Raw genomic sequence first — 69,956 nt, 5'->3', positions numbered from 1 at the left:
ACCTCGTGTCACAGATAGGAAAATCTGCCTCAGCATGTAACAGTTGAAGGGTGTTAATAAATACTATTAATGTTAGAATTTAATTTAGCTGCAGCAGTACCAACGCTGACGTGGTTTACTGGGACACTGGAACTAAGCTGCCTTTCACGTTATTAGTAACACCTGTTCTTTTCCGACTTTGACAAGGCTGATGAAAATTTATTTTGCATGTAAAAGTGTTATATCAAATACACTAACCCCTTTATCTTCCAGGGAAGGTGTTTTGTGCACTGTGCCATGGCGTCAGCCGCTCTGGAGCGCTGGTTCTTGCATATCTGCTGATCTGCCAGAAGCTGTCGTTAGTGGACGCCATCATTGCTGTGCGCCTGAACCGAGACATTGGTCCTAACTCTGGATTTTTGGAGCAGCTGAGGCAGCTGGAGCTGAGTCTCAGTGCACAGAGCAGACTGATCACAGAAAAGGGCCACGCTGAACACATCATGACGGAGCATTTCACCCTTTTCAGTCACCTGTTTGTTTGAATCTACATTTCTTGTAATCAAAAAATTTTAAAAATAGAAATCTGTGAGTCATCTCTTGCAATAAGTCTCAGTCTCAGTCAGCCCAAATGTAACAACTGAATGCTTAAAATGTAATGTCTCCAGAAATAACTCTCCACACCTGTCCACACATTAATGACATTCTTATGATGACGACAAAGTAACATGCCAATCTAACTAAACTTGTTGTCACTGTTTTTTTTTGTTTGTTTTTTTCATTATTCTCATGACTCAGTGTCTCTTTTACCATACAGCCTAACAAGAAAGTAATCACAGTCACATTAGAGTACTCAGATCACATTATGAAGGCTGTGAGAGAAGATCTGTGTGTGTGTTTTTGTGTGTGTGTGTGTCACGTTGTTGAGGTCAGGTGCTGTGGCCACACTGCCTAAAAATATCATGTTAAACAGAGAGCCCGAGAGAGCAGTTACCATTCCAGATCTGTATTTCTGCCTTCACGCTTACTGTGAAGGGAGGTCTCTGTTGATACACACGCACACACACACACACACACGCATGCACACACAGGCACACACACATGCACACACAGCTCACACATGTCCACTGAGGAAGAGTTGCGGTGCTGTGCTGCGATCCTGCTCAGGAACGGATTTAAAGCTTTAAACAGTCACAAGAAAGAGGTACGTGCTTTCTTTCTTTTAACAATCAGTCTGCAGAGTAGAAGACATTAAACATGCAATCAGTGTATTTTCTCTTTGAACAGCCTGCACCATGAGCAGATCACACACCTGAGGTGATCATAACCAACTCCTGTTCATCCTGGGACATCACAACACTGTTGTACTACAAACCTTTTTAACTGAGAACGACGTGTGTTTGATATATTAAGTGTTTATTATAAGAAGCAAAATGTGCAGCAGATACTACTTAGGTGTAGTATGAAAGACTGTGGAAGTTATCAGTTTATTAGTTGGTATAAATGAGATGTAAACTTACAGATTTATATAAAAATAAGTTCATAGGGAATCCATTAATAGATCTAGTCTTGAAATTAATTATGTATTTCGAAATAAAAGAAATTAATACATGAATTAAGCAAATCAGTTTAATTTGATTTAACTTGTTATTTGTGGGATTTGTTGATACATTTCACAACAAATTTCTGAAAAAAATAGACTTTTGGCATTCTATATTTTATCAGCTGGTTCCTCTTTGCTTTTAACTTTTATTACCAAAGTGGAATTTCTTGTGTCAAAATTGATTTGGCATTGAATTTAACAATAGCTCTCACTGTCTGTCTCTTGAACTTGTTTTTGGCTACAAAGAAATGACATCTGCTCACAGAGAGCTCGAGTTTCGTCCAACAGGTGAGAAGTGAAGTTTTGTCTCAAGAAAAGCCCGACCTTGACATAGGTGACCATAAAAGTGTTGAATGGAAATGTTTGTGCGACACAAACAAGTAAAAAAAGAAAGAAAAAAAGAAAAAAAGTAGTTTTTGAAATCTTATATTTATTTTATCTTTAATGTTAATTCTGCTATTTTTTATTCTAATGTCACACTCATTTGCAAGTTATGTATCTAAAAACATATCAGTTAATTATTGTGTATAAAGAATTTATTATTTTACAATTTAATTTAAATCAGTGAATAAATGAATCCTCATATATAGTAATCCAGAATTCTTATTAAATATTAAATTTGAGTCAGTGATATGCATTATAAATACTGAATAGCTCCCTATATCCTCCATACATCTGCCATGCAGTTTACTGTATCGGGTTTTGAACAATATTAATTATCATTACTGACTGATCTGCAATTATTTTCTTGATTAATTGCTTGATTGTTTGATCTACAAAATGTATAAAATGATATATTGAGATACTGATAAAGGCTTATGATGATTTCACAAAACTTATGTTGGCTTAAAGTGTCCCATTTCGCCAACTAAACTCCAAGATTTTTTTAATGTCCCAGCAAAACCAAAAAAGCAACACATAGTCACATGTTAGAGTATGGAACCATGTATGGGATTTTTTGTGGCATTATTGCTTAAACTAGTTAATTAGTAATATAAACTGTTACTGATTGATATTTTGTTGTTCGACTAACTAATTATACTGATCATTCCAGTCGTGTTTATCAAGACATCACTGATGTGTGTTAAGATTACAGCTAGACATCTTAAAAGCTGATAACTATGTGCAGACATATTTCCTAAAGTTCAGGGGTGTGTGTGTTTGTGTTTTCTGGGCAGCAGAGGTGAGCATGTCGTCCTGTGTCGCGAAGTCCAGAAGCAGGAACCCGTACACAGCGGTGCAGGTGGACCCAGACAGTGATTACATCACACCGGGGACATTAGACCTGGAGCAGCTGTTTTGGAGCGGCTCTGGAGCTCAGTACGCTCATGTCAACCAGGTCTGGCCTGGTGTCTACATCGGGGACGAGTGAGTAAATGCACACATAGATGGTTTCATGGTTGTAATTACAGCTTCATGCTTAGTCTGTGTGTCACATGGAAACAGGAAAACAGCTCTGGAGCGTCCGGGCCTGAAGGATTTGGGTATTACACATGTCCTCAATGCAGCAGAGGGAAAGTTTAATAATGTGCTGACTGGTGCTGAGTACTACACTGACATGGACATCCAGTACTATGGTGTGGAGGCTGATGACAAACCCACCTTCAACATGTCCCAGTACTTCTGCTCTGCAACCCAGTTCATCCACGAGGCTCTCAGTCAGCCGCAGAGTGAGTCCTGCAGGAAATGAAACCTTTAATTGAGATCATTCTCTGGAGACAAGGCGTGAATGCTTCACTGTGTTTCTAATGAATCCATTTATCTTCATTTTGCTGCAGACAAGGTGCTGGTGCACTGTGTAATGGGTCGGAGCAGATCAGCGACTCTGGTTTTGGCATACCTGATGATGAAACACAGCTTAACTGTGGTGGATGCTGTTGAGCATGTGAAAGAGCGGCGCTGCATCCTGCCCAATCACGGCTTCCTAAAGCAGCTCAGGGCGCTGGACATCACGTTACAAGAGGAGAGGCTGAGACAGAAGAGAGAAACGCAACAGTAGTGCAAAATAGTTAATTAACATCTGTGTTTGTCTGTCTTCATCTCAGGTACAAAAATGTTTGTTTCTTTAATTGTTGTGTCATTAAACTGTGTTTTGTTTTTCACAGTGTGAAGAGTGTGAATACTGTACGTGTACTAACAGGTTTTAACAGAGTAGGCGAAGGTTTTGAGGCGTAGAAGTAAAGTTTTAAAGATTCTGGATCATCTTCCTGCTGTAACATGTCCAGTTGTCAAGATTTGCATTGAGATGCTTATTGGAGATTTATCACAGTAGAAAGTCCTAACATACTGTGCTACAGCCATTCATGGCTGCAATGTCGATGCAGAGACGTTGAGATATGAAGGACCCAGAAATGGTGACCACAGCAGTTAGGTTTTCTTTCGGGGGAGGGGCTTAAAAAGACAGGCGCTAAAACAAAGCGTTTCAGACAGAGGGTGAATACAGGTGTTCCAGCACAGATAGTATGATGTTTTTTTGTTTTTTTTTTTTTTACAGTAAAGCATGTAACCATATTTTAATACAAACCTCAAATAAAAGTATGAACCTTAAAATGAGCCTGATAGGATCTTTAGAAAAACAACCGATGTAAACAAAGTCTTTGAGGATTAAAAGGAAGTCAATGTGACCAAAATGACAGTCAAAGAATCAGATCTGACCCTCGCTCCTCCACAGGTTCAACCTCTCTGCTAAATATGGCCACTTGTGACTCCAAAAATCCCAGAAGGTAACAGCCAAAATGCTGAACCTAAAACAGTTCACAAACCGATTGATAGCGTCATGGTGTCCATTCATTTTAAACACTCTATGAGTAAAACATTCAAATGTTATTATAAACAACTAGAAACAGTCAAATAGAAAAATGAATAAGCAACAAGATCATCATTGTAAGTTTTATTTGTAAATTTTAGGCCTCTCAGTCTAGCACAGAGATGGGCAACTTGAGTGCAATTGAGACTTTCTGAAACCATGAATAGACAATCACTTAAGGCTTTTTTGGTGTATTGAACATGCAAAAACAAACAGCCTATATGACAGAGGGACAATACTCAAAGATAAACAAGTTTCAAAACAACTCTTTTCAGAAAATGTTTTTCTTGTTTAAGAACATTTATATTCAGGATCGTTGAATTCAAGTATTCGGTGTTGCGCACACACAACTGAAGGTTAATACTGACGGTTTGAAATCTTTGGCCCCATGTTACAAGTGTGGCCTCAGCATAAATTTAGCATATGTTATTTGTGTCCACCACTTACTTTATATCTTCCACTTACCATTTGTAGTAGTTGTCGCACAAATATCGACAAAAATATTAAAATCTAGTGGTGAAAATGTAAAATTTCCAGTCCATCTACATTTGATTTAGCAAAGCGGACGGAAGAAAGGTCAGTGTTGATACCCACTGTATTGCTCTGATAGAGAGCATTAAAACATATGATATCTTTGTACCGTATATGCATCTGCTTGCAAGATGATGTGCATCCATTTCCACCCACACAAGCCAACAGTTGCCCATCACTGATCTAGCTTGCAAGTTTCCCTGCAGACAAACGCGGGTTCAAATAACACCTGTAGGTTTCTGCAAACTTTGTCATATTTACAGAGAAAAAAAAGGAAAAAAGGCACTAGATATTCGAAGCACCCGCCCAAAAAACAGTGCGAGGAGAAACACACTTCCACAATGGTGATGTTGACGGTGACTTCTGAATATTATTAGCATGGTAAAGCTGACATTTAACAGTGATCACAGGACTTACTGGGCAGAGGCTTTGACACGTTTAAAAAGTGTGTGCATAAAAGAAAAACATTTGGTTTCATAACTGGCCTGTTAAATTAAAAAATATGAACTCACAATGAGGAATAATTATTCTTAAAAAATCTAAAATAAATCACTCCTGCATGTTTCAATGCAGGATCCAATACCTCCATTGTCCAATATTTCATTAATTAGTCCTCTGTTTGTGCATCATGTGTCCGTCGATTGTAGAACTGACTTCACGTGCTTTGATTCTGTCTCCGAGGGGAAGGAGTAACAGACTCGTGGGATGTCAACACGAGTGCTCGATCTCCCAGAATCTGATGGGCCGCCAGATGTTGGCAGAGTAACAGCCAAAAAAACATTTAGAAAACCAAAACTGTCCATGAAAACAGGACTTTCCATTTAGATCCTTTTTGTAAAGCAAAATGATCACACTGTTATCATGATTACTGGTTATTTTAAATATCTAGGCTGCATGATCCTTTAGCGGCCCCAAGTGGAGATAAGAGGCAGGCACACGTCAGGAGGCACCCAGTTAACAACTTGGAGGAAATTATGTGCACATGAATTAAAAAATAACTTGGACGGATGGCTGATTAAAATAAAACTGTGTCTTAGAGAACTGAGGGTAGCTTTTGTAGAAAACAGAGGAACTATGGGTCGGAGTTGTGTATGGCAGGGTGGTTATGAGGCTGCGGGCTGAAATCACTTGAAATCAGGTTTTTCTGGGAAGGTGCAACCGGCTCTTCTGATGATGACGTTGGCGGCGTAGTGTGCCGCCTTCACGCACTGATCCAGTGGTTTCTCCTGGACAAGCTCGGACAGGAACCCTGCAACAGAGAGCGGGAAAACTTAAACAAAAATCCACAGAAAACACAGGAAAGACAAACAGCAACTCCAAAATGTATCCAATAAAGATTGAGGAAAAACTCACCTCCTACAAAGGCATCACCTGCACCGTTTGTGTCAACAATGTCCTTGGGGTCGATCTTCAGCACAGGAAATGTCTCGACCTTGTCACCTGAACAAACACAAGAAAAAAAATCATATGTCAGCAGCATACCTCTAAGACCCCTGACAAACCAAGCCGCTGCTCTGCTGCGGGTCACTGTGGAGCCATCTGTGAGCATCTGTTTCCACAGTTTTTGCAGCGTGTCTCGCACTGTTTGGCTCTTGTCAGCTATTTTGCCGAATTGGCATAGAGGAAGGCGGAGCTCATCGCTTACAAAAATCACTCTCATTGGTATATCAGCTTTGTGCACGAGAAGAGATACGGTGGAGGGGGAGGAAAATGGTTAAAAGTCAAGAGGGAATGAGACTGAAACAAACATGTTATATTAAGTACGTTAATTTTTTTACCCACTGAGCTCTTGAGCAGAAACAGTTGGTAATAGTTTATAGCTCACAATTTGTCCTTTCAAATTTGGATTGTGCTAACTGGCTAACTAGCATCCTGAATCTGTCCTTTTGGTCGTCCAGTTACCCTTTTTGAATAATGAATAAAGACTACTGCCGGCTGCTGGTATGGAGAGTTTTTTCCTCCTATGCAGGCGCAAACTGTGCATGTCAGTTGGCTATTGATTGTAGTCTTTACAGTGTGTTCAAGTTAAAACCTTTGGCCAAGACGCAGGCGATGTGTCGGCCTACGTCACTGCTATATATTTATTTATTTTTTAATGTCACTTTGGTGTGTCTGGGCAATAAATATGGACAAGAGACTGAGGGAAATAATAGTAACGTGAGCAAAGAAAAAAAACAGAACCAGAGATCTTACTCAGGGCCATGGCAGTGTCATCCTTCCCCTGGGTCAGCACTACAATCCTCTGTCTCTTTTTATTGACTTTGGGCAGAGCCTGGGCTTTCTTGGCAATTTCCTTGATGTCCTTGGTCTACAGACAAAATACACAGCAACACCATCAATTGATAGTGCACAAAATAAAATAAAAATACAGCACTAATGTGTAAATGAGGGTAAATGCTGAAACAGACCGTCAAACCACTCACCTCAAAGTCTTGCTCTTTAGCAAATGCAGCTGCTTCCTGAAAAATGGAACAGAAGAAAGATTCTTAGTTATTATGTAGTAATCATCAACATCTGTTGGAGACAAAGTGCTGCACATGCAGCCTGTATGATGAGCATCTGAAGAATGTGCTTTGAAAGTCTGGCTTACTGTCTCATTGCCGAACAGCACGTCAACGTAGGGCATAACCTGCATGAGGTTGTCCTTGAAGAACTGGCAGATGAAGGGCGCAGAGAGGTTCAGGCAAAACAGCTTGTTATTTTCAGACGCGTGCTTCGCCACTTTCAGGATGGACTCCAAAGAGACAGTCAGGAAGAAACCCTGAAAGCAAACAGTGACACTGGGTCAGCACTGATCTGCTATTTATAACTTGATGGGCTCTAATGAAACACATAAAGAAAGGTCTCGAACAGAGACTGCACTGATATGTCCGCAAATTCCCCTGAGGGTCGTCATCCGGAAGTACAAAAGAGAAGTGACAGTACATGGGTTACCCTGAATATTAGAAGTAAATGGCACAACACATCACATAGTAGTTCGGTAACTATTACTTACAGCAATATAGTAGACGTTAGCTTTTTCCACAAGCTTCCAGTTTTCTTCAAGGTCTAGATGTTTGTCCTTCTTATAACAGTTAGCAGCAGCTAGGTTAGCAACCAGAGACCTAAGAGGAGGACGCACACAAGGAGGAGATGAAGAGTTATAAATAGATAACATTAGAATGGGTCAAGATATTAGAGCTGGCCCTTGAAAGTCAGAGATTCAAATCATCAGTCGACTGATGTTGGTCAATTGGTCATTTTTTTTCTGTGCAGTGTACTTTTGGGAATGTTTTGGTCCCCAGATTTTGCTAAAGAGTGAGTGCTCTTGACTTTTGCTACTCTTTGGTTACAGAGAGCTGCTGACACAAAGGCAGTGAAGCACCAAAGAATAGAGAGGAGAGACCTTCTGCTTAGAAACGGTGAATTTACAGCTCACAGCAACTTAATACGATACAGTCTGACTTTTGTTTGATATATAAAGTTGCGCATTTATGACCCGTTGTTAGTACCTTTAGCTTTTTTGCCACATTATGTGAATGCCTCTAGTATGGAAAACAGAACAAATCATTGATTAATATTGGACAGCCCAATTTGATTTGACTGAAATAATTCCGAGTTGGGTACAGCCCTACGAGATATGCTCATTATCATTATTACTCACCTGTTATCTCCGGTGATACAAGCAGCACACGACCCTGTGGGCTCCTCATCTTGTTCATAGTAGTGTGCGTCGATGTGGGCCTCCTCAGCCTTCTGCTTCAGGATCTCTCCAAACTTGTCTTTGCCAATGCAGCCAAAGAACGTGCCCACGTTATGCGGTTCTTGAATCATCCACTACAGACAGTCACAACAGCTCTAATCAGCATTAAGTCGATAAATCATTGTTGATTTCATTGATGAAAACTTTCACGGAAATTATTCGTCGACCTTTTTTTGCATGATGAAAATAAGACGATGACAAGCTAAAACTAGATCTTAATAACAGAAACTATGAGAAATCTAAGTCTAATTTTCATTGACGAGACGAGAAAAATGAGACAAAAGTGTCAGTGGACTATGAGACATTCAAAATGAGAGGCGACGAGAACAAAGCGACCAACAACAGCCGTGCTTGCAATTGCTTTCTAATGCCTTATTAACAACAGTATGAGATCGGAGCGCCGGCCGGTCGGCTGTACACTCCAGTAAATAGTCAGCACCAGGATATTTCGCTAGACTGCACACACTCATACCAGAGCAGCTGTTGGTGTGAGTTGTGAGCTGTAGTTCGGCAGTAAATAAGCAGCTGTGTGTGTCTGACTGTGGATGATTAAGCTGTTATATGTGTCCATGGAGTTTGTTAGTTGCAGTGGAGGCTGTTAGCATTCAACTCCTTTTGTTGGCCAGTGAACCACAACAGAGCGAGCAGCCGCCAGCCGCTGTCCTCTCCTCACATTTGTTTCCCGCACAACTCCATTTAGATGCAGACAGTCTAGAGAAGGTTTAAAGTTTGTGCTGTTTGACAGGCAGGTAGGAGGCTCAGTCATCTGTGAGAGTAGCTCTGTTGTATATAAACAGTCTGAACTTTTCTGTGACAGCCAAGAGTTTCCTTTTAATCAGCGACTCTGTGAGAGAACATGAGACTAATTTAGAGAAAAATAATTCTGCTTCTTAATGGTAAGTCAGAGTTTACAGTGAACCCGGGTGCAAATCGCAATCGTCTCAAATTAGTTGTTTGTGATGTCAAAGTGTTTGAGTCCATAAATAATATTTCAAATGATGATCAGTCAGTGATGCTTGTAAAATTCTTTAAACTCGTGAAAAACTCTGCTGGAGAAATGCACGTTTGCAACCTGTCAACTTGATTATCATTTCTGGGACGTGTTTAAGCCTGACTCAATAAGTTTATATCTTGACTAAAAGTTGACTAAAATGTAATGAATTTCGTCAACTAAAACTAGACTAAAACTATAAAGGATAAAAATGACTAAAATGCAATAGCATTTTCATCTCAAGACTAAGTATTAATCTAAAATAGCTGCCAAAATTAACGCTGCCATTAACTCTCCTCACTGTTGCCAACATTTCCAGCAAGAATTCACAGAGTGTTGATGTGGTGACAGAACAGTCTGTGTGAACACGACTGACCTGAGCAATCTTTATAGAGTTCTGTGTGGCTCCTCCAGCGTGGTACTCAACTTTGAACTTCTTCACGAGCTCCTCAAATCTGCACACAGAGACAAACTTGTTATTCACGTGATTCATATTTACAAAACGTAAATTCAGTGTTGTGCATAAAGTTTGTTTGCCAGTATTTTTCTTTGTGGTGCTGACTAAGTCCTGGGCAAACTGAAAATCTTCAAACCTCACAACACATAAAGTATCAATTATGGCTGAGTACGAAAACATAAACCATTTTTAGTAACAGATCTTTTATTTGCCATGTCATTCAGTCTAAATTAAGTAGTCAGGCATCAACTTCCACGCAGATATTTGTTTGTGTGGTTTTTGTGAGTGTAAGCCGCAGTGTGCACAAATATGTTGTTGGAAAGTTTAACAGGCCGACTGCTGTTAAAGGTCCTGAGACTGAGCCAGAGGCTGCAGAGGGGGAGACATCTGGGAGACAGAGAGAAAAGTGGAATGGGGGTGACTCTCTATAGTGTTATCTCACTTTTCTTTTTACAACAGACTAGCAGTTTTGCCTGAGGGACGAAATAAAAAAGACTGGAGTGGTACAACAGGATCAAGATTCACAGGTCATATACATAACAAATAACCAGTGGCTTCCTCGTTACTCCGCCATCCGCCCACTGAACTCCTGATAACACAGCTGACTCTGAAGTTGGGTTTCATGGATACAGATGTTCCCTGACATAAATGACCCTACATTCATGTGGTGTTGGAATAATTGGCAAAATGAGATGCCCAGTTGACGTCACATATGCAGAGACATGGCGGACAAGACTAAATGTTCTGTTCATGCTTAATAAACCTTATACTGATTCACATATTGCATGTAATTTTTTGCGCACACATGTAATTTGTAATATGGCATTAGGCTATAACCGTTAGTTGCTAGTGATCTCGATAAAAAGTTATTTATTAGCATTAATCCTGACAACCCCCCCTGTTAGGTAAATCAAGATTTTAGTAGTTCTAGGGGATGTATTGGTGTAACAAGTCTGGAACAAAATCATTTTGTAAAGTTTGTTTTTTCATACATTTATTTATTTGTGGTGGCCCGCCATGATCGAAACACCTTCTGCCATGTGTTGATTTTCTATTTTTGGAGCTGGACCATTTATTAGGATTATATATATATATATATATATGTTGTGTTGATTGCACTGGGTCTAAAAGTTTGCATTGCCGTGCTTCTTCAGCAGCTGCTCTTCTCATCCATTAATCTAAACTAATCAGCTCTGATCAGATTGACAGATCAATTATCCATTCAAACTCCACAAACTGCTGCTGAGGAAATAAACTCCTGAAGAGTTCCGCCTTTTGTGGGTTCACGGACCCACAAAAACATCCAAATTTGGAGGGGACACAGAATGATACAAAGAACACAAGCAAAAAAACTAACAGACCAAAAAAAAGGAAAATCAACATGTTTTTTTAAATGCTCCAAACAATAAAACACAAAACATCTTCCTTGGGGTATCCATGTTGTTCCCACATCACAAATTTAAGCTTGTGAACACAATAAAGTCAGAGGAAATACTTCCCAACTTGTAAATTGGGACCATCCAAGGAGCACACGAACGCAGCAAAAATGTATGTACTAATATAGATGCAACTGTCTGTCGAATAATAGTTGGTTATATTTTTTTTAATTGAAATATCTAGCTGTGTCAAATATCACTGATTCGCCAAGAAACTTTACACAAACTGTATAAAAACATTTAGTGCAGATGTGTATATCAATAATAACAACACGCATGATTGCTAATGTAAAAAAATATTATTAGTGAACTATCTATCATAAATATAACTGTGGAGAGTCAAAATGAATCAGGGTTAACCCCCCCCCCCCAACACACACACACACACAGAGTCACACACAACCCCCTTATCGCCTGCAGTTAAATGTTTGCTTTCTGGCTCTCATCTCAGAGAAACTGGGAGGTGAAGAGTCCTGCTTTGCTATTGGCTCTGTGCTGGATCTGCTGCTCCGCTATTGGTCTTATATAAAGATACTGAGGTCAATCGTGGTGTTTTCTGGTGTACGCCTGTTTTGACTGGCCCTCTCCAGAGCAGAGAGGAGCAAACTCAGTATGAATCCAGACGTATTCGTTTCCGCTCTCTGTGCAGACTAAAAACCTCAACCTATACTGAGCAAGAAGTGTTGCAACATCAGAGAAACTCACAGCGCTTTGTGTTTGTCTTCTGCCAGGATCTGGTCATTAGGTTTCAGGGTGTACCTGCAAATAATTGAAGGAGAAAAAAAAAAGAGGCATTAGTTACTGCTATCCAAGCTGTACCATTTTAAAAAAATCTGTTTTATTTCTTACACAATCTCCAGAAATGTGCATAGAAACACACACTAAGCATCTGGATTATGTTTATGAGCAAAAGCACGGCAGACATAATGGCGGTGCTGCCAATGGGTGGTTCCCTCTATGGAAATTGTGATTATTGAAATCATTAAGTCACAAACAGAAGCTTTAAGAAAGCTGGATGTTGGTCAGTTAAGTGAAACAGAGTCTAGTTTCCTCGAAACTTGAAGGTAAATTGGGGATTAAGACGCAGCTTTAGTCCACCTTTATTCTATGTGACTGAATTAGAAATGTGCTTGGCTGGTTTAGCTCTAATCCTGGAGTTTACGCAAGGGGGTTTTGAGAGTGGACTCTGAGCTGGAGCCCAAAGAAGCCCTTTGCCCTGGTCAGCGCAGTGTGACAGAACTCAGACAGAGCAGAAAACGCTGCTCTGACTGCGCCAACAGCTCCAACTATTTCAAAAAATACCCAGTACATAAACACACAAATAAGTAACCATGTCAATAAGTAAACAAGATCGTAAGCTAATAAGTAAATAGGGATGTTAGTTAATAAGCAAATAAAAAAGCAAATAAATCGGAAAGAAAGTAAATAAGTAATTACAGAAGGTAGTTAAGAAGCAAATAAAGAAAGTAAGTATATAAGTAAGTAAATCTGTGTTCTGCCTTTCTTGTATACTCCTCATCTTGTTTCTCCATTGATCAAATTACATCTGTTGGTCGCCTGGCACTGGACTGACCTCACTGACACTGAGTGTCTATATATCACTTGATGTGATTGTGACATGCTTCATAGAAATTTAACAGCTGCAATATGATGGGCTCAGCCTCCCCATCTTTTTAAAATCCAGAGTTGATTCAACATTTGAATAAAAAATAATCATTTTTTTGTCAGGACTACAACCACTTATGGCAGCATTTTTATTTAGGTGACAAAAAATGTATTACATTGCTTTAACTTACTTGTCCAAGAAGTCTTTGTCCACGACAGCAGAGATGTCCAGCAAAGGGTTTCCCATCCCAAAGAGTGCATTGGGGCTGAAATATGGAGACAAAACGTCAAAACAAAAACTGTACATATCCCGGCTTTAACAAGAGAGTATTGACAAGTATTACTATAGTACTAGTATTTTTAAAATTTTAAAATTCACTCAGCTGTCAGGGTTCCTACAACTTGTGGAGGGTTAGATTTTAGACTTTTTTTGCAATTCAGAATGGTTTTTAAGCCCAATTTTAATATAACCAGAATTAATGAAAAAAACTGAACCCACATCAATTACTTAGGGTTAAAAACAATTTTGCCCAAGTGTATTTGTAACACAAAACACAAGTTTGTTGGCAGGTTTTCTTCAAGATTTTGTGTTTCTCACTTTGCATATGGGATTCCACTGCCTTGATTCCAGCTATGCTGAGTTTTAATTGTTTTTTTATTTTTTTGAATGAATTAAATGTTTGTATGAAATATATACATTACCTTGTTTCAATCATACCAAAAAAATCTGGGTTAAATATTCAGTTTTCATTGAATGTACACTTTCCTTTTTTATTAAGGTTTCCAATGCAACATAAAAAAATTCAGTACTTCCAATGTATTAAGAGTTTTCAGAGATTTATTTTAAAAACCCACCGGTTTCGGCCTTATTTATAGATCAATGAATCCATTGTTTTAAAAGACCTTTTAAAATCTGCATTCAATACTTCTATTATCTTTGAAATCATTTATAGCTTGTTTGATTCACTAAAAGACCAGACCGCCATCCTTTTCACTGAGTGTGCTAAGGCAAATTTTATTTGCGTACACAGCTGTGTGTGGTAGTTTTTTATTCTAGTGTTGATCTCTAATATGCAAAATCCATGGTTTTGTTTCCCTGTGACTTCAATCACATGACTTAAACCCTTCCACTTTCTCAGACAGCAAAGCAGAAATGGCACATGCTCAAGAAACAAAGTTTTAAAACATGCATGACTCATCAACAAAAATTACAAAAGAATGTACATGTGATGGTGTGGAGGTGAGGACCCAGTCAGCCCGTATACACCATGTTATGACACTCACAACAGACAACATCAGGACAGCTGTAGGCTGCGTGTGTCTGTGTTTGTACAGTCTGTTCTGTCCTGAGGCAAACAACTGACCACATGGCTTAAATATCATTGCAAATCATAGTCTTGTGATGGCAGAACACATCTTTTTAAAACAGCACAGCATAATTCCCTTTGTGTTAACACAAAACAGTCCTACTGGAACTCATCTTACACATCAGTAACCAATTAGCCAGTGGTGCCTGCAGCTTCTGTGTCTCTTTAAACGAATAATGAATGATCTATGTGCAATACTGCAAAAGCACCAAGCGATTGTGGTAGCATGGTAACATGTACTCAGATCTGTCTTTGTGCATTTTTCTGTTTCGAATGCGAGTCCTTGATGTCACCACAATCTTGTCAGTGTTTTTCGCAGGGAAAACCCCAGATGGAGCAAGTCACAGTCCCTGACATATGCCACCTCCACATGAACATATGCTAGGGAGATTTTTCTATCAAGCCATCCCTTTTTACCCTTGCCTGAAGAGCAGATTTGCAGCAAAAATTATCAACATAGAAGGGGTATTTAAGCAGATGAGTTTCTTTGACTGGAAAACAGAAAAGGCATCATCTACCCAGCAGACGCCACACCCTTACTATCATTTCCTACAGCCCATACATCTGCCAATATGTAGTCAGATGATTACTAGGCTTGTGCAGCCAATTAAACCACAACCCATCCCTGCCTTTAGATGAATTATCAATATGTCAACGTGGTCTTACCTTGCAGAAGACATGCTGTCTCTATGTGTGTTTACCAGCTAGATACTGAAAGACTTGTTGAGCAATCCAAAACCGGCTCGGAAAGAGCTTAGCATTCAAAAACTTAACAATTTCAGCTCAGTGTGCGGTCAGATCGATTTTCCCCTGCAACCACACCTCCTCATCCTCTGAACTGACTGATTGGAGGCATCTGGGGGAGGTAGGTCCACAAAAGCCCCTCTCTGTCCAGCGATTGGCTCGTCTCGGCGACTCTAACCTCAATCCACTCACTCTGTTGAAGCTAAATTACATCGTGAGAAGCATGCTGATGGAAGTGGCTCCTCAGACACCACGACATGAGCTGCACAAGCGTGATGCACAATACTAGAGCTAAATTTATTGGAGGGAAAAGGCATCAAAACATTAAATATCCACGGCCATGTGACGACTTCACAATGCTGGATAAAAGAATCAAACATGGCTTATTTGCCACTATGTGACGGCTTCACAATGCATTGTTTTGGGAGCTGGTACAGGGTGTCTCAGGCAAGCTTTCTCTGCAGCGATCATTGCTAAAAACAAGCAGCGGAGCAATTCTTGGCTCTAAATGAACGGAGCGTCCAGATCGGTCCAAGCATTTCTTTTTTAAACACACGGGGGCATGTGGTGGTCACGTTGATCTCAGATTAGACATTGGCACACTTGCTAGGGTTAACAGACACTACAAGACAACAGCAAATGGCCCTGTGCTAACGTTAATACCGAGCTAAACGTTAGCTGTTTGAAGATAACTACATCAAAGGACTTTGCGCCGCTTCTTATCAACGACCGACCTCTTCTCCACACCACGGTGCTTCATACAGACACTTAATATTCTTTAAACAATCCCAAATGTTAAGCCTCAGCCACATTTCATGCACACATACATAATATATTAAGGGTTATATTGCAAGCTGAAGACTTGCGCAAACAGTCGCAGGAGGGTCGCGTGTCCTCGCGCCTCAAAGAGGCAGTTTGTTAGCTTTTTATTAATTTATTTATTTCCCAACTTTCGGTCACCTTAGTTTGGCAGGGGTCTTTTTGGTTGGAGACTCTGTCTTCTCATCCTCTGAAAGTTTTTGTTTCTTTGCTTTTGGTTCCTCTGAAGCCATGGCTGAGCGGGCACGTTGCATTCACCTTTACACCGGTCAGAAAACGCGCTCGCGCTGCTAACTGTGATCTGGGCATTGGGGACCCTCAGTGCTGCCTCGCAGGCAGCCGAAGCCTGCCTCAGGCCTCCAGGCTGTGTGACGCCTTAACTGAAATCCACCAATCAAAAGCGTCACGTTTTAGGTTTAAGCAAACTCATGACACTTTTTATATGAAGACTTTAAAGCTGCATTAATCATTATTTTCGCATGGACAGTAGGTAAAAAAAAAAGTAGGTGAAAGTCTGGTAAAAGTAAGGTTTATTTTTTTCCAACTTTATTTAGCCTAATGCAAAAAAAAGAAAAAAGATCAGTATCAGGTAATAATGTTAAAGTTTTATTGTTGTTTATGTAAGATCTTTATCACATCACATTTACATATTTCCATGTTATAGCAAGAAACTTTCATGTAACGACACAAACCTTTTATTGTTATAATACATTATTTGTTGTTGTAACGTGAAAAAAAATATTTTTGCAATAAAAACATTTCAGGTTAAAACAGTACGAGTGATTACGTTATATTGTGAAATGTTATAAATGGTTATACATTATTTTCGTTATAGGGGTAGCTAAGCTGGCTCAGTGTAGGGACTGCTAAAACTGCCAAGGAAATAAAATTGTGGTAGGCCGTTTTTATGTATTTATAGTTTTTATTGAAAATGTACAGAATAAAATAACAACAACAGTATAGTAAACTACTGTAAACATCTTGTAACACAAATTGAAAATAGATCTCAAGGAAGTGCTTTTAGCTGTAAGTTGTTAATGGAAATGTAATGGAAAAATAGTAATAAAGAATAATAATCACATTAAGTTAAACAAGGATAATACACAACAGAAAAATATAAATGTATATCAGTTATCTGATACAGAGGGAAATGTTTTAGGATATCATACATTTTTTGCTCAAATTTGTAGTAAGTATTATTATCATTAATTAGACGCCTACGGCCTGCACACCTGAAAGGCGTTACTCAGGGCAAGAAAACCCCAATATTCGCATACAGATAGTGGTGTTAGCTGCCTGCAAACCCTGCCTGATTAAAAAGTCCCAAAATTTGCTCTGAAAATATCGATCAGGTTAACACTAGAGTAGCTCTGTATTTAAACTAGCCGGAAGTTATTCCAGTGCATTGTTTATCGTTTTGGGGCTTTGTTTTGTTGAATTGTGAGTAAACACTCGTGACTAGGTTGTGTTTACGTGTGCATAGATCTGCAGGCGGCTCTGCAGTGACTCAGTCTGCCATACTGGCACCGAGTATCTCTGGCACAGTCACCCGGAGTTAGAAGGTAAAACTTTCAAACAATCTGTCAAAGTTTTTTTTTTTATATATACATGATGCTTTATATCAAGCTGTCACTTCACTGTTACTCTGAAGTTTATTTTGTTTTTTAACAACAGAAACAGATGCTAAAAATGTCCGAAGTTGCCATCTCTGTTTGCTAGCCAGCCGGTTTAGTTACCTGTGATTGAAGTTATTTTGACAGTGAGACAGTTGGTAAATGTTGACACCAAGTGACACTGCTTTACATCTACATGTACACTGATCCGATTTGGGCGCAATCAAATATTTGATCGGGAGTTTTAAGTTTTATCTGGCACTCAATAACACAGAGCACTACTAACAACAGCCGCCTCATTGTTGCAGCTGAGATGATCCACAGTCTGTTCTTGATCAGTCACTCGGGAGACATCTTCCTGGAGAAACACTGGAAGAGTGTCATCAGCCGGAGTGTGTGTGATTACTTTTTCGAGGCGAAGGAGAAAGCGGTGGAGCCGGAGGATGTGCCCCCTGTGCTGCAGACTCCACACCACTATCTCATTAACATATACAGAGGAAAGCTCTTCTTCCTCTCTGTCATCCAGACTGAAGTCCCTCCTCTGTTTGTCATCGAGTTTCTCCACAGAGTGGCAGACACATTTCAGGTGTGATTCAACTCTGAGTTCATTTTGAATGATAGATATCAAAAGTCACACATCATCCTGTTGTAACTTGATGTTTCGCAATGGTGGACGTAGGCTGTCTGAGGGGCAGGGGTGACAAAAATAGAGAGGGGAACCACTGCACACAAAGTTTTCTAGGATGTAGGACAGCTGACATGGCACTGCATCATGTTTTCTCATTTTTTTTAGAAGGGCTTGACCAATGTTTTTTTGGGGCCAATACATATACTCAACATTATCATCACTTCAGTATCATATACAGCAAGTTCCCTGCAACTCTTTTTAAAATAAAATTCAATTAAAAAAAGAATATATAAAAAAAGCTCTGAAGTTTTACACAGTAAAAGTTCCTCCCATGCTGACACTTTCTTTGCACACTTTTTTATTAAGGTATCCTTTGACTGGAGAAGTCTAAATACTACTTGTTAATGGATTATTTCGGTTGTACCCAGCCCTACCACTGATAGTTAAATTCTACACTAATCAGTTACTTTTTAAATGATATTAACTAGTAATATGTCATTTATTACATTTTAAAGTAACTTGCTCAACACTGGTAGTACAACAGTAAAGTATGTGGATTTCTTCTTCTACTCAGTAAAGAAACAATATACTATAAATGTGTAGATTACACACACTGTAAACAATTAGTATGTAGTATGGAATTAGATAAGATTAACTTTATTAACCCCAAAGGAAATTCAATTGCAACTCATGTAAGATCTTAATGGAGAAAAAGGTCCTTTTTTAAAGAAAACAGAAATCCACTAAAATTTTCTACAACAATTTTCATCAGTCTTGTGTGTGCATTAGTGTAACGTGTATTCTTGTCGACAGGACTACTTTGGAGAGTGCTCAGAGGGTGTAATCAAGGACAATGTGGTGACAGTGTACGAGCTGTTGGAGGAGATGCTGGACAACGGCTTCCCACTAGCAACAGAGTCCAATGTCCTCAAAGAGATGATCAGGCCTCCCACCATCCTGCGATCAGTTGTCAATACGCTCACAGGTAAACAGAGGTCATGCTGACTCTCTTTTTAAAGGTCAGTCTAAACTGTCCTGCCCTCTGTCTACTTAAAACCAGATGGCATTGAGTATAAAATGTTTATGTTTTTGCATTTTCTGTCTGTGTTTTCCAGGAGGTAGTAATGTCGGAGACACATTACCAACAGGTCAACTGTCCAATATCCCCTGGAGGCGAGCTGGTGTTAAATACACCAATAATGAGGCGTATTTTGATGTGATAGAGGAAATAGATGCCATTGTGGACAAATCCGGTAAAAACAAACACTTGAGTGATCGCTACAGATGCAGTTAAAAGAGTTTACTGTTTCCTTGAAGATTACATTAATACATGTGGTTATTTTTTGCATCTCTTTTTAAATGTCTCTTGTTTAGGTTCAACAGTATTTGCAGAGATCCAGGGTGTGATAGAAGCGTGCGTGAGGCTCAGCGGGATGCCTGATCTGACTCTGTCCTTCATGGTGGGTTAATTTACTCTCAGTTCTTTGTTTCCGTGTTTTTGTGGTCTGATCGTACGAGTGTAAAATTCACTTGTTGTCGTTTTTGACGACAGAATCCTCGCCTCCTTGACGACGTGAGTTTCCACCCGTGTGTGCGGTTTAAGCGCTGGGAATCGGAGCGCGCCCTCTCTTTCATTCCACCAGATGGAAACTTCACACTCATGACCTATCATGTCAGCTCTCAAAAGTAAGTACAGGCATCTGTATGTTTTATTTATGATTTTAAAAAGTATGTGTATATATATGATCAACATTTTCTAGCAACAATAAAATCTTTGTAGTATGGAGTGGACTGAAATTCTGGTTTAATTCCCAAATTAAGGACTCACAATCCATTCTTGTTACCGTGTTTACTTGTAAACACAAACTGGTTGCTGTCCGCCTGCTGAACATAACTGTTTATTGTCATCGTGGTCAATTCTGTCTCTGTCCTTCCTCAGCCTCGTGGCCATTCCAGTGTACGTGAAGCAGAGCATCACTTTCTTTGAGACGGGACCTTGTGGTCGCCTGGATATCACCATCGGACCCAAACAGACCATGGGGAAGACAGTGGAGGGCTTGGTAGTCACAATCCACATGCCTAAAGTTGTGCTCAGTGTTAACCTCACAACCACACAGGGAAACTACACCTACGACCTCGCTACCAAGGTAACCAACTGTTTACAAAGCCGTCCTAAGCAGTGATATAGTCAGTCTGTGCTAAATAATAATGCCTTCCACTGTTGAATGTGGACATTTTATTCAGTCAGTGTCGATCATACTGCTTAGTTTTTCTCGATCTCGTCAATGCTTCACTTCAAAGGTGCTCACATCTTAGCGGCCTGCCTGATAAGTGCTTGAAGGGGGGTTGTATAAGCCACTTATCCATAGTCAATTAATTACATACAGTAGATATCAGTCAACATGTTTCCAGTTTGGAGAAGAAGGTAAATGTACCACCACTGACACTAAGCAATGAAATGCTGTAGAGGGAGCAGCAAAACGTATTTTATACACCTAAAATAAATCAAGAACAGTTTTAATGTGTGCGGTATTTAAAATATTTTTACTGCTTTACCTTGTTATAGGACAACACTTTCCACCAGGGAACCAAAGCCATTATCTCTGCTCTCTTCAGAGTCACCAGACTCCATTGACAAAAACAGTCACTTTTGCCTTGCAGAGCACAGGAGCTGCTGGTCTTCTGCTGCCTCAATGAGTTACTCAGTTTGTGTTATTGTGTGACCTTGACATTCAAAAGGGTTTATTCAGACTCATCAAAATCATACGTTAACATAAACAAACTAATCCATTGAGGCAGCGGTAGACCAGCAGCTCCCTTGTTCAAGTAGCTAAAATTACTGTTTTTGTCAGTCTGATGACTTTGAAGATAGCACAAAAATTGGCTCCAGTTCCTCATCGAAAAGAGATGCAAGGTAAAGCAGTGAAAATATTCTAAATATACTGCACACCTAAACACACCTTTTTGCATAGTTTTATTTTACTTTTTATTTTACGGGCCTGGACCCCTGTCTATTTCCTCACTTCTAAAAAAATCAGAATTTTTCCTTTAAAACTACCCATTCAAGGCAGGATATTTCTTTTTTTAGGACATAGTTAGAGACTACTTTTTTTGTAGCTCTACAATGCAGCAGCTGATCTGAACTGGTGGAGAACATAAACTCAAACAGTGATTTGTTTTATTGTCCTTACTCAGATCATGTCTGTTTTGACAGGTGTTGGTCTGGGACATTGGGAAACTGAACCCGCAGAAGCTTCCTAACTTGCGGGGCAGTCTGAGTCTGCAGGCAGGAGCCCCCAAACCTGAAGATAACCCCCCACTCAATATTGACCTTAAGATTCAACAGGTGGCCATATCAGGTAAACCTCACCGCATGACCTCCTAATGTTTTAACTGGGCCAAGTTTAAAGTCCATTTTCAGTTATTGCTCACGGTGTTTTTCCCCCTCTGTACAGGTCTTAAGGTGAGCCGTCTTGACATGTATGGAGAGAAGTACAAGCCGTTCAAAGGGGTCAAGTATGTGACGAAAGCAGGAAAATTCCAAGTGCGGACCTGAGTAATAACCGTCAGAGGTCGACAATCCGATGTGCCAAATAGACGTCGAGGTTATCAGCGCTCCAAAATGTCTTACATTTCCTCTGGCTTATTGTCATTAATGAACAGTTATTTATTATGTGTTTAGCATTACATGTGACTGGATGGTTTTTGTGGCCTGTAAAGGGAAGCCTTAATAATCAATGTGACCTTGTTGAAGTGCTGTTAGTTTCTAGCCAGTTTAAATGTTGCGTTATATGAACCATTCCTCTTTCTTTTGTACTATTTCTCAATACTTTTTTTTTCTTTTAACACTTTCTGAGTGTTGCCTAAGGGGAATATTTGAAAAGGGACACTCACAGCTCACCGCCTTGCTCCTCACTACTAAAACAAACCTGTACAATCCTATTTGCATGTTGCCTTTAAGAAAGCAGCCATGCCTTTTGAAAACCTTTTTACACAATATAAGGTAGCAGCAAGTTTTATACTTCTATATGTTTATTTTTGAAGAATCTAATGTGTCTACTTTTTGAGTAGCTGCAGTGCGTCTTGAGGCACTGTCTGTAGAGCAGGTATTTTTGCACGCATTCACTCTTTAATGTGGCCTTGTAAGGTTAAAGTGCTTTGTATAGCACACTACAGCACACACTGCATGTTTGGAGGTCTGAGGGAATTTTGTTTATATCAAAGGTACATCATTTAACTAAGGGATAACAACTATCTGCAGGGCCTAGACATGAACCAGTGATTCAAGCAGTCTGTCTGGAACAGTTGTGTAAAAAGCACTCAAATCTAGAAAATCCTCACACAATCTTGAACTTCTTTACTCAGCACAAGATTTGCACAATCAATTACCAACGTGGAAAATACTACTTAAAGCTCTTGTATGAAGTTGAATCTGTATTTCAGAGTATAAGATGTCTCATAAAAGCTTTAAAATGACATGTTCATGTGTGTTCTTTTAGGCTTGCTTTGGTTGATGAACAACATTACCATTATCCTCAGTTTTTCTTTGCATTAATCAGCAAATGCTAGGATGCTAACACTAAACTTAAATGAGAAACACGGTAGACATCAACTTCAGCATGCTAGCATTTAGTTTGAAAAAATAAGACAACGCACTCACTCGCAATTAAACTTTTTGAGACTTAAGTGGAGATCAATGCAGTCAAAATCAGGACACCACTCCGATTATAGCTTTTTTTTTATTGCCACATGAACATTTGGGGCCAGATGCCCTTCTTCAGTATGCACATACAGCAATAACACAAAGAAAACCCACAGATAGAGTTAATTTTAAATCCACAGATGAAAACACCGACAGTACACTCCAGCAGGGGGAGCCAACATTTTAAACGGCAGAATCACGGCAATATGTATTTACAACAATATGTAAATAAAAAATAAATATGAAAATAGTTTAATAAGTATTTAAAGAAAATAATTACAACAAAAACAATAACCATAATAACAAAATAAATAAAAACACATCTAAAGTGCATCCCAGCAGGGTGCACTTAAAGTGTTTTCACTTATAAAACTTATAATTAACTCCACCTGTGGGTTTTCTTTGTATTGTGCCTTATGCTGAAGAAGAACAACGTCTGTGTGGCAATAATAAAAAGAAAAATGCTATAATCGGAGTGGTGTTGATTTCAGCATTTATTTTGAGACATGGCTGATCTTTAGTAAGGCCTTAGAGACCCACAGCAGTTTTTTTTTTGTTTTTTTTTTTTGCTATTTATCAGTCTAGAATAGCTTATTTTTGGTGAGAGTTGCTAAGTGTTGGCCATAGAGATGTCTGTATAATTTCCAGTATAATGGAACTAGTTGGCACTGGGCTTGTAATGCTCTTGGAAGTGATAGCTGTTGCCTAGCAACATAAAACCTTTTTTCTGTAAACTAACTAGCTACTCTGTGATAGCTAGGTCTACATGGTATACAGAGGGCAGCTGCTTAGTATCATGTACAATTATCTGTGTTTTTCCAGTCAAGACAGACTGTTAATTGTGTGTCTCTCTTGAGTTGCTGAGGTGAGCAGGAGGAATCCTTACCTGCTCATAACTGCAGTCTCTGGGCCCTGTTGACAGTGAAGGGAGAGGACAGGTCAACCTCTGTCAACATGTCCATGCCGAGTTTAAAACGGTCCTCCTGTCCTTGCCACATTGTGCACAGTCTTCAAGCACCGTGCAGGGGTTAGCCAGCTAGCTAAACTGAGGCAGCTAAGTTAAAAACAACAGCACGGCTGACAGCTCCACACATCCACCCAAAGCTCTCAACGCGGCTCATTAAACTCTGCTGTCACCATTGTAACCCAGCGTCCTGGGTTCGCCCAACCGAATAACTATTAAAGCAATAAACAGGATGGTGGACGGTGAGACAGCCCTTTAATTTTCAATTACCAAAACTCCCACACCTGCGTGAACCCCGACAGAGTGGAAGTTCTCCCCACAACTTTTTCCTCCTGCCTTACGGAAACTCCAGAGGGACATACAGTAGGCCTCCAACATAGTCTGTTACTATGGATACACAATGTACTGTAAGTAATACAGGAAGAGTTAAAACTCCCAGTGCTCCCAGCTATAGATAAGCAATGACTGTGTTAGCCATACTTGTGGCCTTCTGCCCTGTAAACAAATACAAGTAGGCGTAAAAACTGTGGATTTTTCTGAATGAAAAGCACTAACATTTACATTTAAGTGATTTTGATGAATCGCTTTTATATTCTTTGATTTATATCCATTTCAGTACTAATAATGAAAATCACTGATACAAACAAAGAGCAATGTCTGCAAATCAAAATAAGATACTGCAATTGGCAGTGAGTCTTTTTTTTTTTTGCAAGATTTGCAAGACAGTAGATGCAATATAAAACAATAAAAAAAGCAAAGAACAAACATGCAACACCAGGGGTTAATATATTCTCATTGCTCTATTTTCAGTTTGTTTTTTAAATTAACCCCTGGCGTTGTATGTTTGTATGGTTTTTCGTTCTTTGGTTTTTGCTTCTGTTGCATCTGCAAATCAAGTTTAATAACAACAACAAAAAAGTCCTCATATGATATCAAACAAAATATGTACAACTGACTTGCATAATATATTGTGCATATTTATGATGGAGCCTACTGCAAGCAGACTCACTGCCAGTTGCAGTGTCTTATTTTGACTCAATGATTTTCATTCAAGTACTTAAATGAATATAATTAATCAATTAAATTGCTAAAAAATTATTTTTGATTTTTGGGTGATCTATCCGTTTAAATCTATTTCCCAACCGCTTATTTTATCTTGTGGTCTCAGTGAGTTATGAAAGTCAATTAGAAGGCCAACTCCAGTCATCATCATTATAGTCTTTTATTCTTCCAAGGCACAGCAGATGTGTTGGCAGGGCGAGAAGCTATCAGAATACATTCAGGGAGTGAATGAACACATCAAGTACACACAGAAGCACACCCTGTCGCTCTCAGTGAGGGGTCAGTGACTGCTACATGCTCAGTAGGCTCAAATAAAGACGTAAATGCGGTTAACATTTAGAGCTCTGTCCTTCTCCATCATGGGGACAGCTCATCAATACTGATAAGGTGAAGAGGCTTCACACATACACACGCATACAGATTCTCCATTTAAATGTTACATTTGCCCAGCCATTGTAAAAATGTGTAATAAAACTGATTGAAATTCTGTTTAGGGAATGAAAATATGTATTTATCATCAGATTGTATTTTTTATGTAGTTTCCAGTCACGAATCTTCTAACTGCTGTGTAATTATTGCACACAAAAACACCTAAAAAACCTAACATCAATGCCTGGTATTAAATAAAAGAGGTCGTTTTTGTTCTCGAACCACCGGGGTCATCTTATATTTGGATGATGCTTCAGACCTCTGGAGTGGAACAACTGAGCTCACACATGGAGAGAAGTCTATAAGCATTAGGTTGAATGGCTGTCTGATGTAAAAGGTTTTGATGAATTTGGAATAAAATATCCAAACAGTTCAACTGTTACAGAAATAGTGCAAAAACAAAGCACTACAATTTGTTAAAAAAGAGAAAACATTCCTTTTTTTTATTTTTCTTGCTAAAAAAAATAATTAACAGACCTCAAAAAGTACTTCAGCATCTCCAAAGAAAAAAAACTGTTTCGCTTGTAAAACCTGGATTTTAAAGGGACATTTCTCCCCAAAACACAAAGTACATATTTTTCGTTCTACCTGCAGTTCTTATTTATCAGTCTTTACTGTTTTGGTGTTGAAAATATTGGTTGTGGACATTGTCTTCCTTCCTTCCAATTAATCATCCTACTAATTATATCAAGTAACCGTTTGAAGAGGAGCCAGACATCTCTATGGCCGATATATCCAACACTCGGCAACTCACACAAAACAATCCAGACTGATAAATCGCACTACAGTTAACAGGAAAAATATTTATTTTTGATTTTAGGGTGAACTGTCCCTTTAAGTGTTAAGCTGAAACTTACAGTACCATAAAACAAATCATTTGGCATTGTTCACTGTTTAAACAAAGAACTTAAAACACATTAAAAACATCTCAACTCGCCTCCACTTTCACTCATACTGCAACTCTCACGTGAAAACATCTTTTCTATTAAGTATCAACCTTACTGCAATCGACATTATTCGTTATTTATTGACAAGCGTACATTTTTAAATCATACAATCACTTTTGAAACCATATCATTTGCCTGTAAGTCATAACACTTTTAATTCAGAAGACCTTCTCGTTCCTAAAACATCACCAGACAGCGACAATGATGTATCACCTTTAAATTCATGGATCTTCAGTTAAGAACAGTGTTATCACTAAAAGTAAACATGAAGAGAGGAGGGCTCATCGGCCCACGCAAGACTCCACACTTTAGTGTCAAACTCAGTGTATAAAGCTCATAGCTGAGTGTTGTCCATAAAACAAATAATTACTGTATATACAATAGACAATAAGAAACTCTCACTGAAAAAAATGAATTAAAAGTAAATGTCCTCTAGGAGATCTTAATGTCATAATTTGCCTTTAGAAAATAGAAAAAATTTTCATGCAAAAAATATATACCTGGGATTTGAATAAACTCTTGTAACACAACATACCAAAAATATATATTAAAAACTGTCTCCTGTTAGCCTACGTGATTCCACAGTTACAGATAAGGAGAGCTGGAGAGCAAAGCTGAACTCACTCCGATAAATGAAACCTGCTTCGTACCAAATCTAACGGTTCCTGATACACACCACATCACCGTCAGTTTCCTCTGTGGAGAAGTGCATATGTTTACTCATGATGAGTATGCACATTGCTACTTTTACTGGAGGTGTGTGCAGATTGTTACTAGTTTCAGTGGCCAGGCTTGTTTATTGGTACCAGGGGGTTTTGCGCACCCAGCGAAGGGTGCATCCTGCATCTGTGCGGATCTTGATGGAAGCTGCTTCTGCTTCTCTGACGGTCTCCTTCACTGACTGCATCAGATTCTGAGCGTTATGGACCAACATCTCTGTGGCCTGGACAGGAAATATGTGGAATTGAAGCAGTCAGTGGTGAAATAACAACAGAAATGGGACAAAATTAAGACACGTTATTAGTGGTGGAAGAAATATTTAGATCATTTACTTAAGTAAAAGTGCTAATACATTAAAATACAAATATTGCATTACAAGTAAAAGTAATGCATTCAAAATCATAGTTGAGTAAAAGTAGTTAAGTGTTATAAACAAAATGTTCTTAAGGTATCTAAAGTTAAATAAATGTCCCTTGATAGATTATGATTATGGAAACCCATTCGCACCAAATTGATTTTAGAAAAAGATCCTGTCATTCATCATGAAAACTCTATCAACATAATGATTTAGTACCTCAAATTAACAATAAACTTTCTTAAAATATGTTTTTATCTCAAAATAATGAACTGTTTCTCATTATTTTTAGATATTAAGTCATTGAGCTAAGTATGACATAATTTTGAGAAACTTTCTTATCATTTTGGGAAAGTTTCTCATGACTATGAGATAACTATGTCATTAATTCATGAAGAGAAAGTTTCTCATTATTTTATTTTTAGATACCAACTTATTATTTTGGGAAAGTTTCCTATTATTTTGGGAGTGTTTCTTATTGTTGACAATGAAGTACTTTTTTTTTAAAATCACACTGGAGGAAGTCGACATGCAAATTTTATGTATAATGTATGAGCAGCATTTTGGTGTTACATCTAGTCGATGTGTGTTTAATACTTCATATGCTGTTAGGTAGTTTAGTCCAGTTTAGGCTGATTCCCTATGACTTCTGTGCAGTTCTGTGAGTTTACCTGCTCCGACTCCTCTTCACTGATGTTTGTTCGTCCCAGCATGGTGGCTTTGACAGTGGAGAGGATTTTCAGCTGGGTACTGATAGTAGGGATTCGTTCACACACCTTTGGGAGGAGAAGATCATATAAATAGTTTTCAGCAAATTAAAAAAAAAACTTTTCATTATGTGTCTGCATTAATGCGTTCTTACCTGCAGCAAGTTAGTTCTGATGCGCCTGTCAGTGCACTGCTTGGCCACTTCTTTAGCCAGTCTCGTCACCTCATCTGAGGCCTTTGCAATGTCCTTAGCACACTGAATCAGCGCTCGTTTGTTCCCGCTCCCACCACGCACCAGCCGAGACATTTCTGCCATCAGCAGAGCCATCCGCTTGGCTGCTGCTATGATGTCGTTACCCTGTGAAGAGGCGGGGAGGGAGCAGAGGAGGAAGCAGTGAGAGCTGTGAGCAGGACACTGGAGAGGAGCGTGACTTTGGATAAGAGGTGAGAATGCAATGGAAACATAATGTATGAGTCATGTTTCCACTTTTTGAAAGAGTTCTGGTGCTTTGTATGAATGAATGTGAGGTACAAAAGCAAAACAGGTGCTAAATTTGCAAGCAGAAAGCTGCATGCAATGGGAAGTTAGCACGTACTCTTCAACCCTCATGGAAGAAGATTATTCTGAGATTTATATCCATAGTTTTGGAGAGAGTCTGTGGTGAGGTTCTCACCACCTCCCTCACATCACAGTCAATGTGAGGTTAGTACCCATGAGGTGGAGCGATCAGTGTGCACCCTGAGACTTAGAAGCGGAAGCAGGTGGTTACCAGGTGAGCAGGCAGTCTAACGTCAAACTACATCACCCACAGGTCTTTGGGAAACTGTCATCCTTGGCTTCACAGGTTGGCTAGACAACGAGTGACTGATAACAGTGAGACGGAGCACCTGGCTCCTCCTTTTAACCACTTTACCTAATCATGAACATGAGGGAGGGAATTGTGAAGCCAGTAGCAGTTTATCCAGGAGGTGCAACAAACAAGCTTGCCATTCCAACGATACTTGACCTTTAGTACAACTTTTTAGCGTGACGTCAGCGTGCATCGACCATGTCTGAGTGTGATGTAGCAACAGCTGGTTGTAGATTTTCATGTGGCGGATGCAGCATCATTTGCAGAGCAACAGTGAGCAGTACTCCTCCAAAGGGTGTGTCTTTGTCCTGCAGGGTTTTCCTTGTGTGGTGCATTTATCTGATTGCATGTGTGGATGTGTGTGTGTGTTTGGGTCCAAACAGCTGCATGATCCTCCCTCAAAGCACTGGGAGTCATTTACTATCTGAGCCGTGTGTGTGCACTCATGTGCATGTGCGTGCGCAGACCTTGCTGGACCACTTGCGCGCCTCCTGGTGGAGAGACTGGGCCGCTGCCAGAATGGGTTGATTGACAGGCTGGTTGGAGGGCATCATCAGCAGCTCTGGCTCATAGTCATCCTCACCATCAGTAAACTCATCTTCATCATCTACCTCTCTCTCCTCTACTGCCTCCTCATCCTCAGGCTGGGTGCAGCAGGGTGGGGTGGGGGGGTTGTTGGTGGCGGATCAATTGGGATGGGAGGGACAGGGAGGGAGGCAAAGAAAGGGGGAGGAGGAAAAAAGGAGGAATATGGAGAAGAAGGGAGAGAAGAAAGCCAGGGATGTCCGAAGGGAGGGAAGCATGGGAAAAGGAGGCATTTAGTACAGTATGAAAGGCACTGGATGGAAGAACAAAGGACAGGAGATTTACAGGAGGGAGGAGGAGCGAATACAAGCACTGTGGAGGAGCAGGGAGAGGGGAGGTGAAACAGCACGCGCAAGCAAAGATGGGAAAAAAAGAGGAAAAAGGGGCTGGTTTGGGCAGGTAGCAGGTGGATGACATGCCTTACTCTGAGGCAGCGGCTGAGTTGACAGTTTGTAAAGTGTTTGCATAATCAAACAAGATCTAACTGAAGCCAAAACCGGTGGCTGGCATCATTTCAGTATATTTCGGGGTCTAGCAGTGTGCTGGAGTGTGACCGAGTGCCATAAAGAAATCAGATATTTTGTGTTTGACGCATGGATCATTAAACAAGTGTGGGCAAACTGAGCTACAAAGGGGAAAACCATTACAAGCTTCACAAAGAGAGTGAGGGGGTGTAGTTCCTGGATAACGAAGGGTTATTTACATAGAAAAATGTTCCTACACAGATTCTCCACACAAAAACACTCAGACACACACATACAGAACATAGACACCAACAGGGTGCAAAGAGTACAACTGCAAATACAGAGGACTTGTTCTCTGGCAGCTGGATTTCTGTGTTAAAATGACTGTTTTTCCTGATGTTCACTTTGTGCATGTAAGTGTCTGCGTGTAAACCATTAACAACCTGGCATGCCAACACCTCGAACAGATGACAGTTTCCAGTTTTCCCTCTGAAATTGGAATCCAGCCACTGATCTTCACATTTCAGCGTCAACGTGATTTCAGGAAAAAACTTTATTTCAGATATTATGACAAATGTATTACAGCCGACAAAGAAAAAGTAAAATCACTTCAGTCACGCTTACTACAGGGTCCCTACAGCTTAAAGCAAGGTAGATTTAAGACTTTTATAGACTTTTTTAATGCCACTCGGAATTAAGTTTCGATAAATTTCGTAATAACCAAAATTGAAGGACAATTTCATTTTGCCCAAATGTTTATTTTAACATAAGAAATACTTTTTTTTAAATTCAATTGGGCTATCTATGTAAAAAACAATTCTTTTTAGAGTGGAACACATGGAAGACAATGAACACATTATATTATCATAAAGGTATCTATTTGGTTTACCAGCAGATGTGGTAAATATCTATAATTTCTGACCTGATTTTATATTTCTCAATATGCATGTGAGAGTCTACTGCTTTGATTCCCATCATGATGAGTTCAAGAAAAGGAATTTATTAAATTATTAAAAAAAAAAATGTCACCAATGCAACATCCGAAAAAAAAGATTCACAAAATCCTCTGTCCCATGTCTGAGCTTTTATAACTTTTGGAAGATTAATTTTGGTAATTAAGGCCTTATTTTTAGATTAATGACTTAAATACCTTTTAAGACTTTTTAAGAATCCACAGGATACCTGTACTACCATGACACTTACCAGCTATCTTATTTATTTTTTTTTTTTACCAAGAACTGTGTGTGTGCTACTGATTTTTAAATAAATGCATTTTAAGTGATGGATGTGCAAACTGTAAATCTCTGTGTGTTTGTGTGAACTGACCTTGCTTGACCACTTGCGTGCCTCATCGTGGAGCTGCCTGGCCGCCACCATCATGGGCTCGCTGAGCACCTCTCCAGCCTTCTGCTCCGGGAACTCCTCATCCTTCTCCTCAGGAGGCGGGGGCCGAGGCGGTGGCACCTCGCCCTCTGGCAAGGGGGGCTTTGGTGGCGCCTGCTCATCACTAACCTGGAAAATATGTGCAACGATAAACATATGTTACCTTTACATGTGTAGTTCAAGAACAAGGGGGAGGGGGGTGTGGCTTTTGGATACAACCGCTGTATGGTGCAAAAGTCACATAAAGTCAACACACACACGGGGCTTTAGAGTAACTTTACACCAGGCTGGATAGCGGAGTTTTGCTGCCCTCTCTGGTTGAAAAAATCAGGGCTGTTTCACGTCTGATGACATGATAACATGCTCTGTTGCACCTGTACTCACACCTAACAGTGATGTTACAGTGTCCTACAGTACAGTGACTGACTTAAATGCTTTGCATTTTGCTTCGCACTTATGCACAGCTTCACCTCTTTTAAATGTTGTATTTTCCTTACTTTTATGTATTTTATATACACTATTTTTAGCTTTATTTTTATTAATATTACCTCAATGGATTTATTTTCCATCTCCTGCATTCCTTGTACGAAAGGTGCTATACAAATAAAGTTTATTATTATTATTATTATTACAGCTGTACATCACTACAGCAGACTGAGAAGAGCAAAAATTTGCTGTCTAGTGGATGTTATCTGTGATACCATTTGGGTTTTGGTATAACTTCTTATGCTATACTGTTTGTCCCAATACTGCCATCTGTATAATACATCTGGTTGCTTTAAGGGGACCTATAATGCTTTTCCTTATTTTCTGTCATGTATATAGTGCTAGAATGGAGGGTGTTCATATTAAGCATGGCCAGTGTTGCACATAATGACAAACATATGTAAAAGTAATCTCTAAAAACAAAAACCTCAGCTTCAGTCTGATCTAAGTACTCTGTTTACACCCATTTTTTCTACTTTAGAGACAAACTGACATCAACTCCTGATGGATTTCTTTATATGGTCATCTGCTCCAAAACACTGCTACAAGTGTTTACATTACCTAATCTACACTACTGCATGTAGCATCAGGTTAAGGCCAGGGAAACATGTTATCTTGGTTGCTGATGTTGTTCATTTATCCCTGATTTTGGAGCATATTTCTGCTGGAACATGTCCACTTGTAAAGATCTTTTTGGTGATTTTTCACGGTAGAAAGTGAGGCTATTCATCGTTGGAGTAATTCCCTGATTTCAATGAAGGTGCAAAGATGATAAGATACAGAAGAGGCAGAAAATGCTGACCAATCAGAGCAGACTGGGTTTTTCAGGAGGGGGTTTAAGAGAGAGGTGTTAGACAGAATATTTCAGAACAAGTGTGAATACAGGAGATCCAGCACAGACAGTATGAGGAAAAAAATGTTTATGAGCATTAAACCTTCTATGTACCAAACATGTTTTGGTAGAAACTTTAAGTATATGTATGAACTTGAAAATGAGCAGAATAGTTCCCCTTAAAACTGAATTGCTCTTCAGGCTGACAGTGGGGACAGTGGGTCAATCTGTGGGGACCTGTCCATGGGCAGTCCCCTCACTCTGACATCTCTCCATGAATGCATGTGTATAGGTCCTGTTTGTACAGGTGGCTGTGTTTCGGGATTGTGTGTGTGATTACCTAATCTACACTACCACCCTTTCTTATATTATACTGACAACCCCAGATTAACCAGTTTTAATTCAGAGATGTTAAATTAAATATTATACATTAAATATTTATGACTAGGTAAACACCTGTGTGAGCGAGGTTTGATAAAATATGAATGACAGTGGACATACATCCCAACAACTGTCATCACATTTGAATCCTAATGTTGCTTAATACTGATTGAAGTGACAGTATGTGACATCACCCATTATCAACCAAGACCTGTCCACTTCAAACCAGTAAGAAAACACAAATACAAGTATTCAGGGTGTTGATTTCTTGGTAAAACAAGCCTGTGGTTTGAGGTTTGTTAACAGTTTATCCCATCTTAATCTTTCATGTAATCTCCAACAAAAAAAGAGAATATACACTCAGCAACACCCAGCTCCACAGCTGAGGGCTGCCCACTCTGACCAGCTTGACATATGAACAGCTCCACTGGAGCAGCTGGCAGTTCAAGGTCATTTCTATCAACGCTAATGAAAAATGACTTTTCCCGTCTACATTAATGCATTCATGTTTGGTGGTAAGAAGTGGCGGGTCATTTACCACGGATACTGTGGAGTATGTGTTTGAATGTGCTCACATGAAGCTGGTCCAGGTCCGGCGGTGGAGGAGGGAAGTCAGGTTCCTGAGGTTGGAAGGCTTCTCTCACTTTTCCGACTGCAGCCAGGATCCTCAGACACGAGTCCAAATAGGCCTTTTGTAGACCTTTGGAGGAGAAAGTGGAGCATAAATATGGATAATACAGTAAACAAACCTGCGCTGTATGGTATCTCGAACGTGTGTTTGTGAATTCCTGTACCTTTATCTTGTATATTCCCAGCCACTGCCTTAGCATCCATCACCATGGGTGAGATGGTGTGGGAGAGGATGTCTGACGCATGTTTCACCGTGTCTCTGAACCGCGGGTCTTCAGAGTTCTCAACTTCCCTCTTCGCCACCAACAGGACCCGATTAGCTCGTCTTGCTATGCTCGTTGCCCCAGCAACAAGCATTTGGGGCTGAACATTCGCCATGGCAACTCGGCACTTGTCAATGTCTTTCTTTATAGCCTCCTCAGAAGCATCCAACAGAGACTTGGTGTCAATGGCCTCGTCCACCAGACCTGAGACCACGCACACACACACACACAGAAATTAACCTTGAAATCTCATTTGCTGTGTGTTAATGTAGCTTGTTGCAGCTTGTTGTAACACTGCAACTACCCTGAAATGTAAAATTGTCAATAATTTAAGTAGCAAGAAATTCTAACCAGTGAGTCTCTCCACGTTGTCAATCCACTGGTTCTTCATGGTGTCAAAGTGTTCATATGCCGCTTTATTTCCAGGATTCTTCAACAAGATTCGAGCAGCACAGGTAACCTGGACAAAAACAAACGACTCAGACTCTGTATGCACGACTCTGACAGCTAAATTTTTCAGTGTGTTCTATTGTGCAACTCAGGGACAATAAAACAAACATTATCACCTGTGGTGTGAGCTCCCTGGCATGTTTCACAGCAGCATGTATCCCCTCTACTGTGCTCTTATTGGCTGTTCCCACAGCAGCAGCCTTCTCTGCGGTCGCCCCCAGCCGACCTGCGTGGGCCTCAAAGTTTCCTGCACGCTCTTCAAAAACCTACAACAAACATTAATACTGCTTTAGTGAGACTGCGGATGAAGTCATGTAGATGGAGCAGAATCTGTGCAGGTTTACTGACCTCCTCTCTGTTGGGGGCATCAGGAGGAGCAGTTGCAGCCACAGCCAGCAGTTTGATCGGGGTGGTGGTGTCACTGAAAACGTCAGATACTTCCTGGGTCATCACCTCCTGCATGTGCTGCCTCAGGTCCTGATGGAGGCAGAGAGAGTTGTATCAGTCCACTAGGTGGAGCACTGCACCAATACTTATGGTTATATTACTTAATAAGGGCCATGCATGCAAAACTTAAATATAGAGGAGTTTGTGTTTTGTATGGATGCACCCAAAGTGTCTACAGGTATCAACACTTAAATTTAATGCTTTTTAAGACCTTTTCAGGGTCTTTTTATTTTAAAGATTTTTTTTGGCCTTTGCCTTTATTTGAGATAGGACAGCCATAGTGTGAAAGGGGGAGAGAGAGGGGATGACTTGCAGCAAAGGGCCAAGACGAGAATCGAACCCGTGGCCCCTGCGGCGAGGACATAACCTCTATACATGGTGTGCCTGCTCTACCCACTTATCCAAAGGGCGCACCTTCAGGGTCATTTTTGAACAAATTTAAGACTATTTTTAGACTAGTCATCTTTTTCGAATTTAAGCAGTGCAGATCAGAATGAAGATAAATATGTAGGAATATGGTTATTAGAGTGAGTTAGGTTCATTTACTTTTGTTAACAGGCAAATGCAAGTATTTAGTCAAAAGACAGTATTATGTTCAAGGGTAGGTTTAAAGATTTATAACCTTAGATATATTGGCTATATATTTTGTGGAAAACTTTGTGACCTTCACTTCAATTAAAAGGTCCAGTGTGTGGGATTTAGGGTTCATATTGGAAGGAATGGAATATAATGTGATAAATATGTTTTCTTTTGTGTATAATGACCTAAAACAAGAACTGCGTTTTTGCAACCTTAGAATGATATGATACCTACACAGAGAGCCTCGTGAAACAATGAAATAAACAATGAAACCCTCCTGAACAATGAAAATTGGAGGAATTCTAACCGGGAGAAGTTTCAGTTGGTCTGTCTGCAATCCTTGCCAGTAGAGGCCACTAAATCTTAAACCCTGGTCCTTTAAAGTAATCCCTGTGGGTGTGAACAATGTTTGGCTGGACAGCTTAAGTTTTCTAATGACAGTGAATTCATTCATCAATGAATGTGTGTGTTTGTGAGACTGCTGAGCTACCTTAAGGCTATCCTGCAGTTGCGCGGCCGTAGCTCGAGCATGAGGAGCCTCAGCCTCGCCCCTGCCGGCCATGTCTGCCAAAGAATTCATTAGAGCCTCCGTTCGATCGCAGCGCCCAATCATATCCTGCCGATATGGGCCTAACAGGCCTCCTGCCAGCCTCTTCCCCTCTCCGACCATTCCTCTGATCGCTGCCTGACCTGACAGAGACACAGGGCATGAATCATTCTCACATCACATGTGCTTATTTCGACATGAAGCATCAGTTAATTGCAGCAAAGTGGTTTTTTTGTGTTTGTTGGTAACATAAGCAGCAGGAATGCTGGGGGTGAGAAATGACTATCTTCTCTAGCAAATAAGGGAAGTGGTTTATGCTGACTTTATAAAGTCTCTATGAAGTCATTATGTGATAAATATGTATAGTGTTTAGTTATATACTCTAAGAAAGCATATAGTGGGCAGGTACCTTCATTCCACTGCAGTATCTCACACTCTGCTCCCAAAGGGAAGCATGGGAGGAAACAGGAAACAATCAAACGACAAAACAGGGATACAGCAGCAGGCATCAGATAAAGTATTAAAACAATACAAAGCTTCCTAAATGACTCAGTAAGTGAAGTTAGTCATTCAATGATTCACTTGGGCATTTAAAGAAATCAGTCATCAGCACAGTCATCTCTGTACCACGTTCAGAAATTATAAAAATGACACACATTGCATCCTCCACATAGACCACAAACACCTCACATCTTCGCAGAGCTGCCAAAAGGAAAAAGTAGGTGCTGCTTTAACCATTTTTAAACACATCCATCCCCCACGCAGGTTGGCAAAAGGCATGTACAGTCAGAGCGTTTATTTCTGAACTGACACATCATCTCTCCCCAGAGCCATCACCCAAAACCCTGCTCACCAACTCCTCTGTCATCCACTCCGGGGTTGTTCACCCAGCGGAGGGCCTGCTCCATCTTGCCCTCCAAGGTGACGGCAGGTTTGGCCGGTCTCATGTTGGCCACGGCCCGATTGGTTTTGGACTGCAGGGTAAGCAGCGCTGCCCCGATCTGCTTTGCCAATGCACGGGCCTCTGGGCTGTCGCCTTTACCCCTGAGACAGCAACAGATACAGAGGCGATTAAAGGGGAAGCAAAGAGGTGTGATGTAGTGTTGAAATTCACTGTTAAATAGACTTCAACGCCACCAAATCTCTCACCAAACCCCTGTTAGACACCACCTTAAAGGGAAATACTGTCACCAAAGGCTGATGCCACTTTTTCATCTATTTTTGTCATCATTAATGATGACATTAATTATGAGGCCAGACACACAGTTAAAAAGTCTTGATTATTGGCTTGTTCTGGGTGCATATGTGTTTTTTTTTTATAGACACAAAGGTACAAGTTCTGATCGACAATAACTCTTTCGAAACAGTTCAAAGAAATATATATTAATTTCATTATTGAAGACAGATTTGAGGCAAGAGGAAATAAACATTATTTATTGGGCTGTACAAAATGGATTTTGTTTGTCCATTTTCTTTTTATATTTGAAGCTTCTATTGAGGTTTTCTAATGAAGCTTAAAATGCCTGCTGTCATATTTCAGGACATCATCAGCTAAAATTGATTAGCGAAGTGATTCATCTGAAAAATCAGTTAGTCTCTTTTTTTGTTATTAAATCAACTTTCTTTGATGAATAAATTTAATTTATGGCGCTGTTAGATTGCCTCATTCAAACAGTTTTTGACCGCAGCTAGAATATTGTTTTTTAAAGGTTAAGCACCAAAAATATGGATTGAAGCAGAATTTTTTGTTAAATGTGTTGTAAATTTTGGAAATGACCATATCTGATATGTTATGTTAACCAGAAACCAGAGAGGGACAGACGAGGTCACAGACACCTTGACCTTTGACCCATGAACACCAAACTCATGTCAGTTTTTCATTTAATTGAAGTGGACATGTGCAAAATTTGAAGAAATTCCCTCAAGTCATTCTTAAGATATCAAGTTCACTAGAATGGCATGGACAGGCGACGGGAAAAAACGAAACGTAATTCTGCCAGCCACAGCTATCACTGGCATGTGGGCAAAAAGAAAGCAGCGCAGTATTCAAAAATGTTATTTGAGAATTCAGATATTAACGTTACGAATGAGGCTTTGAAGATTCAAATGATTCTATACAGCCCTAATTATTTATATGTGTAGTGTTTCTCTGAAGTCAGTCCTTAGAAGACCTTACACTGTTCATAAATGTAAATAGCTACATGCTATTCCAAGAAATAAAAATGTATAATGGTCCCTAAACTCTCTCCCTGAATGACTGCAATCACATTTTTCTCCTTTAAAAGTTCGGATCCACAGTTTTTTTGTTGATCACAGCTGGGCCATTTGATTTACTCTGTCATATCTCTGCTTTCCTTTTTTGGTCAACACATGCCGTGGAGAAAATATATTCCTGTTGGTGACTCAACTTGTTGTGATTAACTGATCCCCAGTAACATTCAGTAAATTAACAGTTTTAGATCCAACAAAATGACCATCTGTGATTTATATATGAAAGTCAGTGGCATGAGCCTTGAATTGAGCTGTATTTTCATTTAAGGTCGACTCAGACGGTTACTGACCCTCCACATAAACACCACAGCACCATCTGTCCCCCACTATATTTAAAGAGAAACCTTATTGTAGGACTGATCCCCAGGGTTGACAGGCAACAACAAATTTTCCAGGCGGGTAAAATATGCCACCTATTGGTGGCATGAGGTTGCAGTTTGAGCCTAGAAGAAGAGTTTCTAAGAATTACATAAAGTCACAAACATCTCTGGCCATGCATGTGTCAGAAGAAGGAAAGCGTACTGTCTGCGTAGCTCAACCAGTCTGGCGGTGAGGCCTGCGATCTCACTGATGGAGCGCAGGATGTCGTCCCTCTCTTTGGGGTCTTCACATAGATCAGCGATGCGTTTGGCCTCTGCTAGAAGCGCTCTGATGTTCTCCTCCCCCTCAGGACCGCCGTTAGGATCGGCCAGCCAGGCCTAAAGAAATGCACATACATGGCTTCAGTTTTCATCTGATGAAATAAGCAACACAGATCGCTATCTACAGAATGGGAAAAGGTCAGTAGACGTTGTATATTTTAGGCAGCAAAGCTAAAACTCACGTTAGAACTCAATTATTCACTGAAAAGAAAATTAAACAGAGCAGAAGAAACAGAAAAAGTCGAAATCTGAAGTTGAGAGGAGGTTTCGTTCACTGCAGAGAGGGTTCACATGGATTACTGTGTTTTTGTTGTTTGATCTGACCTGCGCAGCATCCAGCCTCCTGGCAATGGCCTGCTTGGCATTGATTAGAGCCTCCAATCTGCGGGCAGCACCGTCCACTTTGCCAAATAACAAGTCTAAGCCCTGTGAGCACTGGCCTGCACGCTGCACACACCCCGGGGTCGGGCCCTGGCCTCTGCCATAAAACAAAAACACACACAGCTAACACTCTGTGTCAAAATACTTCACACAAACACAGGTGAGTGAAGAAAACACTTTAACTCACTTTCTCTCAAACAAACACACTACCTGGCTCGTAGATCTGCAATCTGGTCTGTCATTTGTCCCAGAGCCTTAGCGGTTGCCAGTATATCTTTTCTCTCCTTCCCAGCACACAGCTCTCCCACCTTACCGGCTTCGTCCAGTATCACACGCAGGGCAACCTCCCCGGGGTCTCCTGAGGACGACCACACATCACAGGATCACGCTGTGAAATTAGCATCTTAACTGACTGTTTTAGCAGGAAGCATAAAATATCCAGTTACCTGGTTGTCCATGGGGGTCTTTGAGCCAGCTTTTAGCTTGTGCCATCTTTGACTCAATCAAAGCCAGAGATCTCTTCAAAGCCTCCATGTCCTGAGGAAAGAGAAAACACAACATTGTGTATATCTCTGTCAAAACTGTTTCAAATTATAATGTACCGCTTTACATTATGGCAGACTGTAAATAAAGAGTTGTCAGTAATGACTTCAGCAGGTATTTTTTTTTATCAGTTTTAATGATTATATGCCAAAATAACCTCTGCGTTGCTTGTTTGTCAGCCCACAGTAGAGGAGGAGGGTGCCATTATTACATATTTTTCTTCTTGTCAACAAAGCCAATGAAAAGACTAAAACCATCAATGTGTTAGTTTCTTTCAAACTCCCCCATCCAGCCTGCTGCACTCAGTGCTAAACCATTTGTTACTAACAAATACGTAAACCTTTCAAAATAGTTTACAATGGAAGATATGGCCAAAATCTTCCACCACAGTTTATGCAATTTTATATCATAATGATGATATATATCAGGATAAAGTAATTTTTCTGTAATTCATTTAAGATATGGTTTGATAAAACCACACTATACATCATCATAATTTTCTTCTGTCATCTTTCAATTTTCTGAAAATAATTATTTTTAATCATTACAGTTTTCTGTACTTCTGTTCTTCACTCTCCTCCTTCATATCTGCTCAAAACATGTTACCTTGCTGGGCAGCTGGATCTCGTGATCACACAAGAAGATCACTCGAGAATCCAGCCCTGATTTTCTAATGAGGTAGAAATGGAATTGACGTATTACGGGTGGACACATTTGTACTATTGCACAGTTTATACCACTATATCGCTCAACCTTACTACAAAGTGTAGATCCAAAAAAAAAAAAAAATAACTGAGTATTGCAATTTTTTTTAGCAATAATAAATAGTACTTTTGTTGGGGACAACTTTCAGTTACGGATTAATACATATTTTCTGTGCAAATCATTATTTATAGCAGCAGGATGGTGTATATGGTTCAAAATAAATTGCTGGTGTTCAGCGTTCATGTTTATACTTTATTAGGCATTAGCAACACAACTTAACTTGTCAGTAGGAACAATTAACTGTTGGTTTTTTTTTCTTTTTGTGGTTTTTGTAGACAATAATTAAAAGATAAAATGTCTCCAGCCTTTTCCTTTAAAGTAAGCAATCCCAGAAATGTGTAATTATTGATGATTTACAAACATCTATAGCTGCATACCTTGCAAAGTTAGATTGTGTGCTGAGCCGTCATTAATACTGGTTACTGGGTTAGAAATGATACAGCCAAATGTGTCTTCAAAAGAAATACTTCACCCCCCTAAGTGACCATTTTAATGTTAATTACTCACCTAGTTTTAAACAGGATTTGTGAAGAAAATATTTCTTTGTTTTTCTCCTTGATGGTGAACAAGTAATCCAAAAAAGGCAAAAATTCTTATAGAGGAACACATTTGACAACAGCAAAACTATATTAAACATCTGTTTACAAACTCACAAAACTCATACAGTAACATCCAAGTCTTATTTATCCAGTCTTATGCTCAGTACTTATCAAACGCATGCATTTTTTGCTAAAACCTTTCCTTAATATGACTTACTATTTGAAACACTTCTGAACGAAAAACGTAGGTGCACTACTTGTTTGCGCAGAGGACTGTATGCAGAAGTTTTTTTTTTAAACAGTAACTGTTAAACGTCCCAAGAAAGAGATCACCTGAGCCACCTGAGGCTGAGAGGATAAAACAAACACTGCTGCCTGGAAAGGATCCATGTCCCTCAGGTGCAATCGCTTTGATTAATTAGATGGTGTGTGCTGCTTTCCTCCTTCTGTTCATTCCTTTGTACAGCAGCCTCAATGTGGGCATCCTGGAGGATCATTTTCTTTAATACTTAGATCTCCCTTGTTATTGCACATAACTTTGTTTTCTTGTTGCCCACAATCTCACACACACACACACGCACACACACACACACACACGCGCGTGCATGTATTTGGGAAATACTGAGCATGTGACTGGATATATGAGACTCAGATTTTACTGCACGAGTTGTGTGAGAGTTTTTGATATAGTTTTGCCTTTTACTTCATTTTCCTATTTTTTCCCTCTTTTTTTGGAGTCTTCTTTAGACATGGAGTCATGCCAGAAAAAAAAATGAATACAATGTTACACAGGGTAAGTAACTGACATACAAAATTTCATTGGGGGGGGGGGGGGGGGTCAAATATCACTTTCATAATACTTATTTCAATGTTTATTATCTGCAAAGAAACATGTATTTATTAACCATGAATGAAGTTGTCAATAACAACAATGTTTATGTTACAATTTCAGAAATTCTGCAAAGCCTAACTCATTAACCGATGTTGTTAAAAATAATAACTACTTATAAAAAAGGGGGAAATTAAACATTTATAGGAGGATTATCACCTCACATCTGAAGTGCCACAAACTCTTTCATTGCTTCATAATAGTTACCAAAAAAAAAAAAAGCCTTTTCCAGCTCGGAGGAAAATGAACCGCTTAAGTGGAAGCGATCAATAAAGTCCATCTATTATGGATGTGTCTGGACACCAACCAGCTCATTTCTATAATTCATGACCTGAGCGAAGGACTGTCATCCTGTACCAGCAGTTCCCCAACACACTGACAGTAAGTGCTTATCACAGCTCAAAGACAAGAGTATGCGGTATGTCCACAGCAAACACACACACACACACACACACACACAAACACAAACAGACAGATCATTGTCTGAGGTAGCTGTGTGCAGAGAAACATGCAGGGTTACAGGTTAGACTAGTGAAACAGATCTTTACCAGAAAATGATCTCATGGCACAACTGATGTGCCCAAAAAAACATTCACATCAGCAGTATGTCCTGCCCAAAAACAACATCTCACTATGCCACTAACACCTGTATCACACAGTAAACATCAGCAGCACAAGAAGTAAAAGATCATGACTAAACATGGATTAAATATCTAAGATTATTGGGTTTTTTTTTTTAAAAAAGTATTTAGTGTATAACTGTCATCTGTTTCAAGCCATTTGACTCAAATGGACATTTAAGGACAAACAGATGCACATGTAACAATATAGATCACGTCAGCTACAGTCAGTGGACTTAAACACATGACACACTTACTGTTAAAAACCAGCATGACAGAAATGTAAGCATGGGGACATACTTCCTTCACTCTCTCACACAGACACACTTGCATGCTGGAAACTGCAGAGGGGGAGAGAAACAGGCTTACCTTCTACAGGGAGGAAAAGAATGGAGGAGGAAGGTAAAGAAAGAAAAGAAAAAGAAAAACCAGGAGTTATACTACCAAGCAAAAAGAAAAAGTGGAGACAGAAAGTAAAGAGTGATTTTTTGTTTTTTTTGTAGAGAGATGCTCTCTGCAGCACCGAGGGGAGAGTGTGTGGCTATGTGTGTGCAAACAGGCACTCCAAAGCAAAAGTGATTCTCTAATTAAGGTATTCTTAACTCGTTTTTGGGGGGTTTAGGGTACAAAATGAAGAAACTCTGAAGTCAAATATGCAACACAGGTTTTACCTTATTGGCCCAGGCATCTTCATCCCACGTGGTGAGCTGTAAGACTCTTATGATCTCGTTGATTTCAGTGCTCATCTTTTCAAAGGTGAACCTTCTGTTCCTCTCTGCCTCCTCCAGGCCGGCACCTCGACTGCTCTTGGTTGCGACAAAAATCTTTATGGCTAAGGACAGCAATGAGTATTAATGATTACAGACATATAACAGGAGCATATATTCATTCCAAAAGATCTATCAGAATAATGCAAAACTTATTTTAATCACTTAAAGGGGACGTAGTATGTTCATTTTCAGGTTCATACTTGTATTTTGGGTTTAAACTAAAAAAAAAATTCATGCTGTAATAGTCAAAATACTTTATTTTCCTCATACTACAGGTTTATCACCATCAGTGACCCCATTTTTAATACTCCAATAACACTATCTTAAATATTATAAATATTGATTATAGCCACTTTAAGTTATTGTAAGGCCAAACTATGGGTTAGAACTTTTTTGACATTACCGACACACTGAATGTGCATGTTTGAGTGTGCAGCTGAAACAGCGTTCCTCTCTGTTGGTGCAGTGTACAGTATGAGAGACGCCTGCAGAGCAGCTAGCGGGCGATGTGTGTCTGTGTAGTCAGTCCGACATCCCCAGTAACTAATGACTGTAATTATTACCGTTGCCATAACAACTGTTGGATGCTCAGTGACCTGCGCCGTAGTTTTCCCACACTCACACACATAGTTCAACATACACACCTGATATAAGAACAGGCAACAGCTCTTTGACAGTGTTCATGGAGTTGATCAGCATCTGTCTGTGCTCTTGATGCGTCAGCTCCTGCTGCCTCTCCTCAATCATCTTTGACATTTTGGTCATCCCTGAAAGGAGAAATTCGAAGAAGAAGAAGAATTCATTGTCCTGTTAAAGTTAGAGGTTACCAAAACCAACCAGCAGGTAGAATGCAGCACATTTTCATGACTGTAGTGTTTGTTAGTATTAGCAGCACACTTTTAACTACACTCAAACAATCAGAGGCTGAGGGCATCCTGCAACGTTTTCACCAACTGAGTAGCTCCGACACATCCAAACAGATCATTACTTCACGAACGACTGATCTAGTACAATGACAGCATCAGTCAAGTGTGAGAAAACCTTGGCATCAGATTTCCTCCAGCTCATTATGCGGCAGCGCTCTGACAACAAAACTGACCTTTTACCTCTGATGATAAATAGCCTGTTTATGGTCGTGTTCTCCTGCCAGCGAAAAGATCTTCAATCACACTATCTTAGTGTCAGAGGAGCAGTCAGGAGTTCATTTAGTTTTTCATCAAGACAGATGGACCTTTAACCAACAGAACAGTCTAAAACAAAGGTTAATTGCACTGTGGGTTAGTGGAAACAGTGCCACAAATGCCAAATAGTGTGATGCATCTATGAAGAAAACCTTTCTGACGAAAGTATTAAGACAACTGTTGTTATCTATCCACCTTATTCCTAGCCCCACTTACCCTTGCGCAAATTATGTGCGTGACCTCCGGTGCTGAGCCGGAAGACGGTGTTTTCCAACGGTCCCGGTACTGAACGGTACGCTAATCCTCTTTTGCAGAGCGATTGTAAAATAAAACGTGAAAAACAATCTATTCCAACTCTAACAGCATTACAGGATGTTACCTCAGCTGTCTCTAGCTGTGCTTAAAAATGTTCACTCACCCACTCACTACTCTCTACGTAGTGTATATTAAATACTGAACTATATTGGGAGTAACCAAACGAGATTTCGGACACTACGCTGGAATTTTCTTCCTCCAGAAACACACAACCACATTGTATTGTGGTATACAGGAGTTATGTAAATGTAGGGTATACCATACATCATATACGTTATCCGGTATTTTGTAGTTCACTTTATAGAAGATGGAATTAACTGCTGACAATTGAAACACTACTACAAAATTGCAAACACACTATATAGTGCACTATTTCCGTGATATAGGGAATGTTTTCGAACACAGCTTTTGACTGGCGTCTCAAACATGGTCTCAAAGGATAGGCTGTTTGCCTTTTAACAGACTGCATTAGCCGTTAACTTGCCTTGCTATGCTAACATAACAGAGGCCAAGCTAACTAACAGTAAACATCTACTCCTTCTCAAAGATGATTTCTTAAGGCTCCTAAAACACACTAACACATACGACGAACATTTTTAATAATTCTGTGTTGATTCTAGCTCCATGTAAAGTGAATAAACGTAATGCTTTCACAGCTAATGCTCCACTTGTCTGCCTTAATGATAATGATTAATAAGAGAGAAGTACTGTAAATTGTTAGCCTAATAACGTTAGCCGACATTCACTACCTAGATGACTAAACTCTTAATTCAAAATCTGCTGCTGAGTCTATTTTATAACAGGAAGGTTTCTAATGTAGCAGAGAATGTAGCCAAACAGGGAAGAAACTAAATAAAATTTAAATGCAAAATACATTTTATGTCATTACGGGACAATCCAGTATCAGTATGGATGGCAGTGGCACTCTGTAGTCTTTGGTGCTAACCTGTTCCTCTCCGAAGGTTAACTGTACTGTTGGCTGCAGTGTTGCCAACTCGTCTGTAAGGGAAGTAGCTGTTGGCTCTCCCAAAACTAGATAGAAGTAGGTAGATGACATAATCAACTAATTTGCATAATATGACATTCTCAGAGAGGCAAAATTAATAGAAAAGGATAACCAGGTAGTTTACAAACTATAACATTAGCTAACATTAACATTATTTTTTTTCTTTTCTTTTTTAGTGACCTAATGAATGTAGAGCGAAACAAAAAACGTGGACTTGTAGCTTATATTTGGCCAGAGGAACGAGGAGAGGGACAAGAAACAGACTGAGTGTGTGAGTGAGACTGACTGACACAGAGTGAACCGTGTGAGGGATTTACAAAAAAAGAGGATAAACGAAAACATAACATATCTGCTGTTACTGTACAAAATCATCGTCTGTGATTGGTCGTAAGCTGTGCACGCGTGATTCGTTTGCAGGGCAGGCCGCCCTCAGAGCGGTCACAGAGTCCGCTGCAGGTTGGGACTGTGGGGCTGCTGGTCAGACTGGCTGCATGAGCGCTGTGTGAGTGTCGAGGAGACGGCAGTCGCCCTCGCTGTACTTGGTTTTTGTGAGCTCGGTTGTAACGTGAACGGCAGAATGGGATATGTTCGATGCTTTGTCAACACAATCATTCCCCAGATGACCAGAAAAAGTCGCTAGATTTGTCGCTGGTCGCTTTTGACTAATTAAGTCGCCAAGGAGGTCTGAAAAGTCGCTAGATATAGCGACAAAGTCGCCAAGTTGGCAACACTGCCAGGCTGCCTGTTCAACACTGTTGTTGAAGCTACACTTTTAGGTTAGCTTGGTTGTTAGCTTACAGACATGGACAGGTCAACAGGTACCAGAGCTCTGCACGGACATTTTAGAACAGGATGAATTAATGTCAGTTAAATATCTGTAAAAAACAAAGCTGTATTTGTTGAATTCAGGGCAAATGACTTCCATTAAGAAGATTAGCAGATTAGCATCCAAAGAGAGTCAATGCAATACGCTAGCTTACTGTAACTTCCGCTATTTCACCGGCAGTTGCACACATAATAAGGTAGATACAGTTCAATGATTATATACGAGGATTATAAAGTGGAAAGAGCATGTTCTTGCTTTAACTTATCATGGATTACCTGTTGTGTGCCTAATGTAATGATTATAATCACACCATAAGCCTTGCTTTCACTATGCCATTCTGTCTGCCATTGGGTATGATCTCCTGGGAAAATTAAAGGTCGATTTATAGCAAAAGGCATCAACTATTGAGCAACCACAACAGTAAGAGGATAGCACATTTGTTTTCCACAGAAGCTATTAGTAGCTATCCCTGGTTACCAATGAGTGTCAACAGCTCCCCAACAGTGAAGCCAAAACATCTCGATTACTCCCTGGTGGCTGGCTGTAGTATATATCCTAAATGCTGCAGTCTCCATGTTAGCAGATGGGACATAAGCAAAACTAAAAGACCAATGTACAATAAAAAAAAAAAAATCCCCAAAGATGGTTTCTGCCATTTGAGGTTGGTCCTATCACCCTCATGTTTCTTCAAGTGTTAATTTTTCTGATAAAATTGTTATTTGATGCTACATAAAGGGGTTTTAGCTGTGTGTACCAGTCGGTGTCCTTGTGATCACTGGCGCTGCTCGCAGTTAGTTGAATAGGTGTATGGATGGGAACGCTATATGGCAGAGATCACTACTGCACAGACTCTGGCTCCAATCGACGTCATCAGGTCAAGATGGCAGCAGCTGTATTTGGGATATTTTGGCTTAATTTTTCTTGTGTGAGACAGACACCACGTGTTCTCCATCTTTATATACAGTCAGTGCCGTGAAAACATACCAATTTTCAAAGATTTTATATCTTTGAAAATTGCTGAAAAAATGTCACTCACAATTTGATCTCTCGCAACATTAAGCCCTGTTTGATTCTGAATCAAGACCTTTGTTGCATGCTCCTACTCTCCCCTACAGTTTCACACTTTTGCTACCATCAACTATTGAATAAATACATAAATGCTCAAGATAAGCTTTAAATATTCTCATGAAAATGCCTACAACACAGTTTAAGGTCAGTTTTGGTTGCACGAAGCTTCACCACAAAAGGGACATAAGAACTGAGTGAACTGAATAGCAGCTTTAAAGGCTTTATTTTAAAGGAAAGCTCCTGCTGACCTGGTCCCAGGTTCTTGGTGTATGTGATGAGGTCCTCCATGGTTTCCACCACTTCAGCGACTGTCAGATACTCTAGGATACCTTTACACACTCGAATGATTTTACGCACCTAAAACACATAATCACAAGCAGATATTCAGACATAAAACAACAGCTGATTGTAATGATTACAGACAAACTTCTTTACTGTGAGAACAAAATTCAGTGTGTGCATGAGCTTTTTTTAGACAGCGTTGAAGTCCTGTTGTTTGTGTGGTGTGTGTGTGGTTGCGTGTTTGTGTTGGTGTGTGTTCCCTACAGTCTTGTGATGTGCATCTTGTGACTGTGAGAAGCTGCTCTTTCAAAAAATGAGGCTAGTGATGAGACACGGTGAGCATTATCACGTGCCCAATGAGATTCCACTTATGGGGCTGCCATCAAACACACACACAGACACAAACCACGCACACAGCTACATACCATATCCTCACACACATACACACAGCAGCAGCCACACACACAAACACACACCCTGAGTTATGACAGAGGGAAGTCATTTGATCTCGGTGATTAGATCTGGCTGCATTTGAGACTCCATTACAGACTCGTTCTAAGCTGAGTTCCTCCTTCCTCTGTGCAGCTATATAAAGCTTTATTTCCCTGAAAGATACCACACCTCTGAAGTAAGAGTGTTTCTCAGGTCACAAGCACAAATATAAGGAGGCAAATACACACACACACACACGCACAGACACACACACACACACACCTCTGCCTCATCAAATGTAAGGAGCAGGTCGGACGTTCCAGACAGAATCCCTCTGGATCCATCGATCAGGTAATCTCGTGCAGGAACAGAGTATGGATCTGCCTTTAGCATCTGGGCCGCCTGGACGAGCTTCGAGCTCGAGTTCTCCACCCTGAAAACACACAGCGGCACATGTACCAATCACAGGAATTTATCGCCTTGTAAATCGAATGGATCAGATCTCATGTGTAGAAAAGAAAACCATCTGCCGCTTGCTTAAAGAAGCTGCTGTTCTGGTCACAAGAGACCGTTATAACGAGCGCACACACGGGGAAGTGGACCACATTTGGGGAGATTTTTGTTTAGTTCTGCAGTTGAAAGTTCGTCTCATCTGAGCAGTTTGGCAGCTTTAAATGTCCTGTAGTTAAATCTGAGTGTGTTGTGTTTGAAATAATGTCACTTTTCATGTTTAAAAATCTGCCAATTTCTCGTTATTTTCTTATGTGAATTTCCTTTTCTTTTTAGAGATCAATGATCAGCTTAAGCTGAAGATGGATTTTAAGAGCACTTGAATAAAGCCCTCCTCTTTCTGACCCCCATTGGTCAGGGTATCAATGGCTGCTGGTTCATCTATATTTAGGCTGGTTCACATTCCCACACGCCCCTTTCTAAGCCCTGTGAGTGAGATTTATGGTGTAGTCCCCCCGTGTGTATGTGTGAGTGGGCCTGAGAGAGCAGTGTGTGGACCTGCTGGACCCTTTTCTTAATACTGAAAAATTAATTGGACATTGAAAAACGAGCACCAACAGAGAAGAAAATCAGGGAGAGAACATACTGAAAACTGATGATATCAAGCACACAGTAAAAGCATAAAATGCAACACATTCAGGCGTGCAAACGCAACCAGATGTCTCCGTCCTAGGATTGCTGAGTAGCAGCTCTCAGCCGGCACCCAGAGTTCACGTCCGCTCTTTGGATGCAAGCTGGAAAACAACAAACAGCCTCTCAGCGGTCTGGATGCAGGGAGCCGGACGGTCGCCCAGGCTCGTCCTCAGAAGTGGCTCTTTGTTGCAGCTGGGAACGCAGCCATGTTTCCTGACATTAAATCGTCTGGAATCCTCTTTTTAACAAGTTCTCTGTCTACTGACTCAGATAAAATGGATCGCTTCCATAATTTTTGTCACTGGGTGTTTCTGTGGGCGAGAGACAGACAGGCGGAGCTAAACAAAGAAACAAGTGCTTTCTCCTGCACACTGCTTCAGAGACAGACTTACTTAATGAACGCAGGAGGCATGTCTCTCTTCATCACCTGGTCCTCAGTGGTTTGAACAGTCTCCTTCCCCACCTGCAACACACACACGCATGCACGCACACGCACACGCACACGCACACACACACACACACACACACACACACACACACACACACACACACAGGTGGACCATTTATTTTATTATCATTAGCTGCAGCAGGACAGGAAATACTCTTCAAGTAGGTGAGCGCTATTAATAGTCTGAAGGGTGAACGGGTGTGTATCAATTCACACCTATTTCAACCACGCGTGCATGTCATAGCTTTCAAGCTTCCAGGGGAGGCAGCTCGGGCTCTGGTCTGTTATTGTACATGAGGGCAGGTCGGGGGAAAGACGTTTGTGCGGCTCTACTGGAGTTCTGAAGAGTCATCAGTACAACATTAACGATGTAGAAAATGTTTGCTGGGAGCATAATCATTTTACAAATTGAATCAGGCACAAATGATATCCGGGAGCTGGTGAATGTAAATGTACAGACTTTCTTTTTACTGAACAAATAGAACTTGACAGTCGTAACTGTGAGTATTGATTTTTCTGTTAGAGTTGCTTGATTTTTCCCTCCACCTGTGTCCCATAGTGTTTTCTTCTGAATGTGGTTCAAAATAAAAATATTTTCAAGCCCCTTTACATTTTTTTCAATGCATTATATTTTTAACCATTGTATTCAACGTACTGTATTCTTTTTATTATTCAAGGTCGCCTATTAACATCGGGCAAAGGGACCACTGATGAGAACTAGCTCTTAAGCTATCTCAGGTGCATTTAGATTTCTTTGAATGTGGATTAATCTGCATTGTCCCTTCTTAAATATATAAATAAATGACCTTGACTGAATTTTTTGTAGATTTGGTTGCACTCACTCCACAAATACGTAAACATATGACTTTCAATTAATTAACATGCAACAATTAATCAATTCTTAACAACAAAATTAACGCTTAACTAATTTAATAATCCCTTTAAATTTTTCATAAAAAGGTCAAAATTATCTGATTCAAGCTTCTCAAGAGCAAATATTTTCTGGTTTCTCTACCCCTCTGTGACAGTAAACTGAACATCTTTTTGGCTGAGGACAAAACAAGACATTTGAGGACATTATCTTCGGCTTCCAGAAAAACTGATCGACATTTTCCACCATTTTCTTACATTTTATAGACCAAACAACTAATCAATCAACCAATCAATCAAAAAAACAATCAGATCAATCAACAACAAAAATAAGCCCTAAGTGACAAACAAAACTGCACATCCATGTCCTGCTGTGCATGATGTTGCATTAAGACAATAGCCGTTCATATTCTGTTTATTGCAAGGAAACATTATCACTTCCACGACTGGGTGATTTCAATACGAATCACCATTTTTGCAATAAATGCATAACTCAACTGAATATACACAGAAGGTCACAATAAGTAACACATTTGCACACACACTCACACACACACACACATCTTAACACACAGATTCACTGCAGGGTGACATTGCTGACTTCTGCTGCAGATGTTGTTGATGCAGCTGGCTGAATGTCTCCAAAACACTGGCTCACATGCACAAAACACACCCTACAACACACACACACACACACACACACACACACACACACACACACACACACACACACACACACACACACACACACACACACACACACACACACTTGAGATGCAATTACAGTGAGATGATGACATCAGTCTCTTGCTACTGCGTCGATGAAAGTCCGTTAATAGGCTTTCTGGCTCCAGAGACTCTGGAGGCGGGCATCACACAACGCCTTCAAACAACACGGCTTCACCTACAAAACACTGAACCTCTTTGCAATTACAGACATTTATGCTGCTCACTGCAATTATTGTCATCCACTAAAATATAGCAACAGAACCAATTTCAATCATGTTTTTCAGCTCTTTTTTGTGCATAATTTGAAATCACACCCTCCTCCAGCAGCTCTCCCCTCTCCGTCCTAAGCCCCCCCTTACAGACGACCAAGGCATATTACAGGTGTGCATTACAGACTGGGAGTCCATTTCCAGATCCGCTGGCTGCTCTCCTCTTGGCAATTTGGTCCACAACAGCCGTAAGTGAGGCAGAGGATATACTGTGAGTCGAGGCTCTAGTCCACATTAGCTGGTTAAACATGAACTTGAAGCAGCAAGCCCATGCTGGAATAGCAACATTGATTCAGGAATGAAGGGACTCGCATGAGCATCTGTATTAGCAGAATAGCCAATAAGAACGCCTTCTGTCTGAAACAACTTGTGATTGGCTAATATCTCCTGTCATGGGCTAGATTTTCTGAAGCCTGAAAACAGAGCAAAGAGGACCTGCATAAGTCTATCTTTTCTCTCAGTTCACTTGAATTACAATATGCTCAATATTTGTTATGGGATTTTTGCCCAAAGATACCAAAATTAAACTACCTACCCCACCTTTAAAATCACAGTCAGTGGTGTGCCATAGAAACATGAAATCACGTCCCATCATTGTATTCATATGTAACCAAAGACTAAATAAAGATGAACGATGTCCCCACACTTACTTCCACTATGCTTACGTGAGGTTAAAAAATCCAAGTTATGAGAGTTGCCATCTTGCAAGGGTGATGTCAATAAGAGCTGGATTCTGCGGTGGGGGAGATCCCACCAAAACACCCGTCCGAACAATCACAAGCAGCTCCATTGAATGTGAGCGCATGGATTGACTAACATGGAAGGGCAGGCTCTATCACCTATGCTTTTCACTTGAAAAGTTACAATTTGGGGGAGCTGTCATGTTGTCCATCTTTATATACAGTCTATGTGTGTAACTGATGTATGCAACAAAACAAAACCCATCAAAATCAAGTCTTTAAGCTTGAATTTGCAACTAAATACCGGTAAACTTTAATCTGAAATTCTACACTTAATTACAAAAAAGATACTGACAATGTGTATTGAGGGCATTAAATGTACTTTGGAATAATTCTATCCTATATATTCAAATGTACTTTGATATTTTACTTGAATCACCTTCCTCATCTTTTTAACTTAACAGAGCTAATCTGTATGGTACTGCAGTGCTGTATGAATGAATGTTCAAAAACACAATGAAAATATCTAAAGCCTAAAATGCTTCTTAGCAAATTTCCTTGTTTGAGAAATGCAGGGAGATTCCCAACTCTAAAATGTGAGGAATGCAGCTCTACAAGTCGAGCGCTCTCTGATGAAACCCTCCGGACGAACTCAGCAAGTCACATCAGGTGACTGATCAAAGAGCTGTGTGTGCACCAGAGTTTCCTGTAAGCAGCAAAGCTTGGCCGTTCAATACATAATTAATGAGAAGTTAAGTGGTTTGGTGGACACACTGACAGTGTGATGTGTGTGTGGTTGTAAAGTGTGAAAGGTGTGACTGCTTCAGCAGGAAACAGACAGCTGCCAATCAAACCTGACACAATACAATTAGTGTTCTCTTACACCCCCAGACATCAGCTCTTATGCAGATTTCAAACTCTTTTTTTTTTTACAAGTTTAGTTTATGGATTTCATGTAATAGTCCAGTCCAATCGAAGACTGGTGGCGAAATTCAGCTGCTGCAAGTAATTATTAATAAGTATTTTGATTTTTTTAAATGTATTTATCAAAAAAGTAATAATGACTTCTAACATGATGACTGAATTCTGAATACTCCAAAAAGTTGAAGTATTCAAAATTCAGACTGTTAAAGCAGTAGCGCAAGACATTTACATTTAAATTATTGTCAATTACATATGAAACCTGGTCACATAATGCTAATTAAAAATATCAGCGCCAGGGAAACCTCTCTGTATCTCTCAGCAGAGTTTTTATTTATCTAATATAGGTTAAATGTGTTTCGTTTTTGTCACTTTTTTCTTTTTGGCTCTGTTTTTCTTACTGCTTCATCTGTGTGCTTCATATGTTATAAGCATGTGTCGACTGTGTTTATGTAATTATTCTCACTGCAAGCCCCACTGCCAGGGTGGGGAGATGAAAGTTCTGCATTTAGGCTTTAAGAAATAAAGAAAAGCCATACCTATACATATGTGAACCTGTAATCAAAGCAAATATTTGGTACCTTTAAGCTGCAAAATGTGTTTATTTGGCCACTTAGTGCAGAGTAAGAAAAAAAAAATGCATATTTGACATGTTATGGCAAAAGTTGTTGGGTTGTAGCTAACGTGTCAGCAAACAATTGCTGATTAACATATCCAGAAGCAACATTAGCAATTATTCTGTGTTTTGATTGTGTCCATCTGATGAATGTTACTCCAATATTTACTCTTTTTTAGCTTTATTTTGGTCTTTACCATCTCCCGACAGAAATATCTGGTCCTAAAGCTGCTAAATACTTCCAATCCTAATATTTCCAACAGCTAGTTGCTAACTTTGTCTTTCTGTTGTTTTGTGCTGAGCAGGTACACAGTGAATCTAAAAACAGCTGCCTGCTGCTGCTGGAAACAAAGCTGACGAGCTCTGTAAGAGTGAACAAAAACATGTCAAACGACCCTCAAGGTCATAAAACCAGCACAATGAACTGAAAGACGCTAAAACAATAGATTCGTTTAGTGCAGCTTGAAAGGCTAAATTTCTTACTGGACTGTAAATCACATGATTAACAGGGTGGAATTAATCAGCATTCTGGCAAACAATGAACAAATGTATCAAATGAGCATTTCATTATCTGATAACACAATAAAAATAATATAATTCTGCTTAATGATATGAGCCAGGAGTAGATTTAAGGCAGACTGAGAAGCAGAGGGGAAGTGTGGACACACAGCCGGAAACCAAGACTCGTTGTAGGCCTGCCAACGAACAAGAAGGGATGGCTCATAGTTACATGGTAGAGCCGACTGAGGACAGTTGGTGTGTGTGTGTGTGTGTGTGTGTGTGTGTGTGTGTGTACAGTATAAGGGGGGTGGAGATGGGAGGGCGGACGATGAGGCTTGGCAGCGTCTGGTCTGGAGACGCCAGAGACACTTTCCCTCCCTCACAGGGCTCCAGCGACTGACTGAAAGTGGCTATTTCTCCTCCTCTCTCCATCCCTCCTCTTCTCTCCTCATCCTGCATCACTCCGTTCGATAGTTTCAGGTGGCAGTCTCGCTCCTTGCATCCCTCCTCTCCCTCTCCTTCTCTCTCTCCAGTGTGTGGTTACTTCACTCAACAGTAAATCTATTTATTCCTTCCTCCCCCTCCCCCAGACATACTCAGGATCTATGTTGACTCCTTCAGGAGCAGATACTTCACAAACACCACCGAGGCGGCTCTCAGTCATCAGCACAACTTTAGCAAGCTCACACTTTCAACCAAACACACCAACAGCATCCTTCAGATCTTTAGTCGAATCAGCGCCAACCCACACACAACCTCTGACAGATTGAGACTGACACCATCTTCTGTGTGTGTCTACATTTCTCAGTGACCTAGATTTTAAGTTTACCCCCCACAGCCAGCCCACCCTGGACGGGGTTAACAGTGTAATTGTATCAGAGTGCAGTGGGACTCTTGTGTGGTGGCCTGTATACTGTGTTATATCTTAGCTCAAACTGCAAAAGTGTAGGTATGATTCAGCTTTCTAAAATAAAGCATATGTGCTCAGAATATTTGGGTTTCAGGTGTCATTTACATCCAATTAAGATTATCTGCCCGGCAACCAACCAGCACTGATTTTACAAGCTGTTGTCAAGCACCCATTGTGCTCTCTTTTAACACCTTCTTGTCACCCACTTCCGAGCTCTCACTCCTCTATCAGTGAGCTACACAGATACTCATCATCTCTTCTTCAGCTGCATGTGTAGGCATTTAGTTGTGTTGTTATCTAAAGTGTCTGAGAGTGTAAAATGCAACAGCAAAAAGACCAGAACTGAGTCAACCTAATTGCCAGAATATATTTTGGCATCTTATTTCTGCAAACCACATGTGTTATATTTGTATGTTTCACATGTAACTAATATGCTGAAAGTTAATGTTTAAATTCCTTGTTATGATAAATCTGTAGTTGACATGTGATGGTTTAGACATAAATACCACTTGGTTAGAGTCAGGAAAACAGTGTTTTGCCTTAAAATACCCACTTTTGTCACTACAAATAGGGCTGGACATGTCCCAAACTTTTATTAAAAAACATGCTTTTGTTGCTGAAAACGACAGCGCTGGACATGTCCCAAACTCACTTTAAAAACAATAACCTTTTTTGCCATAAACACAGCTGGACATGTCCCAACCTCAGGTTAAAAGACACACTCTTTCGTTACTTCAAACATTGCTAACCATATCCCAAAGTCTAGTAAAAAAAAATCACCTGCTTTTGATGCTACAAACACCGCTGGAAATGTCCCGCATCTTGTTAAAAGAAACACCTACTTTTGTTGCGTCTGACATGTCCCGAACTTTTATCAAAAACCAGCCACTTTTGTTGCTATAAACACTGCTGGACATGTCCCAAGCTCTTGTCAAAAAACATTAGCTTTTGTCACTACAAACACCACTGAAAATGTCCCAATCTCTTGCTAATAATCACATGATTTTGTCACGACAACACTGCTGGACATGTCCCGAACTCTCGTTAAAACAACACCAGTTTTTGCTGGTCTCAAACAGTAGTCTGCCTGCTGTCTGCCTGCTTGGCAGCAGTATCGCCCGCCTAAGTGTCACACACCATCCCCTCCTCCTGATAAGAAACTCAGCTCATATACATGTAATCTGAACTATGTCAGACCTATGAAACATACAAATATATCCATGGCTTGCAGAAACATACACTGTCAACATTTTACTGTGGCGTCTTGGCTGTCTCAGCGGCGGCAACAGCATGTTTTACATGTTATTGCACGCAACTTTTCCTCTATTACGTTAATTATTTTATTCCTTTCCTGTCTGGCACCTTCCAGTGTCACTGTGTCCTTCGCCCTTTTCTCTCTGTGTAGCCTCACATCTCCACCATCTGAGACCCAGCGACATGCCTGAGGCTGCCATTAGCCTCCTTCTGCTCACTGTCCACATGGATCAACTGAATGGATCAAGAGGACAAACACAGACAGCGAAAGAGATGGAGAGGTGCGCCCTGTAACGATGGGATATCAAGGACTTTTATGGCATAAAAGGAGGAATTTTCATTAAGGCTATCCACTGTGTTGGAGATCGATCTGAAGAGTCCTTTTCATTATCAGTTAATGAGATATTTATCTCAGTGATCTTGTGCATCCTTGCACAGCGACACAGCAGCGTTATATGTGAACTATTTAACATTCTGACACAATGATTATGACAATGAAAGCCTTATTTACCTTAAATCATTTTTATGGGACAATTCACACAACAAACATCATAAAACCTTTTGTCAAGTATTAAGTTTGTAACCAGATTTAATGTGACATCTCCAAAATGCTGCTTTTCTCCGCAAAACTAATGGAGTGGGTAGATCACACTAAGACAAAAACTAAGTTTGTTTTTTTTGCATGAATTGTCCCTTTACAATGCATGACTAATAATATAAATTAATGTGCAGTTTGCTCACTTTTTATATCTGAGATGCTTGAGAGTGGATTAACTCTCTGTCAAGCAAATCACAATCACTTGAGAGATGAATGCGTTTGTGCCTATATATCGCTCGATCTGCTTTGTGAAGATGATTTTCCCGATGAAGGTCTTTGTTAGATCAAAATTACAGTGTGCGGATCTTCTGCGTGATTCTTTGTTTGATGTTTTTGATTCCAGCACTTGTTTTTTGGTTGAGTGTATCCTCCACCTTGCTTGTTCCTAACTTTTTTTATATTTATCTGACATGTCATAAATTAAAGTTAAATGGCTTGATTTAGTCTATTTTCACATTTAGGATGACGGATCATGAGAAAACAATATAATATATTCCAGTCATTGATAAAAGTGAAGGTGAACTATGCAAAATATTAATGACCTTAAAGTATGAACTTCAATAATCCAAATCTTACTTTAAAAAAATGTATTAAACCAATACTTTATACTTTTGGATTTAGCCGGCAGTTTAGTCTTTTGCAGAGGATAAATCACTGTCCCTTGCATCCACAGTATCATATATCGACTATATTAAAGTAGTGATAACAAGTACAAAGGACCCATGACCAGAAGAGCAGGACTGAGGTGATGCACTTCAGGAAATGCATCAAAATACAATGAAAAACTTAACAAAACACAACTTCCACCAACAGACCACAGACAGCTCCTCAGTCCGTTTCATCAACTTGCATCCAACTTGGAGCATGGTCTCCAACACTGTGACATACAAATTTAGGCTCAGATTTATAAGAAACCTGCTTCTTTCCATAAAGTGTAAAGAACCGAGTGTTTTCTTCTGTCTGCTGCTAATTTCTCTTGAGTGAGTGAAGCCCTGTCGCTCCTGCATCAATAACAACGGCCCTGGGTCAGCATTAATGATGTGGCCAGTATTGATTTTTCCAGTCAGTGCATACAGAGGGCACATCATCGTCTGACTGAAGCTCGCCTCTTTCTATACAAAATGACAGTGTAGACTCAAGGTGACAGAGAAGATCGGAGACAGAGGAGGTGAAATGGGACAAGTTGAGTAGAGGGGTCAAGAGAGTTGGTGAAAGAGGGAATAGCGAGGAACGGAGTTATGAAGAAGTGCGACTCTGATAAATGACCACAGAGTGAGTGTATTCTCTGTAGAGGTTATTACTCTGAATGGGCTTGAATTCATTGTTCTATAAACTGCAAATTCTGCAACTCAGTTTAATGAAGCCTGTGGCACAAGTGACATCTCCCTCCTTACTGAACACACACTGTGTGTGTGTATGTGTGTGTGTGTGTGTGTGTGTGATAGAGAGAGAGAGATAAACAGCATCCTGTTAATTCAATCAGCACTCGTTTCTTCCGCCCCACAAACTTCATTGAGCTCAGCGGCCATCTGATTACCCACCGGGGCAAAGTTTGACATGTTATGTTGCTGTGCGCACAAGAAAAAAAAACTACTGCAGGAGCTCGTGAAACACACATGAGCGTCAGCTGGGTGTGTGTGTGGCAGTTTTATATCATTTTAATGGTGAGCAAAGATCAAGATGGGATTGCAATAAATCCATAAGGACGCCACATACTAAAAAATGACTGCTCCATGTGCAGAACTGAATGTGTGATGACCTACTATTGCAGGGAAACTCAACTTATGGCCCACAGGTGTTGGGTGGCCCTCCAACCATTGTCTAATTCACAATAAAAATAAAGTGATGAGAGTTGTTTTTGTACTTTTAGTATACATAAAGGTGCCAGAGTGCATAAAACAGCATCAAAACATACCAAAATCATACCAAAACATCAACATCTTAAAATCCATATGTCTAAAACTATGACAAATGTCCTACAATCCAAAAAATGTCCCAAAATCCTAGAAACATCATAAAATCCTCGATATGTCCAAAAATCTGAGAAATGTCCTAAAATTCATGAAATGTCCTAAAATCTGAGAAACGGTCTAAAATCCTTAAAATGTCCTAAAATCCTAGAAATGCTCTAAAATCCCAGAAACGTGTATGGAGCTGCTGCGACTGGCCCCTGGCCTTGTGTCATTTTGCAAAAGTGGCCCCCCAAGCAAAGCAAGTTGAGTATCCCTGCACTATTGTAATCATTTATGATTAATTAATCAAAAGCTGACCTGTCACTGCACCTATTTGTCTCCACAAATGTCGATTTTGGAAGTTTCGGTGATAAATGTCACCAGACACTTTGGGGTTTACAGTGAATTGACGCCCTGGTTCAAACTCACCCGCACAAGGTTGCTGACTGCCGCCTGCACCGCGGCCACCGGCACCGTCAGATCTGGGATGGCTTTACCGTCCACCTCCCCCTCCTCGTGCATGATGACCAGGTGGGAGATCTGCTGGGCCACCGGCTCCAGGATACTCTCGATGGTCTTGGTGTGAAACACCGGCATCGTGAACGACTTTTACCGCAGCCCCGACAGAAGAAAGGCAGCTGGTCGCTCCAGCGCTGAAGATCCTCCTGTCTCCTCTCCTCTTCTCTCCTCACCGACACCGACAGGAGGACAAACCCCGAGTTGTCAGTCCAGCCCCTGAGCCGAAACCCTCATGCGTCTCTCCTCCCGGTGTGCACCGTCTCCTCTCGGTGAAGGGTGCACTCAGACGGCGGTGTCCTCCGGTGGGAGCGACCCAAATCGTGACAGAAGGAATCACCGCCCTCCGCCCAATCACAACCGAGGAATACAGCTGCCAAGCGGGTTGGTGTTGGTGCGCACTGACGCTTTCCCTGCACGCACGCACACGCACGCACACACACACACACAATTCAAGTGAAAGCGCTTCCCAAATTACGTCATGCATGCCAGTGGCCCCAAAAAGGAAAGTGTTGGGGTAACTTAATGGGACAGTAATTCCAAGATATGGCAGAGGAGGTGTTTGCAGATGAGGACACCAGGGAGAGGTTGTAAACATGTATAAATAAGCTGCTCTGTGCAGCCTCAAAAAGGTCAGCTCCACATCCATGAGGACACTGAAGATCTGCAGCATGGTGATGGAGAAAAGTGGTCTTTTCATGAAGCAAGTTCAAACTCAAATCTGACACATGATCTATGTTCATTAAAAGGTGGGTCAGGAGTTCATGTCTCCAAGCCTAAATGTCCAGGTCTAAATAAAGACTGAGGATTCAACTTGCTGCTGGCTGCAGCTGAAGGGAAGAGTCCCTCAAGCAGAGAGAGACTCACAGATCCTGCACCGCAACACCCACACACAGGTTTCTGCAACTTCTTTACTGTGACACAGAGGATCCAGCTGCCCCACTGGTTTAACCCTCTAAACATGAACAAACTGGCTAGATTTCTTTCTAAAACATGGAAAAAAGGCAATGAGCAACTTGACAACAAACTGCCCAAAAATAAGCAATAAATAATAATATATAATAATATATATATAATATATAATAATATAATAATAATAAAATAAATTAGTAACAAGTGACAGGAAAATTACTCAACATTAGCAAACCAAAAAAAAAAACCAAACAAAAGTAAAGGTAAATCAATAAGAACACACTGCAAAAAATCATCGTAAAGTACTGGCAGCAGTAGTTGCCAATGGTTTACTGAGATATTGGTTCCAAAAAGCATTGATATTTGCAGTGTTTTACTGTATTTTTCAAAAACTGCACATCATTGTGAGAATTTTGCTGTATTTTACAGCACTTTCTTACAGTGGATAGAAAAACCTGAAAAAAGCTACAATACAGATAAATAATGATAATAAATATATATTTTTCTGTAACCTAATTCTAAATATAGTTTCCATATTTATTTGACCATTTTCTAATGATTCTCTCTGTCTCTTACTTTTTTAAAATCTAATTTTCAGGTAATTTTCTTATCACTTTTTACTAATTTACCTGCAATTTTCTGGAAATTTCATGCCAAGTTGCTGACTGCCTTTTCCCCCCTATTTTAGAAAGACGTCAACCCAAATTGCTCAAATTTTAATTGTTCAAATGCTTGAAAAATAACTGTCGATCCAGGTTTCAGAGGGTTAACAGCCACCTGACAGGTTGCACTTGAAATTTTATTTGCATTAAAGAGTGTGCTTTAACTGGAACTTATGTGTGTGTGGTTACTGGTAGGGTTGTCCCTGCTCCTCAGGTTTGGATCTGTGTTGGGGAAACTGGAGACCCCCCCAGCAAAAACAGTGGTATTTTTACCCCTGAGACCCGCTGTCAACCAACAGAGCCAAGTGTGTGTATGTGTGTTTGTGTGTGTGTCTATCTAAACCAGAAACCAGAGAGACTGGACACTCTGGTCCATCTGGTTAGAAAAGACCCTGTTTTCCCTCTCCTCTCCTCTCCATGTCTGTAGGAATTATCCTTAAAGAGGAGTAAGCTTCGTACTCGCAGCATCTCAAACCCATATATGGATGGAGGCAGAGTCGAGGAGCAGTAAAGTAAACTGCTCTGTGTGAGTAATTGAGGGGGAATAGGATGAACTGTGATTGGCTCTAGTAGTGCTGCTGTGAACTATCTGTATATGTGGACTTGTCCAAACAGACTTTGATAGAAAGCATTGCAGCAGGTTGCTAGGAGAGGTTTTGAAGTGTATGCTCTCAATAATGACGCGAAAAGCAGCTGGAGTTTGCTTATTCAGTGCAACAAAATGCTCTTGAATGATTACACAACATTTGTTCTTTCATCTCTTTGCGCTGCTGTTGTATATGCTTTTGCATTGATTGTTTGTCATAATTGAAGCTGTGGTGCTCTGCGTTCCTGTGACATGCCTCTTGTTCTGGGAGTGGGCTGTGGGCGTTGGAGGTATTAGACAGAGAGGTGTGAATCAGCAGACAACTAGAGATGTAAACACTCTCTGCTCCACACTGAGACTTTCCTGGGAATCATAGGTCGTCTGACAAGAGGTGACGCTCGGCCTTCTTCACACAACCATGTTTAGTAGAATGACTTTAATTTGCCCCATGCTGCATATGGATATAAACAATAGTCTCTTCCTGAATCCTGAGAGTTTGAGTCTAGCACAGGGACATTTGCTGTCTTCCCTCTCTCTCCCTCCTTTCATATGTGTGTTACTGTACCAAAAAACATGGAAAACGCCAACAAAATATCTTTAAAAAAGCAGAAAACCGGCAATTACTGTGACAAAGGATTGCCCTTTAGCCATGCTAGCAGCGTTTCTCTAGGGATAGCAGTGTAAGTGTATCAGTTGGTGCACCACTTTGATCCAAATATGGTAACTACCCTGGACTGCCATGATTTTTTTGCACGGACATTCATGATCCCCAGAGGATGAACTCTGATAACTTTGGTGATCCCCTGACTTTTTCTCAATTGCCACCACGAGGTTGACATTTGTGGTTATTCGTGAAACGTTTCAATAACGTTTTAGGCGATGGCATGAAATTCTGCGTGTGATCCCCGCAGGATGAATTGCTAAAGAAAGATATCTGCCACACTGATGAATATTGTTGTTTAGTTATGACCCGAACTCTCTCTCAGTCTCCATCTCATGATTACAATTTTGACATAAGAGATAGGAATTAAACAGATTACAGGATTCTTGAGGTTTGACTCCACCAACATGTTTTTGCTTGTAAGGAGATTCACTGAGGAGGATTTAAACAATAATGAGAATGTTTTGCAGTGTCCATAAAATGCAAATGTCAGGCAAAGAGAAAAGCTATATTTCTTTCTTCTGTGTCATTTACAGCTTGAACCATCAGCCGTCTAAGCTCAACTATGTATTTTCCCCTCCATCCAAAGTAGGCCTATTCAGATGAATTTGATGAAATCAATTGAATAAAATTGATTTCAGTTTGGATTTTAACTACATGCTTTTTAAGGCAGGATAAAACTTTGGCATCTAAAGAACAAAGTTTCATATCAAACCATTAATCTTATATTTAGTATTAATTGTTTGATGGCAAGTTGTATATTAAATTAAAAAGTCTTGCTCTGTTGATTTGCACCTCCAAACTACTGCATTCACTTTCTCTAAAAAGTGAAACAAGTGTGGCTTAAACCGTCAGCGGTCTTCAGCAGTGACTCAGTTTGGATGTCATTGCTGTTTACACTAAAATACTTGTGATTTTCAGTATGTTTGAGACCACTGAGTATGTAACAACAGTGCCCTCCAGTGTTTTACTGAAGGACATTTTTTCTTAAGAACAAACTGAACTGAATTGAACTCACACAAACTGTCTGATTACCAGACCCATTTGTTTTGAATTTCAAATTTTCTGCAGTTTATTTAATCTAATATAGATTTCACTTGTTAGACAGACATATATGTCCAGTGGCAGTGTTGAAGAGCATACATATAGAGATGGAAACATTTATGGCTCGGAGATTAATTAGAATGATAAATATGATTTGGAAATACTTTATTTATTATAAAAATTGCTTAACAGCGGGGCCAGCCCTCTACAAGAGGAAATACTTATTAAATTAAATTAGATAAATAAACATCTTTTTCATAGCTTGTTTAAAAAAAAAATCCCTACTCTTAGTATGAATAATCAATCCAATAATACAAAATTATTAAACATAATATACAGCAAAAAATACACTTCACTTAGAAATGAGTAAATCTTCAATGTGCAAAACTATTTACAATGCACATTCACAGCAATGCACATAAGCTACAAAACTACTGCCAAACCATCCTTTAAGATAGCTTTCTACCACATTTTCATTTTGTGGGATACATGGATCCTTTGGTGAATTTGGAGAGTCCTGTTTTTGCTGCAATCCACTTGTTGTAGTTGGTGACTTGTGTGTAAACCCCTGGTTTGTTCCTATCAGCGCAGCCCTCACCCCAGCTCACCACCCCGAACAGGAACATCCGACCTGACATTTCACACACCAAAGGACCCCCAGAGTCACCCTGTGAGACGGAGACGCAACAGTCAGTCAGTGCTCGCAGCATGAAGAAAGATTCATTTATATGATTAGGCTGTATAGGGCTCATATGGAGTGAGATAAAAAAACACTAAAATCTGCATCAACCCTGAACCAGATCAAGTAAAAGGTCCCGAGAAGGACCATTTATAGTTTTGGGGGTTAATAGACAAATACTGTGTTTACTGTAGTCTATTTAAAGATAGTGCTGAGTATAGGCCCTACTTTACACTTTACACAAGTTGGTTTGGTTTAAAGTGGCAACAGGTTATAATAAGTGAGGCCGCTAGAACCAAATCCTGCTTAGGGTCTCCAGAAGTCTAGGGCAAGTCTATTTATTCATACTGGTTCTTTGCTCACCTTGCAGGCATCAGTGCTCCAGTCAGGGCTCCCAGCACAGAACATGTTCTGCGTGATGAGATTTCCATAATATGATTCACTCGCGCATTCAGTCTGAGAGAGCAGCTTCACCTCGGCTTGTTTTAGGTACTGTGAGTAATACCATGCCGCTGCAGACAAAACAGACGTAAGGAATCAGTGAAATGGCTCAGAGATCAGTCATGAATCTCTAGGTTTGAGGTTCTGCAGTACTTACAGTATCTCTCCCTCCCAAATCCTGCGATGCTGCACTGAAATCCTGCAGGAAGCTGAGTGTGAGATGGAGGGAGACACACTGTCCGGGCAGACGCTGACCTCACCGCACATCCTCCTTTTCTGCTTTTGATCTTCACCAGTGCTGAAATGCAAAGACGAACACAGCTATGAGTCCTGCACACAGAGCACCCATACAGCTCTTTATCTGTCATGCACACAGTACAGCTGTGCATACCTATGTCATTGTTGAAGTTGGACTCATTGAATTTTTGATGGATGATGAGTTCTTCAACAGTGAAGCTCTGCTCCCTGTCAGCATCTGTTTCATTGATGGCAGTCTTCCCCAGGTATATAGACAAGCGCTGGATGTTTGTCGTCTCACTGAGCAACAACAAAACACAAGAGTGTAAACATATTACATACCCATATGAGTCATATTGCCATTATAGGATGAGAATTGCAGTGGAAGAAATGATAGCACGTTGTGTTTTCTGTGTGTGTTTTGTCTCACCCATCAGGGAAGCAGTGTGCAGCCGTGAGAACCCAGCATGGTGCGATTAGAGAGCCACCACAGAGGAAACCGTGGCGCTGATGAAAGAGAGCAGCCACCCAAGGGTGTGAATCTATGGGTGTGAAAGAACCACCCACAATTTTGTTCATCCTCTGCTTGGTCCTCTCACCGCATGTCAGTTCTGCAGGGACACACAGGACGGGAATCAGTGAGTGATGATGAAGATGATCACAAGATGTAACTGAGAAAAAAGGGTATTTAAACAACAAACCTGTATCCACAGCTGGTGGAGGTTTCACTGAAGTTGTTGAACCTGTGTGGGCATAGAGATCATGAGAAAGATCCAGACAAAACATGCAGTACTTCAATGATTTTCAAATCCCCAGTCAAACCTTACATTTGGGAATGCTGCAGAATTCTCTCACAATCCTCCGTCCTCTTTGGACACGGCACCATGGCATTATGCTCTGGTCAGGGTTCCTAGCATTCAAGTGAAATGATATTTACAACTCAATACCTCCTCCTAACATATCTATGTCCCAGATTGGTGACTTGAAATATACCTGCAGTAATTGTGGTCACCAAGACCCTTTGAAGCTCCTGAAGGGATTGTAAACCAGTTCCAGTTAAGACATCTGCGGCCGCGTGTCGACTCAGACACAAATCCCCTGTAACTGCTCCCGTCCCCAGACAGACACATTTCTGAGACATTACAAAGACAGAGGAGAACATTTAATGTATCTCAACAAATGCAACAAATGAAAAATATTTAAGGACCAGTGTGTAGGATTTGGTTGTATCTAGCAGTGAGGTTACAGACTGTTAACACCAAAATCTGTGACTATCAGATACCATGAGTTAGCTCAAAAACTCAGATTTTTGACATGAAACTACTTTATCGAGTATTTTTTCTCATTTTAACCACCTAATCCATTTGTTTCGGAAAGGAAGAGACCTCTGCAGACAATTTTTGCTCCTGGTAAAGTCCTCCTGAACAATGAACATTGAAGGAATTCTAACCAGGCGTTGATGCTTGGCACATGAGAACAGTTTTCAGCTGGTTACAATCTGCACTCCTCACCTCTAGATGCCTCTAAATCCTACACTACATTGATTTAAGTGTTGCCTTGACAGTTGGCTTACCCCTATTAGAGTGCCGGGGTTTCAGTGACCATTGCTCTTTAGACCTTCTTCGTGAAAAAGCCTGAAAGAAGCACAGATAAACTCAGTTGAGACAAACCCTCTGAACCCCCCGGTATGACCATTAAACATGAAGTTACTTCCTTTTATTATTACTTACCACATCAACGCTGAATGCTGCTAAGATGGCGAGGATGACTAACAGGTTCATCTTCATTTCTGGTTTCACTTCTCCTTATCTGGGATATTTTTGTAGGACGGTGGACTAAAAAAATAACACAAATGGAACAAAACATCACTAGAGGGCTGACTTTAAAGCTGAACTGACCTTTTATGGAGTTTATCTTGAAACACGTGATAGAAACAAATGCTTCTACGAAACGTGCATGTGCTTTCTTTGTCTGGGTTTGAATGTGCTCATCTTCAGTTCACACAGTGTTACATTTCTGTTGATTACACGTGTACGTTTATTGCAAAAGGTAAACCGTGCTTGGAAGGTTTTAATTTGAGATAGAGCGCACTCACAGTGTTCACTCTGTACCATAAACACACTCTATCTGTACAGTGAGTGCAGTATCAATATATCTTAGTTGATTACTTCATGGCATGTGCACACCATTACATCACATAGATTTGCAATACATAGCCTACACTTCAAACTTTGAATTTCTAGATATTTATAAGACATGGTGTCAACTTCATAATTACAAAAGATAAATGTTTTTTTTTTGTTTAAAGTTGCACAACTTCTGTCAACAAACATTTTATGTTCAATATATAAATATTGAACATTTTATGTTCAATATTTAGGCTCTCTTTATGCCCAATATTGCAAATTGAATGTAGTGCTATATACTAAATACAACTAACTGGATTTGAATGGACTTCATTCACACAGTTAAGTAAAAAAAATTATATTTTTGCCGAATATCACAGCGTAGGAAGCTTTGTTTACCTTTCTGTCCAAACTTGCAATCCCGATGAAGCTCTTTGTTATGTCTTCCAGCTGAAGCAACTGTAATCTGCTCTCTGTATCCTCTGATATGCACTTGTGTTGTGGCAGGCTCTCTGACACTCACGCTGCCAGTTGCTCTACAGTACTGATCCTCCTCTGCGTTCCCTCCTATTTAAAAACACACAGGCTACATGTGGGAGGAGTTTGGGAGAAGATATGAAAACATCACTAGGGCTAAATTGCAGATCAGCAAAGTCTTGACCAAAGATTTTGTCACATCCTATGACACATTTACACCTAACACCCCCTCCCTCCCAACAAACCACAGTGAAACTGTTCACAATTATATATCCAAACTTGGTCATGTGTACAATAATAACATCTGCAGCTTTGGGGCCTGAAGAGCACATCCCATCCCAAGTTTGAGATTTATTAGTGTTATTAACTAAAATTTTGTTCTCATAACAATAAATTTGGTTTGTGTATGCTACAGCATCATAGAAGATAAAGACAGAGGCGATCCTAGACACTTGGGGGCCCAAGGCAAAGCAGCCCACAGACGCCCTAACTAACTCCTAACTCCTAACTCACAGCACGCAGCTGTCATGTGTAAAAAGACGCCTCTTAGTTGACAGCGACGGTGTACTGTATAGTAGATCCCCGTGCTGGACTGTGTTCCTCATCCTGCTCTTGCTGCTCCCACTGGATTTCTGACCATTACCGCCTGCTCCGGCAAAGTTTGTTATCTATTCATGCCCATTCCTGCAGGATGTGTGGCAGCTCCCACCCACACCCAAAAACACTCTGACCAACATGCTCACACAATAGAGAGATGATCAAAAGATAGAGTATTTTCCTGTCAAATGTTATTTTACTATGGTATTAAGAGAGATATGCATGCCACTCAGTAATAAGTAGCAAAGTTCTGTTCTACGTGCATAATTACATTCGTTATTACAGTTATTTTAGTGTCCCTGAGATTTGGTGTTATCTGTAATAATTCTGAGAATTTCATCCAAATGTCTGACTTGCCTCGCTTTTATTTTGTGTTGTAGTTTCCTGCTTTTATTGTCTTTTTCCACTTATTGATGCTTCCTTAATTAATCTACAGGACCTGCACATTTTTTGTTACCCTCTGCTCTCCACCACTGTATAGCTCCTTTATAAAAGATTCAAGAGTAGTTGTCATTGCAAAATGTACCACTATGAGTGGCCATCGGGGGCCCCTTTTGCATCATCATAGTATAGGATCATAGTATAGGAAGGCTTTTTTTGCAGTTTTGGCATCAGTTTCAGATAATTCAGACTGATTCATTTAGACTTTGTAATGGGTAATTTTAATTCTAGGAACAATAGACTTTTTTCACAATTAAAGTAGACATACTGCAAATAGTCATATTTTTATCATCAAAATGACGCTCAGGGATTCATCATCATTCATTGATTAAGTAGTTGTAAATTACTTATTTTGTTTTGTCTTGGTTGTCACAGTAGTTTTCCAGTCTGAACCAACAGAGCATGGACTGTTTACAGCTTGTACAAAATGCTACCTAATGAAGTAGATCTGTGCTATTTTAGAAGTAATATGTCTTATTCCTCTTACATTACTGAATTCTTCTGAAATTCTACTTTAAATTTTTAAAAAGCTTTTCATTAGGTCTCATATGCCAATTTTTTCTTTCTTTTTTTAATGTATGTTGACAGTGTAGTTTTTGCTCCGTTATCAGATGTTTTTACCAACACAGTACTTTTTAAAGCTATAATTGGTTGTTGTTTTAAATGTTTATTGCTGTCACTTTGTGTAGCGTTCTTTGACCTCATTAAGAAAAATGCAACAAAAAATACATAATAATGATGCTTAAACATATAGCAAGGCACTCATCACTTTAATGATGTAATATATAAAAAGATACGTAAATGAAAAATAAGACAACTGGATGTGTTTCTTTCAAAGAATACTTTTTAAGATAAAGTGATGTCACTTCTTCTATGACTTCACCATGCAGTGCATCTATATACTGACTAAATACATCCTCTTGAATCATCAGCCTGTGACTACAGACAGACAGCTGCATCATTCATCAGTACTCATTAAGTGCGCAATACTTTTTTTTTCTTTTACCATATTAGTGACTTTAACTTTTTAATTTAATTCTGGTTTGGATAACAG

At 40.1% G+C, this 69,956-nt stretch overlaps 6 protein-coding genes across 13 annotated transcripts in view; 3 read left to right on the top strand and 3 right to left on the bottom strand.

Moving 5' to 3' along the window:
* The window catches only part of LOC121954869 (dual specificity phosphatase 29), a 1,766-nt gene extending 1,245 nt beyond the window's left edge, over positions 1 to 521 (top strand). Inside the window, exon 3 of the mRNA XM_042502605.1 lies at positions 253 to 521. Within this exon, the coding sequence (XP_042358539.1) occupies positions 253 to 521 (269 nt within the window). The remainder of the gene's footprint in view (positions 1 to 252) is intronic.
* A 422-nt stretch (positions 522 to 943) lies between these two features.
* On the top strand, positions 944 to 3,581 carry LOC121954933 (dual specificity phosphatase 29). The gene is made up of 4 exons (XM_042502680.1): positions 944 to 1,180; positions 2,761 to 2,947; positions 3,026 to 3,249; positions 3,358 to 3,581. The coding sequence occupies exons 2-4, from the start codon at positions 2,769 to 2,771 to the stop codon at positions 3,576 to 3,578; spliced, it is 624 nt and encodes a 207-aa protein (XP_042358614.1). The 5' UTR covers positions 944 to 1,180; positions 2,761 to 2,768; the 3' UTR covers positions 3,579 to 3,581.
* An 873-nt stretch (positions 3,582 to 4,454) lies between these two features.
* adka (adenosine kinase a) lies at positions 4,455 to 16,373 on the bottom strand. 2 transcript variants are annotated; one of them, XM_042502691.1, is made up of 11 exons: positions 16,219 to 16,373; positions 13,339 to 13,413; positions 12,248 to 12,301; positions 10,026 to 10,104; positions 8,560 to 8,732; positions 7,912 to 8,020; positions 7,507 to 7,677; positions 7,340 to 7,375; positions 7,110 to 7,224; positions 6,270 to 6,356; positions 4,455 to 6,165 (listed from the first exon to the last, which is right to left on the bottom strand). In XM_042502691.1, exons 1-11 carry the CDS (start codon positions 16,329 to 16,331, stop codon positions 6,041 to 6,043), a joined length of 1,137 nt encoding a protein of 378 aa, XP_042358625.1. In that variant the 5' UTR covers positions 16,332 to 16,373; the 3' UTR covers positions 4,455 to 6,040. The 2 variants fall into 2 exon arrangements, with proteins under 2 accessions (XP_042358625.1, XP_042358626.1); XM_042502692.1 differs by lacking the exon at positions 16,219 to 16,373 and adding an exon at positions 15,181 to 15,284.
* A 1,187-nt stretch (positions 16,374 to 17,560) lies between these two features.
* Positions 17,561 to 22,794, top strand: ap3m1 (adaptor related protein complex 3 subunit mu 1). The gene is made up of 9 exons (XM_042501995.1): positions 17,561 to 17,639; positions 17,999 to 18,276; positions 19,132 to 19,303; positions 19,434 to 19,571; positions 19,693 to 19,778; positions 19,871 to 20,004; positions 20,258 to 20,465; positions 21,533 to 21,677; positions 21,774 to 22,794. Exons 2-9 carry the CDS (start codon positions 18,004 to 18,006, stop codon positions 21,872 to 21,874), a joined length of 1,257 nt encoding a protein of 418 aa, XP_042357929.1. The 5' UTR covers positions 17,561 to 17,639; positions 17,999 to 18,003; the 3' UTR covers positions 21,875 to 22,794.
* Positions 22,795 to 25,190: 2,396 nt separating this feature from the next.
* On the bottom strand, positions 25,191 to 60,342 carry LOC121954668 (vinculin-like). 7 transcript variants are annotated; one of them, XM_042502320.1, is made up of 24 exons: positions 59,953 to 60,342; positions 50,168 to 50,238; positions 48,915 to 49,065; positions 48,167 to 48,275; positions 44,167 to 44,289; positions 43,424 to 43,584; positions 43,122 to 43,124; positions 39,843 to 39,933; positions 39,607 to 39,754; positions 39,340 to 39,493; positions 38,897 to 39,072; positions 38,719 to 38,817; positions 36,957 to 37,147; positions 36,047 to 36,246; positions 34,879 to 35,007; positions 34,647 to 34,796; positions 34,432 to 34,540; positions 33,982 to 34,284; positions 33,763 to 33,887; positions 31,432 to 31,617; positions 29,524 to 29,700; positions 28,360 to 28,563; positions 28,169 to 28,273; positions 25,191 to 27,365 (listed from the first exon to the last, which is right to left on the bottom strand). In XM_042502320.1, the coding sequence occupies exons 1-24, from the start codon at positions 60,118 to 60,120 to the stop codon at positions 27,219 to 27,221; spliced, it is 3,480 nt and encodes a 1,159-aa protein (XP_042358254.1). In that variant the 5' UTR covers positions 60,121 to 60,342; the 3' UTR covers positions 25,191 to 27,218. The 7 variants fall into 7 exon arrangements, with proteins under 7 accessions (XP_042358254.1, XP_042358258.1, XP_042358256.1 ...); XM_042502324.1 differs by lacking the exon at positions 29,524 to 29,700; XM_042502322.1 differs by lacking the exon at positions 38,719 to 38,817.
* Positions 60,343 to 64,052: 3,710 nt separating this feature from the next.
* plaua (plasminogen activator, urokinase a) lies at positions 64,053 to 67,915 on the bottom strand. The gene is made up of 11 exons (XM_042502468.1): positions 67,787 to 67,915; positions 66,992 to 67,096; positions 66,835 to 66,895; positions 66,255 to 66,393; positions 66,089 to 66,171; positions 65,963 to 66,004; positions 65,692 to 65,872; positions 65,416 to 65,561; positions 65,182 to 65,322; positions 64,947 to 65,095; positions 64,053 to 64,572 (listed from the first exon to the last, which is right to left on the bottom strand). Exons 2-11 carry the CDS (start codon positions 67,046 to 67,048, stop codon positions 64,378 to 64,380), a joined length of 1,194 nt encoding a protein of 397 aa, XP_042358402.1. The 5' UTR covers positions 67,049 to 67,096; positions 67,787 to 67,915; the 3' UTR covers positions 64,053 to 64,377.
* Positions 67,916 to 69,956: the final 2,041 nt, after the last annotated feature.

The sequence above is a fragment of the Plectropomus leopardus genome, chromosome 15, assembly GCF_008729295.1.
Source record: "Plectropomus leopardus isolate mb chromosome 15, YSFRI_Pleo_2.0, whole genome shotgun sequence".
In the NCBI taxonomy this organism is placed as follows: Eukaryota; Metazoa; Chordata; class Actinopteri; order Perciformes; family Serranidae; genus Plectropomus; species Plectropomus leopardus.
This window is presented reverse-complemented; position numbering and strand designations above follow the sequence as displayed.

Excerpts from the sequence above, each read along its gene's own strand:
- LOC121954933 (XM_042502680.1), top strand. The coding sequence starts at position 2,769 with ATGTCGTCCTGTGTCGCGAAGTCCAGAAGCAGGAACCCGTACACAGCG. Across the intron at positions 2,948-3,025 it reads GGTGTCTACATCGGGGACGA|GAAAACAGCTCTGGAGCGTC; the intron begins GTGAGTAAATGC and ends ACATGGAAACAG. Across the intron at positions 3,250-3,357 it reads GGCTCTCAGTCAGCCGCAGA|ACAAGGTGCTGGTGCACTGT; the intron begins GTGAGTCCTGCA and ends ATTTTGCTGCAG.
- adka (XM_042502691.1), bottom strand. The coding sequence starts at position 16,331 with ATGCAACGTGCCCGCTCAGCCATGGCTTCAGAGGAACCAAAAGCAAAG. Across the intron at positions 12,302-13,338 it reads GACAAAGACTTCTTGGACAA|GTACACCCTGAAACCTAATG; the intron begins GTAAGTTAAAGC and ends AATTATTTGCAG. Across the intron at positions 6,357-7,109 it reads TGACACTGCCATGGCCCTGA|GTGACAAGGTCGAGACATTT; the intron begins GTAAGATCTCTG and ends GTGTTTGTTCAG.
- ap3m1 (XM_042501995.1), top strand. The coding sequence starts at position 18,004 with ATGATCCACAGTCTGTTCTTGATCAGTCACTCGGGAGACATCTTCCTG. Across the intron at positions 19,304-19,433 it reads AGTTGTCAATACGCTCACAG|GAGGTAGTAATGTCGGAGAC; the intron begins GTAAACAGAGGT and ends TGTGTTTTCCAG. Across the intron at positions 20,005-20,257 it reads TATCATGTCAGCTCTCAAAA|CCTCGTGGCCATTCCAGTGT; the intron begins GTAAGTACAGGC and ends GTCCTTCCTCAG.
- LOC121954668 (XM_042502320.1), bottom strand. The coding sequence starts at position 60,120 with ATGCCGGTGTTTCACACCAAGACCATCGAGAGTATCCTGGAGCCGGTG. Across the intron at positions 36,247-36,956 it reads AGTGGATGACAGAGGAGTTG|GTCAGGCAGCGATCAGAGGA; the intron begins GTGAGCAGGGTT and ends TGTCTCTGTCAG. Across the intron at positions 31,618-33,762 it reads CGGACCTGGACCAGCTTCAT|GTTAGTGATGAGCAGGCGCC; the intron begins GTGAGCACATTC and ends CATATTTTCCAG.
- plaua (XM_042502468.1), bottom strand. The coding sequence starts at position 67,048 with ATGAAGATGAACCTGTTAGTCATCCTCGCCATCTTAGCAGCATTCAGC. Across the intron at positions 65,562-65,691 it reads GCACACTGCTTCCCTGATGG|TGAGACGACAAACATCCAGC; the intron begins GTGAGACAAAAC and ends GTTGTTGCTCAG. Across the intron at positions 65,096-65,181 it reads ATTTGGGAGGGAGAGATACT|CGGCATGGTATTACTCACAG; the intron begins GTAAGTACTGCA and ends TTTTGTCTGCAG.